The sequence below is a fragment of the Grampus griseus genome (assembly GCF_964374135.1).
Source record: "Grampus griseus genome assembly, chromosome: 1".
Taxonomy (NCBI): Eukaryota; Metazoa; Chordata; class Mammalia; order Artiodactyla; family Delphinidae; genus Grampus; species Grampus griseus.
Window position 1 is genome coordinate 47,669,142 of NC_139017.1, and position 54,716 is coordinate 47,723,857.

Consider the following 54,716-nt stretch of genomic DNA (forward strand, 5'->3'; position numbering starts at 1 on the left):
TTTTGTTTGTTTTTTATTTATTTATTTGGTTGTGCCAGGTCTTATTTGCAGCAGGCGGGCTCCTTAGTTGCGGCATGAATGTAGGATCTAGCTCCCTGACCAGGGATTGAACCTGGCTCCTTGCACTGGGAGCTCAGAGTCTTAACCACTGCGCCACCAGGGAAGTTCCTGCCACTTCTTACTGTCTTTAACATATGCAGGGGAGAAGGAAAAGGCTACTTCTCAAAATATAACTAAAATCATAGGAGAAATTAAGCATTGGGTTTCAAAGCCCATTAAATCTCATTTCCAGGGAGAAAGAATAACTGTCTTTTCTGTCTCCTGAGCCTGTTTCGTTTTCACAGTTTCTCATAGTTTTATTACATGTATTGTCTCTTCAAGGTTAACCGACATGCATCTAAGATCTACCCTGTCATATGATCAGTGTCTTTCTTCAGTTTCCTACACACTGGCTGTGCTTGAGACGTGTCCAGGGAAGATTCTCTGGGGATGCACTGGAAGGATCTGACCTTGGAGGTTGCACTCCAGGTTCTCCTGACAGGCAGGGAAACAGTGCCAGGGCTCTTGTAGGCATAACTCTGTACTTGCCCACTAAAAAGTAAACTAGAAGTTCAAGTCTTACGTTACTTCCTTCTTAAGAGACAGTGTTTGTTGAAATACTGAGCGAATAAACAAGCACATAGAGGGAAGACTTTAGCCAAAGCTGAGATGAGGAGAGATAGAGGCTATGACCCTCACCTTGGAAGAGGAAGAGCCTTCATTCAGTGGCCATCTATATATAGGCCTTGAAGTAAACTACAATGCCAAGGCCTGGAAGACCCGTTCTGAACTTTCCACCTGCCTGGACATGTAGACTATGGCCAGTTCCTTTCATTACCTAATAAGTAAGTAACAAGAATTCCTCTGCCTCATCTCACGATAACAAATATTGGTATTTGCTAAATAATGGCAACCTGACCTAATAAAAGAGCCTCCAACAAAGTCACTCGTGATCACTGCACCACTCCAGCTTCTGCACTGGCATTTTGACAATAATATGGATGACAATACACTTAGTCAAAACAGATTCCAGCACCCATTATGCCCCATCAAAAAAAGCAAAATAAATGTTGACAAGATACGGAGAAACTGGAACGCTTGTGCACTGCTGGTGGGAATGTTAAATGGTGCACGTGCTATGGAAAATAGTATGGAGATTCCTCAAAAAATTAAAAATACAATTACTATATGATCTAGCAAATCCACTTCTGAGTATATGCTCCAAAGAATTGAAATCAGGGGCTGGAAGAGAGACTTATACACCACATTCATAGCTGAAATTATTCACAATAGCCAAAATCTGGAAATGACCCAAGTATCCACTGACAGTTGAATGGATAAACCAAATGTGGTATATACATACAATGATATATTATTCAGCCTTTAAAAGGTAGAAAATTTTGATACCTACTACAACATGAATGAACCTGGAGGACATTATGCTGAGTGAAATAAGCCAATCACAAAAGGACAAATACTGTATGATTCCACTTATATGTGGTTCCTTGAGTAGTCAAATTCATGTAGACAGGAAGTAGAATGGTGGGTACCAGGGGCTGAGGAGAGAGGGGATGGGGAATTAGTGTTTAATGAGTATAGAGTTCAGCTGGGGAAGATGAAAAAGTTCTGGAGATGTGAATGTACTTAATGCCACTGAACTACACATGTAAAAATGGTGAATTCTATGTTAGGCATTCCTTTTTTGCTATCAACAATAGCATTCAGGGGTGAAAGGGTGGAGTGACATGGAAGAGGAGATATATATATAACTTTTTTAATGCTTTACTGGTGGACTGTGCTATTCTCTTCCCTTAGGGAAGCCAGATTTTACAAGGGGAGACTTTCAGGAGGCAATAGTGATGGGTTGGTTTGTTTGTTTATGGAGTGTAGCTTCAGTTGGTTATTAACAGGCTGCCTGTGATAGGGATTGAAGTCTATTTTACAATGGTCAGGTAAACCTTGGCCGTTCCCATAGGGATCCTGAGCTCTGCCTCTGAGAGTTTTATGCATCCAACAAATGTTCATGGATTTAAATGGAATGATCTGAGTTACCCTCAGTTATTTGACTTGAGTCTTGAGGCAGCCCCTCCCCCATCCCCACCCAGGGATAAGGGACTGAATTTAACAAATACTTACATTGCACTTACTGTCTGCCAGAGACTGTCCAAAAGCCTTTTCATATATCAACTCATTTAATCCTAATAATCCTATGAATTAAGTACTATTGTTCCCCAGTTTACACATGAGAAAACTGAGGCAGGCACAGAGAGGTAAAGCTATACAACTGTTAAGTGGTGGACCTAAGGTTCAAACTGAAAAACCTTCTGGCCCAGCGCTCATGCTCCTGATCATTAGGCCCCGAAGGTCCATGTCTGGGACTTTAATGACCCTGAAGTGATCTCAAGGTCCAGAATGGAGAATGGAAATTGGTGGTTAAATTATTCCTTGCCTGTGATCCTGCCTCCCTGCTCCAGCAGCGGTTGGGCTCCTGAGGTCTAATGCTTAAGCAAGGAGAAGGGGCTTGTGGGTTTAAGGTCAAAATTTTTGAACCTATGGAATTTCCCTCCAATTCAGAAGCAGCCCCTTGCTGACGAATCAGCTGCCTATCCCACGGGTTTTGCTATCAGTGGAGTTTCTAGATGATCAAGGCAGGCGAAATGATACATCATTAAGCGAACATTAAATGATATTAAACTCTTAATAAATCTTTTCTCCTAGTCATCCTAAGACGCAAGCCAAGACGAATCTGCAACTCTGGAGTGGAAACCAGGGGGCGGGCCGAGCAGCGACCATTTTTGTTTTGCGGCCGTGCGCTCTCAGAGCACCTTGACTAACAGGACCTCACGGAGGAGGCGGAGCCTATCAGTGAGTGGGGCGGAACCTGGGAGACGTGATGATTCAAACGGACGAATGAGCTCTGCGCATCTGGCAGAAGCCGCCAATGACCGGTCGTGTTGGGGCGGAGCCCACAGGCCCTAGTGGCTTTGGTTGTACGGCGGCTTTGGCGCATTTTCGGCTGGTTTGATTCATCCATTTTGAAGAGACAGGGGAGCGGGGGGCTCGTCTGATTAAGGGGCCCTGAACCAAGGAGCAGCGGAGTTTGAGAAGCCAGCAGCTCGGGGTTCGGCGGCAGCGGCCCCCTCGGCCGAAGTTGGGGGGGGTGGGGCGCCGAGCGCGCGGGGTGGGGGGGGTCCTGGTCTTTGGCTTCTCGACTCGGTCCTGTTTCGACAGCGAACATGTCTCGGCCTGTCAGGTCAGTGCGGAGTCCGAGGCCTGGAACGGGTTGGAGGGGGTTGGGGTGAGTGGTGAAGGAGTGGGGGACAGAAGCCTAGAGTCGGCCCTCTCCTGTGCCACGCGCGGCCTCCTCCTTTTCGGGGCCCGCGCGCGCCCTTGAGCGTAGGGGGCCTTGCTGGCCCGCGGGGCTGCGTGGGGGTAGCGGCCGCGCGCCCATGCGCGCGCTCCTCCCCGCCCCGCGCCGTTGCAGGGCTCTGGGCTGCTTTGCTGCCTCCCCCACTCGCCGCACTGGAGCGGGCGGGGTGTTCCCTGAACCTCCGTCGGTCGGAGGGGGAGGGGTGTGAAGTCAGCGCCCCCACCCAGGCCCCACCTCCTCCGGTCCGGCCCCTTGGAGCCGGCCGCGGGGACCAGCGGACTGGGTCTCGGACCCCACCTTAATGGGGGGGGGGCGGAGACGCCGTATTGTCCCTTCCCCCCTCGGCTTGCGTGGGGGTGGGGGGGGACTCAGCCCTTTTTCTCTAGCGGACGGGGGTGTTCCATGCAAAGCAGGAGGGGCAGCTCTGCCGCCGGGCCCCGCCTCCGTCCTCCGGGTCGCTGCAGAGCCCCGCCTCTCGGATCAGGCCGGGCGTGGGCGGGACGCGTTCTTTTTCCCTCCGCAGCCGAGAGAGTTCGGGACTAGGCCCTGGAAAATGACTGCTGTGTCCCCCCCAACTCGGAGTTTTGAGCTGGTTAACCCCCGCTACCCCGCCTCGAGTTCGCTCTTTGCCTCCGACTAGAAATGTCCTTCCTCGGAAATGTCCCTACTCAGGGAGGTGTGGGTTAACTGCACGACCTAAATCCCGTGTGGTTCTCGTTCCCGCTACCTCTCTTCCTCGGCGTACACGTCTCGGATGTTTTTGTAATCTTATCTTTACCTTGAATAACTTTAATAATAAACGGGCTAGATTCGGTTAATCGGTAGACTTTATTCTGAGAATTTCAACAAGTTTGCTGTTCCCCAGCGGACGGTGGAATCGCCCTTGGCCGTCCTCCCGGCTATCGTATGGAATGTGCCATTTATGGAGGGGTGTGGCTTAATCCAATCTGTTGAGGCCTTACGAAGGAGAGCTGTTGCAAATAAATATTACTTTTAATATAATGTCCTTGGCGCTTTCAATGTAAGGAATTGGCTGCTTTGCATAGTGCTTTATGGATAAATAGGTTTAGTTTCTAAATGTTTTAATAGTTGTTGCTTCCCCTTCTTCATACCAAGTTGTGAGGAACGGAAGTATTTTGAGCTAGAGCTCTAAAGGGAGGTTTGGAACCCCGGAAAGGGTTTTGTGCTACACCGTTCTGTCTGCAGACTAGAACAGCAGTCTCCGGCTGGTGGGGGTATGGGGCTGCATGCTCCTACGCTCGGGGTGGGCGTGAGGAGAGTGCTAACTAACTACCTGACAGCTTTTCTGCCTAATTTAAACCCACATCTCCGATAACTCACCATCGCCACCGGGAAGAGTTTTGCCTACTTTTTGGCACGGAGTCTGAATAGATACTGCAAATTATAGTTTGCATACTTTTTTTGGCATAATAAATGACCAGTGTATCCCATCAGTTTATGAATAAATGACCAGTGTATCCCATCAGTTTATGTAGAGTATTTTCTTTAGGATCAGGAGAAATAGACAATATCATAATAAAGATTTGTTTCATCTGGATTGGATCTTCTGTCTTCTGGGAGTAAATTGCTGTGTGGTGAAGTTGGACTATTACTTTTCTTTACCTTTTAACTGCAGTTCACTAGGTTTTGATGACTTTTAATTTTATTGTTGTAATTTTACTCATTTGCCTGAGTTTGTGCTCCCAAATTTAGACGCTGGAACACGAACAGAACTTTTTTTTCTTGAAAACTTGGATTTTTAATGTCACCGGGTAGGAGTAAATATATTAAGCACGTTCTAATCAGTTTTTTGAAGGCATTGGGATTTGTGCACAACTTTTTTCTTGCTCAGTCTGTTAAAAGTAATTTTAACTGTATATTTGCCCCTAATTGAAGAATGGAGTTAATATATTGTGGGCATTTTTGGGTCACTTTCAAGTTATTAATTTTAAAGCAACTTGGTTTTTGATTATATATTTTAGTGAAGAAGTCTCTTTGTAACTTTTTTGAAAGCCTTTAACATACTCTTGACCAATAATAAAGCAGAAATAATTAAACTTGACTTTGGTGGTTTGTTAAATTTTGCAATAAAAAAAGTTCTGCCTTAGGGAAGTGCTTTTGTAATTGAAGAGTCTGTGTACTTGAGGGAATGTAACAAAAAAAAATAGATGTTGACCCAATATCAGAATGATCAACCTTGTTTAAAAACAAACCAAAAACAAGAAAAGCATGTGTTGGAAAATGTGTCCCTGCAGCTTCTTTTGGGATATGTTTCTGCCCTTAGGCCTGTATATAATTTTGAGGATTTTCTGCTTTTCATTTTTTACTGTGACTATTATTTTCATTTTAATATTAACCTAAGCATTTAAGGAAGATTTAGAAATGTACTAATGGCTGCTTGACACCAGTTTCCAAATGAATGGAATGATGAACTGACCGGCTACAGCAGGGTTTTCCGTAGATGTGTGCAACACATATCTAAGTAGTTTTGTTCACACTGTATTGCTTTCACCTTTTACAGTATCTGACTCATATATAAATGAGAGCTGAAATATTTTAGGCCTTGGATTCAAATTTATAGCGTAAAATTGCAGTCTTAGAGCCAGAAAAAAAATTAGGCAAATTCATTTTACGAGTGACTTAATGTGGGGACCTGGACAAGTGAAGTGCCTTGCATCACACACTAGTAGATGCCAAGATTGGGCCTAGAACCTAGATTCTTAATTTACAGCCCTGCTTATCCTCATCCTCCCCCCTTTCCACATAATCGCTTGTTTCTTCTACCAGATAAGTGTTGATGTCATTTTAGTGTATGGCACTTTTAACTTTTCAAAATGCTTTCATGACTCTTACCCTTGTGAGGTAGGGAAGAAAATGCTGTTACTTTTGAAAGAAAGCTCAGAGATTTACTAACTTGCCCAGCCTAGAAACCAGGTTTTTTGAAATTTACCTTCGTATATTCTTCAGAGATCTTCCTCCCTTATTGAAAATGGTCCAAATCACTCAGATCAGTCTGTTTGCTCCTTTCTTTATAATGTAAGTGTACCTGATGTCTTGTCTTCTTTTGTTTAGTACTTGAGACTGCAAGGAACCTTTAACATTGAAAGTTTAGATGTGAAAGCATAGACTTTTACAGATTGATATAAAATTTTTTTGGTCATTTTTTATTTATGTTGAGAATCAGCTTCCCCAAGATTCCAGATTGCTTTCTTTTCAAAGAGAATTCGGTTGGAATGTGTGTGGATTTCTGAAAAAAAATTGATATTTTCTCTTACCAGAAAATTAGTTTCAAAAAGCCCTCGGTTAAAGGGAAAAACTTGGAAACCTGAAAATTCAAGGTAGCTTGGAATTAATGATACACAGGAAGACACTTAAGAGTTTAGTATACTAGTAAATGTGGTTTTAGATGAGCGTGGTTCCTTGTATCTGATCTTATTCTCTATGTCCAGGTCGTGTGTGTGTTTGTGTGTGAAAGAAGTGTGATTTTATTAACCTTTGATCTGTACATTTATTATTACTTTCATGTCACTTTCTTCTAAAAAGACATAAACTCTTCTGTAGACTTTACCTTCAAAGATATCTCGCATAATAACTTGGAAAGCCTGAATAATGGGGGAGTTAATTTTATAACAACACTTAAGTATTCAACATTTCCCAACATATATGTCTTTAATCTGAAAATTACAAGAAGACAATGTTGGGAATTCCCTGGCGGACCAGTGGTTAGGACTCAGCACTTTCACTGCCGGGGCCCAGGGTTCAATCCCTGGTTGGGAAACTAAGATCCAGTGTCCGGCGAGGCCAAAAAATAAATAAAATGCCCAAAAAAAAAAAGACTTTAAAGTTTGATTTTTTTTTTTTGGAGTAATTACCAAATAAACATTTACTAAGAGTAAGTGCAGAGTCAGGTACAGAGGATTTCACTTTATCTTGTTTTATCCTTATTACAACCCTGTAATAGAGGATTTTTTTAAAATTCCCATATAGTAGATGATGAAATAAGCTTAAATAATATGTTACTCAAGGTCACAGAACTGTGAAACAGCCAAGATTTGAACCTAGATTTTCTGAATACAATGCTGGCATTCTTTCTGTGGTAACACTCTTCCCTTCCTAGTGTTTGGCATGAAGATGGTCAAATGCTATTTTATTTTGTAATCTCCAAATAATGGTGAGTGCATTCTGTATGCACTGGTTTTTAAGCTCTATGTAGAAAATACTTGAGGGGAAATATATGGCCAAAATATTTTAAATAGCAGTTTTTTCAACTTACTCTTCAAAACAATTCTCAGAATAAGTTTTAATTAAAAGCTTTTTTTTTTTTAACTAGAACTGAGATTAAGTCCAGTTCCTTCAATTTACTACTGATGACTTTTAAGTCTAGGAGCTAAGGCGTAGAAATGACAGTAAAGCTGGATTTAGACTGCATGAGTCTTACCTATTTAACTCTCCATTAGATTTACATTTATTATATACATTTGATTCACGTAGAATGTTTTACAGGTTCACAATCCTTAGTTTGAAACCACTGGGGACTATATGTGTTCAGAAGTTCAGATTTTTTCAAAAATTTAAAAAATGGGGGCTTCCCTGGTGGCGCAGTGGTTGAGAGTCCGCCTGCTGATGCAGGGGACACGGTCATGCAGGGGACACGGTCATGCCCTGGTCCAGGAAGATCCCACATGCAGCGGAGCGGCTAGGCCCGTGAGCCATGGCCCCTGAGCCTGCGCGTCCGGAGGCTGTGCTCAGAAACGGGAGAGGCCACAACAGTGAGAGGCCCGTGTACCATTAAAAAAAAAAATTTAAAAGATAACAGGGCGCCTATACTGTATATATAATGTACCATCACCAGGTCTGGGGCAGTGCTCCTATAATCAAACACATTAATCTCTGTGGTAAAACCTAGGAATTTTCACACTAAAAGAAAATCCTAAAAAGCCCCTCTTGTTTGCCCCACATGTGTTTACCACCATATAAATTATGAAAAGACTTGGTTGGCAGAACTTTTTGAATTTCTAAATTGTAGATAAGAAGACTAGACCTTTAACAGCACAGTTCCTTTCTCAACCTTCAATTTTAGAAAAAATAAAATTACTCGAAACTCAATAGAGCCATCACTTAATGAGCAACACTTTTTGTGCCAATTCTGCCGGATACTCCTCATGTTTTTCAAAATCTTGAACAACTCTGAGCAAGGTATATATTATCCCTTGTTTCATATGTGAGAGGGCTGAGGCTTAAATTAAGTAACTGATCCAGTTCACCTAACCATTAAAAAGGAAGCAGGAATTCAAATAGAAGTTGTGGCCAGTGTGGTCTTTCCAATCAGACACTGCCACGGGGTGTTAACTCTTTCTTGTGGTAGTAGCACATTTGGGGGTCATGGTTCATAGCAGGACTTTGGTGGGGAAGACCAACTTTAAAGTGAGCGGGGGAGGGGCGGGGTGGGTGGAGGAAACGAAAATTTTTTCGAAGGAATAAGAATATGAGAAGGGGTTAATTAAAGGAAAAGACACCTGAACGTAGAGGAAAAAGCACTGAAGTAGTGTGAGGCTTTAAAAGTGGGAGGAAACATGAATGTTAGATAAGTGGCATTTAAGTGTATACATAATCAGGGACATTTCCCCCTGACCAAAGTAAGTGAATAGATTCCAAAGCCACCTAAAGGACACCACAGAAAATTAATGGGCTCATTTTACGTACATGTATAGATGCAAGAATGCCAAACAGTATTAGCTAACTGAATCCAATATGTATTAAAAATACATATGATCAAGTAGCATTTGTGCCGGGAATAAAACTTAAAATCTGTCACTGATTCATATTAAAAGACCAAAGGAGAAAAACCATAGCATTTGAAAAGATTCAGCACCTATTATAAAACTCGTCAGTGTATTACAATTAGAAGGAAATTAAGATTAATAAATTGGGGTTGATTTAACTTGACAAAAGTTACCAAGATAAGTGGTTGAGTTTTAGTGTTTGAAATCATTGCAATACAACTAGTTAATAAGGAGAAAGTAGTTTTGAATAAAGAAAGGGAGATTGATTTTATTTATGTTTTTGATCTGTTTTCCCCAGAAATATAAAAAGGCCACCGTTCTGTGTAACTCTGGGACACCATCTGTGTTACATCCACATTATAGTCCATGTGAATAGTGCCCCTCTGGCACTTAGAGACTGCGGTGTTGTGGTCAATAAGAGAAAACATTTGATTTAGTATATGACCACTTTGGTCAAAATGGGGCATCCCTGTGTTTTGTTTAAAAAATATTACTATCTAGGTTCTAGGAAGTGGAACTGATTGTTACAGAATTACATTGCCATATTTTAAAATAATATCTAAATAGCCATAATTATAGGTCTTTAAAATATTTTTGGTGAAGAGACCACAGGTTGCCAAAGTGTTTCAGCTGGCTATAGCATGTTTTCAGGTGCTTCTTAGTGCCTATCTACTTATTGAACTGTGCACCTGTTCAGTTACCTGCAAAGCAGGGTGATCTTCAGGGAGATTTCATGTGTCAAGATAAAATGGCCCAGAAGATGAATTACTTGAGAAACTAAAACTTAGCTCCACTGAGAAGTAAAAATCCAGCCGGCTATTCATTGGGCTGGGATAACAGACTATCTTCCACAGATATGCTACAACTGGCAAGATTCATAACAATGCTTCTTTGACTACTGCTTTCCTGCTACGAAAAGATTCTCTAAAATCAGACTGTCAGAAACTTACGCTATTTGAAATTATATCAATCAGAGTGAAACATCACACTTTTGTCAGGAAAAGCTAACTCCTTCTGACACGGAGAGCTATCTTGATTTAACATTTTTAGAGCTTCAAATGAGGGGTTGCTGGGCACAAAATTCACATCTACCTAAACTTCTTTGCCAAGAAATAGGACCCAAGGTCCACTTCACTGTCTAGACCTGATGTAGACCCCTTTTCACACAGTCTGCTGTGCTTTGAGCCTATCAAGGCACTGCTTCATTTAAGTTTCACCTAAATTGTACCCTTCCCCAAATCCTTTTTAAGTTTTCCTCTGTTTGGTGAGATGCTCCACACTTCTGATGTTCCATTACCTTTATTGTAATGAGTCAGTAAATCTTTTTCAGGCTACAGATTTGTCCCTGGTAGTTGGGTTAAGACAATTGGAAGAGTTCACTGAGAGTCCCAAGACTCTTGCTGCAGACAGGACTACTTGGTAATGTGCTCATCTGAGACCCCTTTAATCTCACCTGCTTGAGGTTTACTCTGTTCCTAATTGCATAGTTTTTGCACTAAACTTCCTGTTGGGAAAAACCTAGCCCATTTTATTTACAGAATACTTTGTTATACTCAGAAATTTGTGTGTGACTTTTAAATAAAATAGTATACTATATGGAGAGAATATGGTGGAACTGAATGTATTTTGGGAATAAGGAGTGCCGTATAAGAGTTCATATTTATTCATCTGGACTGAAATATTGGCAAGTTGATAAATTTAGGAGGGCATTGTGACAACTATCTCAAACATATACCTGGCTCGTCATTCAGAACTCCTTTATTCCCCTTTTGTGCAGAAATTTACTTTTTCCATTTGAAAAACTTTAAAGAGCTATTTCCTGTAATGTTCTTGATTTTAAATATTTACTTTAAAATTTTTGCTTTCTTGTATCTTGTGACTGTTTTTGAATTCTGTTTAATTGTAGAAAGCAGAATGATATAAGATGCAGTCAAAGCAATATATCTTAGCCAAAAGGAACGTGAAGCTCAAAATAAGCAACTGTGAGAAATTAACCTGAATTGAGTTTAGGTATCCCGGCTTCTATGAACTAATTTTCTTATATCCTGAGAAAACTTGGCATATGAAGAATCTTGAGGGATAGAAGAATGGAGAGAGGTAAATGTCCTAAGTTTTAAGGACATTTGATATGCAGAAACTTTAGTATTTAGCCTTGAAGAAAAAAGTGGAAACTGTCGCACAAATTTTAAGGGCTGCTCTATGCAAGAGGGTTAGGATTTAGACCATGGTGATCCCAGGAGCTAGACAAGACAGAATTGGTCAGTGGACTTTAGAGGCAGATTTCACCTCGCTGAGAACTGTCTCATTATCCGGTTTTCTTGGAATTATTTGCCTTGGGAGATCATGAAAGGTTCTCAGTCATGCCCTTCCAGGGACATTTGTTGATAGAATAACACGTTTTGGGTAAGATTGGATTAGATTGTCTAAGGTCCAGTAGCTGTAATACACCTGGTGGTGTATCACCCTTCCCTCTGTCCCCCACGGGCCACCAAACTTTGATAGGTGTTATGAGTGCTTAAGTTTAAAAAAAGTGGTTTTCTTTTTTAATATTTATTTATTTATTTTTGGCTGTGTTGGGTCTTCGTTTCTGTGCGAGGGCTTTGTCTAGTTGCGGCGAGCGGGGGCCACTCTTCATCGCGGTGCGCGGGCTTCTCACTATCGCGGCCTCTCTAGTTGCCGAGCACGGGCTCCAGACGCGCAGGCTCAGTAGTTGTGGCTCACGGGCCTAGTTGCTCCGCGGCATGTGGGATCTTCCCAGACCAAGGCTCGAACCCGTGTCCCCTGCATTAGCAGGCAGATTCTCAACCACTGCACCACCAGGGAAGCCCCAAAAAAGTGGTTTTCTTAAAACAGTGAATTAAAATAGGAAGAGATGTTATACTTTTGTGGCCGTGGATTAATAACAAATCGTTTTTTGTAAAGGTCAAACTAAAAACTACTTTGGAAATCATTTTATTCTATAGCAGTGGCTCAGACTTTTTTGATGAAGTTCCTATAAGATATACATTTTGCATTACAATTTGCTACACACAAGAATACAAATACCTGAAACAAGTTTCAGGAACTTGCCAGTTATTTAGGTGTAATTTTCTCTGATATTTTCTATTTGCTTCTTTTTCTTTTAAAATGCTGGTTATAGGGAATTCCCTGGCAGTCCAGTGGTTAGGGTTCAGTGCCCTCATTACCAGGGGCCTGGGTTCGATCCATGGTCAGGAAGTAAGATCCCACGCGAGCCGCAGCCAAGAAAATAAAGTGCTGGTTATACATCAGTAAATTGATTTCAGGACCCAATAGTGGGTTGTGACCAATAGACTGAGAAACATTGTTCTAGATGTTTATCACTTGGGTGATTAGTGAAAAGAGCTATGTTAGCTATTTTGGGTTTCTCAAAACTTAGATTTCAAGTGCACTTTAAGTGCCTAATGAGAAAATTGCTGAATTCTAGAAAATTAGCTAGGTGTTTCTTCTTCCCTGCATTGGTCAGAACAATAGGACTTCTTCAGGGTAAAAATGGAAGATAGCTTGATTGAGCTAAATAATGTAGTAAATTGTCAAAAAGTCTCTCTGATTTGCCTTGAGAAAATGATTTTGTGTTCTTTAATACAAAGCTTAGGGTGTCAATAATTAAATGTGGGTTTCTATTTTAAAGTTCTGCTTCCTCACCTGGAACTTAATTGTTTCTCCATATTTTGATGTGCAGGTTTGTTAAAGAGTAGCACTTAATTTTGTGGTTTTAAGTTGTTTTCTCATGTTTAAGGTTCAAAGGGTTAGATGAGATCATCTCAGAAAATGTGGTAGTTTCCATCTCTGAAATACTGTTGATCCTTGATTCTTTAGAATGTTAGTTTTACATACCTCACATTTCAGGAATATTATTGATTTGGTCTTGGATGGTTGCTGCTGTAAGAAAGAAAAGGCATTTTGGGGGGTAGACTTACCAGTATTTAGTAAAAAGAAGTTGATGATTAAGAGAATGGAAGAAAAAAAATCCTATTGCTTGAGTTATCCACATTTGGTGCCAAAAATGGATCTTTTAGTGTTCTTTGTCTAGCTTCCAACTTTACCTTTCATTTTTGCACTTTGATGCAAAAGTAAGGGCTTAATCTCAAAGCCCTCTGGTGATCATCCAGGAATTGGTTCATTTGTGACCAAGGTACCTTTAGGATCTAAATATAGCGATTATATCAGCTTTTAAAAAGAGCAGGCACATAATTGAAGTTTTTCTTTTTCTTTTTTTTAAACTTATTTATTTATTTATTTTTGGCTGCGTTGGGTCTTCATTGCTGCGTGCGGGCTTTCAGTGAGTGGGGGCTACTCTTCGTTGTTGTGCGTGTGTGGGCTTCTCATTGCGGTAGCTTCTCTTGTTGCAGAGCACGGGCTCTTAGGTGCACGGGCTTCAGTAGTTGTGGCGCACAGGCTTAGTTGCTCCGTGGCACGTGGGATCTTCCCGGACCAGGGATCGAACCTGTGTCCCCTACATTGGCAGGCAGATTCTCATCCACTGTGCCACCAGGAAAGCCCCTTAATTGAAGTTTTTGTGTTCTTATAGTTTCTATTTTAAACATTTGTTTTCCTTACTGGGTTACAGTTCTCTTTTCTAGTGCAAACTTTTAGACTTACTTAGATGGAACTCCAGTTGATCTGAGTGATAGAAATCGATCTAACTTAAATGGTGGACTTAAAATAGCTACTGTTGCTACTTTCTCTGGCCTAAATGGCAACTGAAAACTTTATCATAAAGTTGGAAATAATATAAAAATAGGGGGGTATTTTTATATTGCATTTTAATGAAATGAGCAACAAACTCTTAAAGACAATCTTTCTAAATAGCACTAGAATCAGTACTCTAAGACATAACGTTTTTATTTTATTTTATTTTTTAAGACAATGGTTTTAAAAGGAGCAGCTTAATCGTGCTGTTCTAATAAATAAGAGTGTTACTTGTGTATTTACATGGGTTCAAGATTGCAGTAGTAGTCTGGGTGGAACAAGTAAGTGCTTACAAGAAATAATGGCTGCTATTTATTGGATAATTGTGTACCTGGCCCTCGAAACAATCTTGAGAGATAGGTATTGTTATTCCTATTTTACAGGTGAGGAAACTGAAGTTCAGTGAGGGCAAGTAACTGGCAGAGCCAGGATTTCAACCCAGTTTTAAAAATCTGTGTTTTTAACTTTTATGCTATATTGAAATTTTGTGTTGTCCTCCCAGTTCCAGTTTTTGATGCTCATTTTACACTGAAGAGTTGGTTTAGCTTTGGCATTTAATTTAAGTAATAAAAATGAGAATGTTTCTTTGTTTTTAGCTAGAGGTAGGACTTCCTATGACTTTAGACTTAAATATTGACTTCTTAATTTCAACTTTGCATAGGAATAAGTTCATCAAAAATGTATATCAACCCTGAATAAGGTAAATCTCTAAGTAGTGGAAAACAATATGTTTTGAATAAGCATCTTTAGAAAGCAAAAAATGAACCAAACTATTATTATAAATCATTATAATGAGTTTTTGTGAATGACCCTTGTTATCATAGATCTTTTATTTAAATTATTTATTTTTGGCTGTGTTGGGTCTTCGTTTCTGTTTGAGGGCTTTCTCTAGTTGTGGCAAGCGGGGGCCACTCTTCATCGCGGTGCGCAGGCCTCTCACTGTTGTGGCCTCTCTTGTTGCGGAGCACAAGCTCCAGATGCGCAGGCTCAGTAGTTGTGGCTCATGGGCCTAGTTGCTCCGTGGCATGTGGGATCTTCCCAGACCAGGGCTCGAACCCGTGTCCCCTGCATTGGCAGGCAGATTCTCAACCACTGCGCCAAGGGAAGCTCCTTTCATTTAAATTATTTTTTCTTTTCCCCTCTTTAGCATTTATAGATGGATTTTTTTTTGACTAGTTACCCTTAAGGCAAGAGTGCTTCTATATTCATATTTTGCTTTACTCAGGTTTTAGTTTTTGTGATAAATAATATTTATTATGTAAGATAATTCTGGCCATTTTCACATAATTGAAAGTTAAAATATTTTGTGTTTCAAGGGAAGCAGTAGTCTTTCAATTTAGTTTTGAAATTTTTTAATTTAATTACTTATGTAATGTCAGTATAGTCTGTGTGACATTTCTGTAGTTTTCCTGTGTTGAAAACTAGGATAGAAAAAAATGTACTAAATAATTGCCTTTTAAATCTTTCTTCTTATTTTTGGCCGCACTGTGCAGCTTGCTGGATCGTAGTTCCCTAACCAGGGATTAAACCAGGCCACCGCAGTGGAAGCGCCGAGTCCTGACAACTGGACCTCCAGGGAATTCCCCTTTAAAATCTCTTAGATTTTAAATAACAAGTTTTTCAGTTTGGAGAAAACTAAATTTTCTTTTGTCGTTGGCAGTGGGATTAAATGTCTGATAAGTTGAAAACTCCAGTGGTACATGCATCCCCTCTACTGATTCCCTTTCCCACACTAATCCTCTGCAGATGCCAAGTCCAAGTCCATTCACTCATCAAGCCTTCCTTGAATTTGGTGTTCCAGATGAAGGAGAGACAACCCCTGTCCTCAAGATGTTCACATTTAATAGGGAAGACAGACATTTAGTAGTTTATGTAGTATCAATAAGGGAGTAAAGTTGTTGAGAGGTGAGGTTATATCTGATATGAGTGAGAGTGATACGAATAGCATTCTAAGCAAGGGAGCTGCATGACCAAGTGGTAAAATAACAACCTGATTGGTGGAATTAAGCCTCCTGGGGTTGCTTGCTTGTTAAGTGGCAAGAGATGAGATCTTAAAAATCTTTAAGGAGATTGGATATTATCCTCTAGAGTATTTTCTAAAATTAGGTTTCTAACAGAGCTCTTAAAATTCGGTCCTAAGAGCAAAAAGTTCAGAAAACATTTGAGTGCCTACTTTTTACCTTGTTCTGTACCAGAAATGTGGATATAAGACATGATTGTTACTTTCAAGAAGCTTAGATTAGTGAAGAAAACAAATGGTACAGTGGTACATGTTAAGATGTATGGTGTGCAAAAGGATAGTTGACCATTTACAATTGAAAAAGTCGTCTTTTTCATTAAACTTTGATAATTTTATTTAATTTTATAGAGCAGCTTTTTAGATCTGTCAAGCAACGTAGGTCATCAGTTCCAACAGATGAGGAACTGAGGCCCAGAGAAGTAAGTGATTTGCTTGAAATTCTAGAACCCAGGATTCCTACTAACAGATTCTTTATCTTGTACTATATAATTCCTTTTTGGAGTGTTTCTAGTGATAGACTAAGGAAGTAACTATATCATTAGTAAACTGTTAGGAAGTTCTTTATATTGAACCCACACTTAATCTGATCACCAAAGCTAACATGTTTTCCCTTTTGCAGGTTAAAAATCCCAGTTTATTCAGTAGTTCTTCATATGATCCTTTGCCATATGGTTACCCTCCTTTATATAGTCTCGTAGGATGTATCTGTTGATATCAGAAATTGATACCGGAAATTGTACCAGTATTTTAGCTGCAATTCCACCAGCTAACCTAAAATTATTATGCCCGCGATTTCAGAACCTGTACATAATTGTTAGAGATAAAGATTTAAAACTCCCTCTTCTGGCTCCTTTCTCCCTAGTTCCATGTCCCATTTTCCTTGATCCTAAGTAATGCAGAAAATGGTCATCTTTGCACTGTGTTCATAATACTGTTTTTCATGGCATCTGTCATTAAAAATCCCTATTTCCTGGAACATGATAAGCATTTGGTTACTAGCGGCCCCCAAATAGGGTTTTTTTTAAGAAAAAATATTTTTATTTTATTCTTTTTTTTTAAATTGTGGTAAAATAACATATTTACCATTTTAACCATTTTTAAATGTACAGTTCAGTAGCGTTAAACACATTCACATTTTTGGGCACTCAATTTCCAGAACTCTTCCTCTTGCAAAACTGAAACTGTACATACCATTGACTCCCCATCCTCTACTACCCCACCCCTGGCAACCACCATTTTACTTCCTATCTCTATGAATTTGATTAGGTAACTCATGTAAGTGGAACTAATAGCAATATTTTTGAAATTAATTTTACTAATAGAATGGTATCTTTAATATATAAACTCATTTTCTTATAACAAAATATAGTTACAACATATTTTATAGTTTTGCATCTTGACTCATTGAGGCAGTAAAGTCAGAAGATAATTCATTGTTGGTAGACTAAAGAAAAACAGAATACAAAATTCCTTAAGAGCCTTTCTTTTTTCTTTCTTTCTTTCTCTTAAATCAAGGATGTGGCTATACCTTCCTCCACATCTAAGCCCCAAACATGTGTTCAGCATTCACCCCACCCTATCATTTTTTGCATATTATATAGAAGTTCTGCCTGCACTTGAATTCTGACTCTCCTGTTCTTGCATTTAAATGGTGTCTTAATCTATAAAACCAGGAATAGTCCTCGACTTAGGTTTAAGTGTAGTTAGTGGCATGTTTCCCTTATAGTTCTTTCGGTTCACTTGTTCAGTTTCCATTTAGTTACAGTACATCTAAGGCTCTTTTAAGTTCCAGGCTGTTTGGATACTAACATGGAAGCTCTTATATCTCTCTAAGAGAGGAATTTTAAACTTTTAAGTTTAGAATATGAAGTAGGAAAATGGAAATCAAATTTGTTTGAGATATTAAAGATGCCTTACCTAGTAAGAAGTACTTAAAAATCACTGAGTCAAAAAAAAAATCACTCAGTCAAGTAAATACATAAATTTGTATCTTTAATAAATGCTCTTTAGGGAGTTCCATGTAGCCTAGTAGTTAGGATTCCAGGTTTTTCACTGCTGTGGCCCGGGTTCAATCCCTGGTCAGTGAACTAAGATCCTGCAAGCTGCGCGGCATGGCCAGAAAAAAAAAAAAAAAGGTCTTTAATAACGAGCATCTTTTGAATGAATCCATTTTTTTCCATCCCTTCCTATGTAAGGCTTAACTTACCGTCACCATAGTGACGGTAAGTTAATTAAATATAATTAACTATTATAATTAAAAGTCACTTTGCCGTGAAAAAAACTCAGTACTAACGTTATTTATCAGGTGTACACGTGTGTATATCAGTAAGAATAAAGTAACATTTACAGTTTTGGTTTGTGTGCATATGATATCATCTCTGTATAATGAATATTTATGGTAGTTTGGCTTATTTTGCTGTTTTATGTACTTGTGGGAGGTGGGAGGTTGTTTTGTAGGAAAGGATAGTATTTGGGCTATGCCTCAGATGAGCAATATGAGAATTGTCATTTGAAATACTTTGGGTTTAAGCTATACTTTCCTGTAACAAAATGTGACATTTTTTGGCTGAGTTAGGGGCTTGTTGAAAAATAAATTTCAGAGAGCTAGTTCTAATTCTGTTTGTGAAGTAGAAATGTGGGTTCTGATATCTTAGAAAAGTCCTACATTTTTGTGATCTTAATTAGAGTCTCTTCTTTCTACAGAAATAGGAAGGTCGTTGATTATTCACAATTTCAGGAATCTGATGATGCTGGTAAGTTTTGTGATTTCAATAAGTTGTAAATTCGACTGACTAGTGGAAGAATACCCAGTTTCTGTACATTCTTATTATTCTTTTGAAATAGGTTTCATTTTTTATTTTTAGACTGTTGGTGTATATAAATTATGTCAATCTGTGTCACTCAAAACAAACGTTGAACTTGCATGGATTTTAACTTTTCCTTAGTAAATCATTGAAAATAAACACTTGAATAATTTTTTTCTTATCTGGTTTTGGAGTCCAAAGTTTAAATGTGCGATAATTCAGATGCAGTGTTTATTAGTTTAATATATCTCCTGCTATAATCACGGTAAAACTCATACATTTTAATAGGGAGTATGTAAATTTTTTGCATAATAAAGAACGATGAGAGTATTTTGTGAAATACCTTTGATTTGTGAACTAACTCAGAGTGAGTAGTGCATCTTAAATTGTAGCCATAAAAGGTCTTTTTAGGGTATGTCCTTACTCTCATTTTCCAGATGTGTTTACTATTCTTTTTCCTTTATTTTTTTAAAATCTAATTTTACTTTATAAACATAATATGTACCTTGAGAAAACCTAGAAAATGCAGCAATGTATAAAGAAGAATAAAAACATAATCCACCCTCCCAGAGGTAATACTAATATTTATTAAATGCTTACTAAATGTTTGCACTTACTCATTTAATCCTTAGATCATTCCTGTTAAAATGGGATTATACTATTTTTATTTCCATTTTACAGATAAGGAAACTGAGGCAGAAACATTATTCAAAGTCCTTTAGCCAACAGATGGCCATTTTAACTTTTTTGTCCTTTTTTTCCTTTTAAAAATATAGTTGACATCTTGCTATAGAATTTTGAGTTCTGTGCCCCTCCCACCCCACCCCTACTTATCTTTCTTGTGTTACTAAAAGTTTACGTTGGTTAATGGTTGTATGGTATTCCATAATTTATAATTATCCAACCATTTAATAATTGCTGAAGCTTCCGACTATTCTAGATACTCACGATTATATATGATGGTGTAGTAAATAGTTTTGGAATAGTCACTTTTTAAGGTTTTATAGGACTTTTTAAATTGGAGGTATTTTCCTCAAGTGCCAGAGTGTGCTATATATAATACTTTAGTTTAAAAGTAATTTACTTGATAACAGTAATTGTGTTAGGATTGTAGAATTGTGGGTTCTTTACAGTCTAAAATGCTTGTAATATAACCAAATTACTATAATAGTTTCCAAATAAATATGAAGATGTGGAAACATGTAAAAGTCTTTAACAAATTAAAAGGCTAGAATATAAAGTAAGATATTTGACAGTGGGTATATTAAAATATACACATGAGGACTAGAGAGTAATATGCAAAAATGGAAATGATTGAGTTAAGGTGGAACTGGAGTAGAAAAGATTTTTTTTTTAATGAAAGAAAATTATTTAGGAAATTCTGCCCTCTCACCTTTTAAATAGCATGAGAGAATTATCAGTAAATAGAGTGGTAATTTTGACATGTAAAAATCATAATATAGTTCATTGAATTTGAAAAATACTTTGTTTAGATGAAGATTATGGAAGAGATTCGGGCCCTCCAGCTAAGAAAATTCGATCATCTCCCCGAGAAGCTAAAAATAAGAGGCGATCTGGAAAGAATTCACAGGAAGATAGGTAAGAGGCATAAGTCTGATTCTTCTTACACTGTCACCACTCAGATGAGGATAGTGTCTGGTCTCTAAATTGGTAGAATCTTCAGTTACTTTGGGAAAGTGCTTATTGTTCACTTAATGTTGTTTTGCATGTTCCATGTTATCTCAGACAGTGCTTCTGAGTCTAGAGGTTAGCCTCTTTAAGGTCATGGAATCCAAGGTGAGCTGCAAGTATGCCAGAATGACTTTGGTGCTACTTCAAACCTCTGAACACAGGCAGAAAGATTGTTTAAGTATATAATTTGTTGCCCAAGGTTAGTATTGGCATTTTCATTGTAGAAATGGCAAAGAATAAGTGGCCTTTCCTATTCAGTCACAAATCATTGGCAGAATCATAACTAAAGCTTATAGAATGTTGCATTGCCTGCCGGGTTTTACTATCTATAGTCAATTCTACTTTGTTTAAATAATTTAATCATTTTGGGCTGTTTCCTTTCCCTTAGTTTTATAAATGAATTCAGATGAGTTGTATTTTTAACTGTAATTGCCTCATGAGACGAGGGTATTGTAGCTTTCATCTCTGCTCTTACAGCTATACACATGGATTCACTCTCGTACTCAGTGTAGCATAACTTTAAGACCTCCTTGATGGTGGTGGTGGTGATGATGATAGTTACCGTTTATGATTATTATGTGCCAGTATCTATTATATGCTAATTTATATTCATTATCATTTAATTCTCACAAAACCTTTATTAGGGTAAGTAATATTAACTTAGAGGGGTCAGTGATTTATCCAAGGACCAGCAAATAGACGAGTAGGTTTTGAAACCATGTCTGTTGGACTCCAAAGTCCATTTTTTTAACCATTAGGCTATACCACTTCCAAACAATACTATTAAGTATGAGCAGTTCAAAGAAATGAAATAATAATTCTCACTAGTTCTTCTAAGTTATTTACTTTTGAGCACTAAAACCACTATAATTCCTAGGCAGAAATCTTTCCATTCTGAATTCACAGAACGCTAAGTTTGTAAAAATAATACTAATTAATAAATGTACCTAAGTATTTTCTGTTTGCTTGAATCGCTAACATCTAGTATTTTCTTTCCTGGAGAATTTCAGAAATCTGGAGAAATTTTGAGGAAAAATAAGACAAAATTATACTGTAGGGAGACACATTTTTCATAGTTTCATAATATATCTCTCTAATCCAGTTTTATATAGCAGCCCAACTTAGAACTATCTTTCATTATATTTATTTTATTTCTCCTAGGAATGAGCATCTTCATGGCCTCTTGTAATGTCTCATCAATATAATTGATATCTAGCCTAAATTTTTCCTTGTTGCAGTCATCTGGCTTTATTACTCTCTGCTAAGTGTCCAGGAATGGTTGAAATAAATATAGCTTTTGTTGCCATTTGTATTAAGTGCCTTGTACGTTTATTCCCTTAGACCAATATTATGTTGCTTTTTGTGTTGGTCTCTACTTAAACGTTTAGCTTTTACTTGACTTCACTGTAATGGTGCTCAAGGATTAATGGTCTCTATAAACTCAATAATAAAAGAACTAGAGGAAATGATACCGTTCTTCATCATTGTAATAGACTTGTGAATTAAATGCTTACTTTGCATAAGATATTTATATAGAACAGTCATAGATTTCAGAATTATAGTATATTTGGATCAGATTACTTAGTAAAGAAATGTGTTCGGTTTTTCTTTTTGCTTAGGAATCTTGGGTTCAATAGGTGGTCATTTGAGTGTGGTCTAAATTACAGGAATACCAAAAGAGATTTACAGGATCTGCTGTTTGAGAAAAGAAAGCTATCAACTTTTATGTGACTTTCTTTTTTTGTTTGTCAGGATTTCTCATGGAATCATAAAATTTTAGCGCTGAAGAGTACAAGTGATTTGCCTAAGATCATACAACTAAATAATTCATGACAAAGACAGAACTCTAGAACCCAGATTTCCAATTTAAGATTTGTGAAGATATAAAATGTGCATCTTTGTGACCTAAAAAGTTATTTTATAAAACTTTTCATTGAAGCTCGTTAACTTCTTATTTTACTCTGCAGTGACCTTTAGCTAGCTTTTATTTTCTCCATGATACAAGGCAGGCCTATGTGTTGAGGTTTCTGATGTATAGAAATATTGGATCCTAAATATTAATATTAGGAGGTAATTAATTGATTTGTTTTCATTTTGTTTTAGATAATTTTTTTAGGCATATTGTAATTTATATAACTAAACTCCAGTTTCCTTTAATAATTATAAAGGTGTTTTCTACATCTATATTTGGGGCTATCCATTTACTTGCCTACTTTACCACCATTGATACATTATATAATTTATTTTCAGTATATTCATACTTTGCCTCTGACAACAAAAAATTTTTCTTAGTAAATGTTCTCCTGAACCAGGTCTTATCCATAGGTGAAAAGTTTTTAGCCTGTGTTGAGATACCTTCTTTTTTTCCTTTGGGTCTTCAGAGGGAGCAGTGTTTTCTAAAAGTAGATAAAATTGTTCTTAATCACCAGCATTCCTATGAAGTAGGGAAATAATGCAAGCAAGCAGTTTCACTCCTCAGCATCTGTTTGAATATTTTATGTATAAAAGAGGTTTTCTTCGGCGTTCTTCTCCAGTCAGATACCAGAGATTTACGTTCACTTGGATTTTGATCTAAGATTTTTAATCTTTTCCCCCTTCCGCTTACAGTGAGGACTCAGAAGAAAAAGATGTGAAGACCAAGAAGGATGATTCTCACTCAGCAGGTAGTAAAGAATTTTTAATGTAATAGGTGTAATTCTATTTATATATTTATTTATTGGGCATTTTAATAAGTGGTTTTATTATAATGCCAGGCTCTGTGGTAAATGCTGCATTACAAACATTATGTGTTTTCATCTTCAAAGAGCTCACAGTGGTTCTCAATCCTGGTGGCTTATTGCAGTTTCCTATGAAGGAGATTTGTTTTGTTTTTTGTTTTATTTTGTTTGTAGGTTTTGTTTTTAGTTTTTTTTTTTGCGGTATGCGGGCCTCTCACTGCTGTGGCCTCTCCCGTTGCGGAGCGCAGGCTCAGCGGCCTAGCCGCTCTGCGGCATGTGGGATCTTCCCGGACCGGGGCATGAACCCGTGTCCCCTGCATCGGCAGGCGGACTCTCAACCACTGCGCCACCAGGGAAGCCCTGTTTGTAGGTTTCAAAAAAAAAAAAAATTTTTATTTATTTGGCTGCGCCAGGTCTTAGTTGTATTGCCGCGTGCAGGATCTTCATTGCAGCGTGTGGGATCTAGTTCCCTGACTAGGGATCAAACCCGGGCCCCCTGGATTGGGAGTGCAGAGTCTTAAGCGCTGGACCACCAGGGAAGTCCCTATGAAGGTTTCTTTGTTTTTTTGGTTTTTCTAATTTATTTATTTATTTATTTTTGGCTGCATTGGGCCTTCATTGCTGCACGCGGGCTTTCTCTAGTTGTGGCGAGCGGGGGCATCTCTTCGCTGCCGAGTGCGGGCTTCTCACTGCGGTGGCTTCTCCTGTTGCGGAGCACAGGCTGTAGGCGCGCAAGCCTCAGTAGTTGTGGCACACAGGCTCAGTAGTTGTGGCACACCGGCTTAGTTGCTCCGTGGTGTGTGGGATTTTCCCGGACCAGGGCTTGAACCCGTGTCCCCTGCATTGGCAGGCGGATTCTTAACCACTGCGCCACCAGGGAAATCTGATATGAAAGTTTTTATAATGTACTTAATATCCATCCCATCCCAGGACTTCTCATTCAGTAAGGTCTAGGTGGGATGTTGGGGCTTTGTTTTGTATAAGTATTTACAGATTATTCTCATGCATAGTCAAAATTGAAAACCATTTACATGAACAAATAAAAGATATCAAACTAAATAGAATAGTAAGAATAAGGGGGAGTGATGACTCCAGGTTGGAAAGCAAACAACGATTAGTTTCAATCTGACTCTTTTTAGCTGGGAAGTAGACCTTTGAAACAGTAGCCACAGAGAAAGTTTTTTTGTAAGAATTCTAAATTAAAAGAATTAATGAGGGGCTTTTCTGATGGCGCAGTGGTTGGGAGTCCACCTGCCAATGCAGGGGACACAGGTTCGTGCCCCAGTCCGGGAAGATCCCACATACCGCGGAGCGGCTGGGCCCGTGAGCCATGGCTGCTGAGCCTGTGCGTCTAGAGCCTGTGCTCCGCAACGGGAGAGGCCACAACAGTGAGAGGCCTGTGTACCGCAAAAAAAAAAAAGAATTAATGAGGAACTGACTAAATTAAATGTTAAATCCTGATTACTCATTGGTATTTATTTTTTAAAATGTAACTCTTAAAAGAATTGAGAGTTTATCCCATCTTGCTCCGAACCATTTTAGTTGTGGTCTATATTCCCCTGCTTTTGCCTTCCTGGATCCCCCTTTAAATGAGACTGCTGGGCTTCCCTGGTGGCACAGTGCTTGAGAACCTGCCTGCTGATGCAGGGGACACGGGTTCGAGCCCTCGTCTGGGAAGATCCCACATGCCGCAGAGTGGCTAGGCCCGTGAGCCACAACTACTGAGCCTGCGTGTCTGGAGCCTATGCTCCGCAACAAGAGAGGCCGCGACAGTGAGAGGCCCGCACACCGTGATGAAGAGTGGCCCCCGCTTGCCACAACTGGAGAAAGCCCTCGCACAGAAATGGGGACCCAACACAGCCAAAAATAAATAAATAAACAAACCAATGAACCGACATTTTTAAAAAAAAAATGAGACTGCTATTTAGCTAATATGTAGAGAGGGTAGACAGAGTTCCACTGGATTCACTCCACTGAGCTATTTTGCGTTCGTTTTTTTCTCAAGTCTGCTAATTGTCTGAAAATAAATTATATTAACCTTTTGCACTAGTGCTGTTGTGATAATGTAACGTACACTTTTATTCATCTGCCTTGTGAATCCTAATTTGAATCTCTTACATTTGTAAGCATTTGAGCAATTCAAGATGAATAACTCTGTACTAGTGTTAAGCTACTGTGAGGTGCGTTTAGTTTTGAGTCTACCAAAGTCAGTTCCGTTCCGTATGTCTATTTGTCTTCAGGTGAGGTTTTGGGTAGTGAAAGTGATGACTTGAACACTGACCATGGCAAAGCTTATAAGACTTGAGTGTTTCTGGAAGAGTAACAGCTAAACCTTAACAGAATAAGGGAGCCTCAGAGTCCAGGAGAAGGGCTGTAGGTAGAGACTAATAAAAATATAACTTGGTCTAGAGCCAGTAGGCTGGCATCCTGTTGTTTAACCAGATTTATGCACAACCACAACTGTGTGTTGAAAAGAACTTTTAATTAATAAACTATAGTATATGAAAGTAATTTTTTTATAAAATTGTATTGAGATCTAATTGATTTTAATATGTGTTTTAAAGATTTCCCTCAATCTCCTCTAAACTGAAATGGCCACACCTCATTCATTGAAAAGGGATAGTAGTTTGGCATTATTTTAGATTCTGTATGTTTTATATCTTAGAATAAATATCATTGGAAGACAATCTTCCCCTGTTCTACTATTTAAAAATATTTTTCTAACTAGTTTCTAAAAACTGTGTAGATAGGTTTGAATGTGATTGCGAATTTCAGGGCAAAGCAATGATACAAGTTTAAAGTATGTTATAGGAAACATGTGCTCACACCTTAATTCAGCTTTATTATTACTTAGAACTACATGCCTAAGTTATTTCATATGTGCTAGTGGGTGCACAGTCTTATGCAAGCTCATTCTTTGAATTTTAGCTCTTTTGTGTATTTTGTAGAAATTTTTAGGGATAAAATTTACCCTTTTTGAATGAAATAAAGCTGCAGGTTATATCTCATGTCGGCTTTTCTAGTCAGCTGTCAAACCCATAACTCTTTGATCATTGCATTATTACTTGGATATTGCAGAGGACAGTGAAGATGAAAAAGAAGATCATAAAAATGTGCGCCAGCAACGGCAGGCAGCCTCTAAAGCAGCCTCTAAACAGAGGGAGATGCTCATGGAAGATGTGGGCAGTGAAGAAGAACAAGAAGAAGAGGATGAGGTGCCATTCCAGGAGAGTACGTAAAGCTGCCTTGTTACTTTGGTCATGGTTGTAGTTTGTGACCTCGATTACTTCCACATTTTTGTGGATGCTCAGTGTTAAAATCAGTTGCTTAAATTAGATACTAACTATTAAAAGAGATGACTGTTTTGATATCTGTGTATATTTTAAAAGGTTCAGAGATTCTCATGATCGTTATGTCCATCATTTCTAGTCAGATACTGAGTGAACAGTTGTTAGACTAACAGTTACATGGCGGGTGTTGTGATTAAGATTTGTATTTTGGCTTGGTGGAGAAGGGTGTAGACCTCTCCTTGCAAAAAAAGGTGTTAACTAAATTTAGATGTTTCACAGGTTACTCACATTAATTAATTACATGTATATCTGCTTTGTATGTAGTTTTCTTACTTCATTTGTTTATACTTGGGCCAAACACACCAAATCAGTTGTTTCATTTCCCTGGTCTCCTCAGGACTATATAGGAGTGATGGAACTACCAAAAGTTACTTGATGGCTTCAGTTTTTATCCAGATTAAGTCTTATCTTTTCCTGTTTTCAACGTACTCTTCAAACAAGCCAGTCATGTAACCCTCATGGTGCGTGCTAAACCATTTTACAGGTGGGGCCAGTGACAGCTCCAACCAGATTGGTAGTATCTGCAAATAGAATCCAAGAGTGTTTGACTTCCAAATCCATTCTCCATTCTTAGCACTCTCTCCCTTTGTTCACTTGGAAGGCTGTATACATTAAGTTGGACGTTGAAATTCTTCTTTCCTCTCAGAAGATTCCGGCAGTGATGAGGATTTCCTAATGGAAGACGATGATGATAGTGACTATGGCAGTTCAAAAAAGAAAAACAAAAAGATGGTTAAGAAGTCCAAACCTGAGAGAAAAGAAAAGAAAATGCCCAAACCCAGGCTAAAGGCCACAGGTGAGCTCTGCAGAAGTCAGATTAAATTACTGCTTTGAAAAATGTGAAGAACCAATAAACCTCTACAGAAGTTCTTCATTAGGGCTTGGCATTGGCCACGTACTTAACAAAAATAAAAGGATCCTGTGTTCTATACCTGGAAGTATCACTTATTTATTAATTAGGACTCCAGCCCCTCTGAAATTCTGGTGGCTTAGCCCTGTTCTTCAACTACTGCCATACGAGAGGCAAGATTTGGGAATGACCTATTAGTGTCAGGTACAGTGGTAGAAACACCCCACCAGCATAGCTGTTACTGCCCTTTTCCCCCACTGATATCACAATCCCAGCAGCTAGTAAAGACTTGAAATTGTGAAAATACACACCTACAGTAATACATTTAAGTTCTGTGTTCTGATTCCTACACCATCTTCTGTGCTAGCAAAATAAAACCACACTTGACAGCAAAGATTCATTTTCTTTAGGCCCTTGTGGTTCCTACCAGGTATTCTCCTATTTGAAGCTAGTTTGTGATTAAATCAGAAAGCTGGATTTGCTTTTTCTTTATTCTAGCAAATAGAACTTTTACTCATCATGTCTTACTGTTAGTAATGATGGAACTGTTAAAAGTTATTTGATGGCTTTAGTTTCTATTCAGGTTAAGTTGCATCCCCTCTTCTTCACCCAAGTTTTAAACAAAAACAATTTTTAGTTTCACAAGCCACTAAGGATGATGTGCAGTTTCTATAGCATCCTGTTTCTCTATTGTAAACATTACTGCTAACATAACATTACAGTGTTGGTTAAAAGGGTTGGGAAACCTATACCCACCTTCATTTTTAGTAAGTTAGGGTGTTGTCTTTATAGATTTTTTTTCTTACAGATTATTTTCTTTAGTAGCTGATTTTGTTAAAGATGCTTTCTTCCCTTCCCCAAATTGGTATTTTTCTTCTTTCAGTGACGCCAAGCCCTGTGAAAGGCAAAGGGAAAGTGGGTCGCCCCACAGCTTCAAAGGCATCAAAGGAAAAGACTCCTTCTCCCAAAGAAGACGACGAGGAACCAGAAAGCCCTCCTGAAAAGAAAACATCTGCAAGCCCTCCACCTGAGAAATCTGGGGATGAAGGGTCTGAAGATGAAGCCCAGTCTGGGGAGGATTAAAAGTGATGATGGTTTGGGGAGAGATTTTATTAAAAAAAAAGAGAAAAAAAAGAGAAAAAAGAAAAAAAGAGGGAAAAAAAAAGAAAACCTACTTAAGATAGAATATGGTTTTGGCTATGGCTTGACTCATGGGCTTTCAATGCTTTTTTTTTTCCTTTTGTTGAAAATAACATTTTCTTTTTCTTTCCTTTTTTTTTTTTTTTTTAAGAAAACCATTGTATGTTTAATTTACCTTTTTTGTCTATGGGTCTCTTTGTCACGACCCCCTCTTTTCCCTCCCCCTCTTTCCCAATGAAAGCCATGTTAAATTAATCACTGGATTGACTGCTTCATCTTTTTATTTTTAATGGAGGGTATGCCACAGTTGTAAAGCAATAAGATTTGAGGTGAACACTATGGAAATTTTGCTTTTTGCTAAATGGTAGCAAGTTAAACAGTAATCAGAAAACATAGAAGGTTTTAGTTAAAAATGATTGTTTCTCTACCTGAACTTTTTAAGAAAACAGTTGTCATCTAATACAAGTTTATATTCTATATACAAAAATATGGATGTCTAGAAAAATCATGACTTTAAACTTCCACTGATGGGGTAGGTAGGAGATAAAGATGAATTCAGAATTGTTACTAAAAGTATTCATGTTTTTTTATCTTGGGGCAGCACAGGGAATTGAGGTTACCTGACCTTGTTTGAGGGTGTGGGTTATTTTTTTTTTTTAATTTCATCACTTGTTATCTCTAAGAGACTCGGAGCCAGTGATCCTTTATCCTGCTACAGTCTTTAAGGAACTTAAAAAAAAAAAAAAAAGCAAGGGCCGCCAAAACTTAAATCTTTCTTGATTTTCTATTTCATTCTCTAATGGTTCATGTTTTAAAATATATATATGTATCTATTCTGTTTCTTGGATAAAATTTTACCAAGGATCAAAAGAAGAAACCCTAGAATTTAAATGGGGAGATCTATATATCACAGTGGATTTCTTCTCAAACTGACAATGTTTAGGTTTTAAGCAAATAAAGTACCAGTTAATGTGAAACTCAATCACAAAGACTTGACATTTTTGCTTTATGAAAACAGAGAATTGAAATTCTTGTGTGCCATAAATGTGCATTCAGATCCCATGAACCATACTCTCTTTTTATCTGGGGATAGAGCGTTTTCCTTTTCATACCCCTGTCTTCCCATTTCTTCGTAGAAACATGGTATGAAGTCATCTCTTGGATTCCTGCTAGGACATAGGACACTACTGCACAGCCCCACCACTAATGTCTACCAGCCCTGCTCTAGGACATGAGTTCTCCTGGCTCTGTTCTTCACTTACATTACATCCTGTGCTTGACGGGAGTGTGTTAAATGCTGCTCCAACACTATTCAGTCAGCAGTTATCTTTTTACTGGTGCCCTTGCTCACTGCTCATGTTGCTTAAAGCAGGAGTTTAAGGGGCTCTGAGGGGCTGGAGAAACCATGTATTCAGGAGGTCTGTGTGTAGTTGATAACAGCCTTGTTACATGCCTTATGAAGGCAGTCACAAGACAGATCTGTAGGTTTGCTCCTCCACATTCTGGTACCATGAGCTAATGGGAACAAGGTTTAGGGGGTCTTAGTGTGCTAATAAGTCGAAAAATTAGTGAAATTTAACCTCTGCCTTTTTATCTAGATTTGCTTCCTCAATATTTACGACGCAGTTTTCTTTTACCTATTGAGTTACAGCATAGTTTTCTCTCATACAACCTGGTTCTTACAGATGTTCATAGAACAAAGGTTATTTAAGGAATATTTTTACTCTGATTTTTAAGACAGTGTAAGGAATATCCTTATTCTGTGATTTTTTTTTTTTTTTTTTTTTAAGAAAGCTCCCAGTGGCAGAGAGTCATTTCACTGTTGCACTATGCGTGTTAAAGAATGAATTTGGAGATTTTAGTACTCGGCCAAAAATGTAAAACTTGAACATTAAGTAGCAATTGGATTATTATCTTTCATGAAAGTTAACTTTATAGTTGTGAACTTTGTAATGAGGTGTTAAAGATTATTCTATTTGCTATATGGGTTTGTTCAGGTATTTTAACAAGAAGGTTTGTGTTCACGTACTGAAAAAACCTATCAGTGTTTCCACCATGCACTTCTATTTGTAGGGGTTTATAACTTTGAGTCTTACATTCCTAGTAACATTTGTGCTTTCCTTAGATTATATTTCGTGAAGATTGGGGGCAAGTGTCTTTTAAAACTTTAGCCTTGGTATTTTATGTAACACAGTCTCTGTAATATATTAATCTGCACTAACATCTCTGTGATATATGCACATCCTTTAGGGGTAATCACATCTTCTAGGTTATTTGTGTGCGTTTGGTTGGGCTTTTTGTTTGGGATCCCTTTTTTAAAGATTAATTCACGAGATTGAAAAATGTATTATATATTTCTAATAGACTGGACAAAGGATCTGTGTCCCCAAGAAAGACAGGCTCTGAATGACCTTTGTTTTCTCCACTTTTTGCTAATGATTTAAAACACTCTGGTCTTCCCCTCAAATCATGCATGCCAATAGGACAGTTGTGGTGTCTCAACTGGAAACAGGTGCTCAGTAGTCAGGCTTGATAGTGATGTCAGAACAGGTTACAAGCGATAAGCTGATAGCGACTGGCCATTGGCACCACCCTTGACTAAATGCCCTCTTTCTCTAGTGTGCCTATGGTGAGGTGGCAGTAGCATTCACTGTCTTGCAGTGCTCAGGAAGTGGGACATTCACTTTGAACGTGCTTGTTTGTATTATCTCAATTCTCTGTGTTAGCTCTGTTAGGTTTACCTCTGGAACATGGATTTCGGCAGCTATGCTAACTGACACTACGTTCTAGTTCTTAAGATTCTTTTTTTCAGACCTCCCCAACACGCACGCACACGCACACACACACACCACACACACACACACCACACACCCCCAGAAATGGGTAGCTTCCATCTTATTAAATCTATTTGTAGCCTGCTGCTGCTTTTAGCCTTCCCCACCTCAGATTATAATCAATGGAGTGGGCCCAAAGGATACATTTTAATTTCAGTAATGGTATATCTGTCCTGCTTTCTAACACATCTCTCCCTTTCATCTCTCCATGCCCTGTTGAGTCCATGTAGGAAAATTAATGGCTGTGTCCTCCTTTATGGAGGTAGTGAGTGAAAAATCTTTAAATCTGGAAGAATAGTAGTTGATTTCCCATGTTGGAGCTTTGATGCTTTTTTTTTTCCTCACAATAACTGGTTTGCTCCAGGTTCAACCCTCAGTTCAATACTTACTCTTGGTACTGGTTCACATAGCATTTTCTTACAGGTAACTAATCAAGAGTGGAATTTGAGGTTACAATCCAGTAGTTTTTGACATTCTTGTGGATATGATCAACTAAACTGAACTTGACACTTTTTCTTTAACGTTTTATTTTTTTTAATCCATGAACATTCAATAACAAGTGGCTTTTAGAGTAGTGGTTGAGGAAAGGGAATAGTGCTTTTTCCCTTTCCCTAGGAGATGTTTTGACAGTGTTAGAAAGGCAGGAGCAACAGGGAAAGCTTTATTAAAGGTCATGTGGCCGTTGTGGCTTTTATGAAGAAAGGGAGTTTTGATTTGAGCAGTTCTTTCTGTGCCTGCATCGCCAGGAGCTATGCTGAGGAGAAGAAACTATCACTTTAGGAGTTTGGAAAGGAAGAAACCTGGCCTGTGGTTTTTATGGCATAGAGACAGATACTTAGAAGGAGTGACGCTTTCTGTCACGGGATAGCTCTTGAGGTTGGAGAGTTGTCCTTTTCTCTGTGCATGGAGCTGGATTTATTTGAAAAGGGAGTTAGTTTATTTGAATATTGGGATATCAAACTACCCAGAGCCAAATTTCAATGTGCAACTCATTTTCCCTTTTTCTTGAGATAAGCTTGATACAAAATGAGTCTTTTTGAGTCCCAAATCCCTAAATTACACTTTTTTTCAAAGCCTAATTCACAGAATTCACAGTGGTGCTGTGTATTAACCACTATTGGGAAAAATCTTGTAAACCTGCCTGTTGCCATGCCAATGGAGTGACTGAACTGGTGACATCTGTTTGAGCATGCTTTGTGGCTGGTGGAATGCCACCATTGTGCATACACTTTGTACATCAGGGGTGAAGGGAGGGTTTTCTAGATTATGGGGGGAGGGTAAAATTGGGATTTTTTTTTGTTGTTCTTTTTTGGTGGGGTGTAGGGGTATAGTACTCAGCTTATGCCCTAAATAACTTGTATAAAAACCCCTGAAGTATTGTGTGGGTGTGTGTGTGAGTGTGTGTTTGTTACATGTCTGGCAGTTAAACCTTTGTCTTCTGGAAATTAGTGAATTCTTTTCTTCTTTTCCTCCAGAATTATTTGTTACAAGATTTGTAAATAAGAGCTCTACTTAGTTTGTTTACCAAGAACATGTTGCAGCAAACCTTCTACACCTGATTCCCTCAAGGCTGAAGGAAAGACTTAAGACTTGCCAGGTTAAGCAGCAGCCAGGTTCTCAGTAATTGTTCACCTTAATTCATCTTTCAGACTCCATTTTGCCAGCTCTAAAATTCCCAGTCTTCCTTAATTGTAGTCCTTAACCTTTTACGTTCTGAGCAGGAAGGGTAAAAGAGAAAAACCTGCTTAAATGTATTTAATTGTCCTTGGGCTGAGACCAGGGCATCCCTTAATACTGCAGTGTTGCTGGGTACATGTGATCAGACACCGAGGGTTGGGCATTCTTGCAATACCTTAACAGTGCTGAAATCTGCAGCATGGTACTAAGGAAGTTAAAGTTTGAATGTAACCACTTTATTTAAAAAAAAATTTTTTTTAATTTAAATGAAAAGGGGTTGAAGTGAACATGATTTTGTTGACCATGTTCGTGAATTATAGATGCAACATGCATTGGTAGACTTGTGTGATGGTCTTTTGTGATACTTAATTTTTACATATCCCAGTCTCTGTATGTATCTACATAGACAAAGAAAAAAACAAATTCCTGCTTTCTCTTATTGAAGGGTTTCCAGGACTGCGTGTCTGTTCCTGAGCTCTGTTTTAAGTATGTGTATCCTTTGCTTGTATTTTGTATTAAAAAATAAGAAAAAGAACCCTTTATTGTTGAGCATGTTGGCATTGTCCCTTTTATTTTTTTCTCTTTTTGGGACACATGAAGCAAGTTATTCTTTTTCTGTATCTTTTTTTCTTTTGTAAACTTTTTTTTGTTTTGTTTAAAAATGGCTTTATAAAAGGGCTTTTGTAACCCAGATGCGTGCTCTGTGTACTTCTTGTAATACTCTGAAGCAAATACACTGACTTACTATACAGCTGATCACCTTGGTCTGTCAGCTCCCAGTCCAGCCTGACTTTAGGGGAAACCCACCATCTGAATGAATTCTTTAGAAATTAGCAGTGACCGTCACTGGTGCTGGTAACAAAAGTATGCCTTGTCTTAATTAGTACTTCGGAGTAAGGAATGAAGAGAGGCAGTATATTCGTTAACTTGATTAATCAAGGGAGCACTGGGCTTGGTGCATGAGGATCCCTAGTTAGCGTTGCTTCTTGTGTTCATGTCCAGGTTATGAAGTCTTATGGAGGGAAAAATTCTTTAAATAATCACATATAATAAAGGATAGTATTTAGACTCATAAAACAGACATCTGCGTTCAATTTCAAATACCTATAAAAACTACACTATCTTGCAATTTGTAGTTAAGTATTATCTCTTAGATGGAGAATATGGTACAAGATACTGTAGCTATTAGGGATTTTATCCTTTTCAACCTTTCCCCTTGTTTACATTCTTGCCTTGTCATCTGAATATTGTAATTAACATACAAACTCACCTTGGCTTTGAAATTGAGTGCTTTTTGCATGCTGTTAACCTTTAGTGACTAGCTAACTTGGCATTTATTTCTTACATTGTTGTTTGTCCCAGGTCAAAGTTTACTTCAGAAGAACGTTAACCAGCCACTTTTCCTCATAATCTTCAGGTGTTTTATGATTAACATTATCAAATTTCTGTTTCAGTACAATGCTGAAGAAATAGAGTCTGGTTTAAAGGACTTCAAAAACCATCAGGTAGGGCTTCCCTGGTGGCGCAGTGGTTAAGAATCCGCCTGCCAATGCAGGAGACATGGGTTCAAGCCCTGGTACGGGAAGATCCCACATGCTGTGGAGCAGCTAAGCCCATGTACCACAACTACTGAGCCTGCGCTCTAGAGCTCGCGAGCCACAACTACTGAAACCTGCGTGCCTAGAGCCCGTGCTCCGCAACAAGAGAAGCCACCGCAATGAGAGGCCCGTGCACTGCAACGAAGAGTAGCCCCTGCTCGCTGCAACTAGAGAAAGCCCGCGCTCAGCAACAAAGACCGAACTCAGCCAAAAATAAAGTAAAAAGTAAATAAATTTAAAAAAAGAAAAAAACCATCAGGTAGACAAACAGACTCATAGAGGTTGGGTTTGGTAAAAAAACCATTCAGAACTCCCTCACTCGACTCCTATCCATGAGCATTACTCTACAGTAACTTAACACTGTAGCTGTACAGCACTTTGCAGTTTATGAAGCTTTTTTATTTACATAGTACCTTATTCAGTTTTCCCAGCAACTGTGACTGCTCAGGTGTTGTTCCTCCAATTCTGTAGAAAATAAACTGGCTCAGGATGTGATTTGACGTGGCTAGTATGTGGTACAAGGCTTGAATCAGGTCGTTCTTTAAATTGTCACAGCTGTTCTAAAACCAGCTCCCATTATCTTATGTAAATGCGTCCCTTGGGGCTTCCTACTGATAATAAACTTTTGAACATATTGCTGTTGTTCAGTATCACTAAGTAACAGTGATACTTGAACCAGTCCAATGAGATATCAAAGATTTAATGGGAAAAATGTCTTTTCAATGAGATACGAAAATTTCTCATTAAATACTTAAATTTACTTGAAAATCCCTGTGGTCCCTGCATACGAAGCTTCAACTTATGTAAAAGCTTTCATTTCTTTTTATTTTTGATTATGTTTTAAGGTAATGGCTATACAGAGGAAAATATGTCATCTTGACTGCACCGCCCTTATCCTTTGCCAGTAGAGGGCGGTATTTGTCCTCCATATACTTAGCTACTGGGACCATTGCTTACCCCATCTCATCTTTAGATACCGACTCCTGGGCTCAGCGACCACAGGTTATCGGGACACTCTACCACCTGCTTGGGTTAGAGATGTTCTGTGATCAGTGTGCCCACTTATCATCCTAGTGTATGCAGCAGCAATATTTTCTGATTTCAAGTGCAAAAATAGGATCTCGATTCGTGCACATCTGTCTGCTTGTGTTGTTCCCTTTTAACAGTTCTAAAAGATGAAAGTGTATGTTGAGATTTCAAAAATGCATCTGTGGACGAAGTGAGAGAGTGGCATTGACAATATATACACTACAAAACGTAAAATAGATAGCTGGTGGGAAGTAGCTGCATAGCACAGGGAGATCAGCTCTGTGTTTTGTGACCACCTAGAGGGGTGGGATAGGGAGGGTGGGAGGGAGACGCAAGAGGGAGGAGATATGGGGATATATGTATACGTATAGCTGATTTCACTTTGTTATAAAGCAGAAACTAACACAACATTGTAAAGCAATTATACTCCAATAAAGATGTTAAAAAAAAGATGCATCTGTGAACTCTTGGCCCCGTTTGGAAACAGGTGTTGCCTTTTGGAATTGCCCTCCAGCTCAAAAGCCTCATTTCTTGCACAGGCAGCACTGGTAACATGTTCGTGTACAGCAATACTGAGACTTCTTTTCAAGGTAACGTGGTACCTTGTGTTCCTTTATCTGGCTGGCATGCTTCTCTTTCCCTCCATTATTTTAGTAGAATGGACAGATACCCATTCGAGATGCTTTGGCTGGGCCACCGTGAGGAGAAATCAGCATTGCTCGTGGGTGTAACCCCTGTTTCAATATTAAAGTCCTGGACAAATATAGTGAAATAAATGCTGTGTTGATCCTGAGGTCAGAGAATGAGAGTGCAGCCAGAGTTTACATCCTAGTAAAGAAAATAATTACTTTAAAATATGATAATATAAAATGTTAAAAGTAATAGTTTGCCTTGATTTAGCTCTAAGTTGGCACCCAGAAGTGATTTGTTTAAAAATCTAACTTTGGGGGCTTCCCTGGTGGCACAGTGGTTAAGAATCCACCTGCCCATGCAGGGGACATGGGTTCGAGCCCTGGCCTGGGAAGATCCCACATGCCTTGGAGCAACTAAGCCCGTGCGCAACAACTACTGAGCCTGCGCTCGAGAGCCATCGAGACACAACTACTGAGCCTGCGTGCCACAACTACTGAAGCCTGCGTGCCACAACTACTGAAGCCTGCGTGCCTAGAGCCCGTGCTCCGCAGCAAGAGAAGCCACCGCAGTGAGAAGCCCGCGCACTACAACAGAGTAGCCCCCGCTCGCCTCAACTAGAGAAAGCCCGCGTGCAGCAATGAAGACCCAACACAGCCAAAAATAAATAAGCTAATTAATTTAAAAATAAAATTTAAAATCTATCTTTAAGGAATAAGTAGTAGATCAAGGAAGATCACATATATATTATTATTATTGGTAATGTTTTAGCTATTAAGTTGAATACATATATAGAGAGAGATAGGCATACACACACACAAAAACCCTTTTAATAGAATGTGTGAGACCACTTCCTTGGCCAATGTGGAATGTAATGTGTCTAATGGATGATACTTTTTCCACCTTGACTAGGAACAAGAATACATAAGGCTCTCCTGACTACATGAGATTAGGGCGGATGAGTTAGCTAAGGCTCTGAAGGAGGTAGAAAGTCACTGGAACAAGAAAAACGATGGATGGCCTAAAATTTGGGGGAAATAACAATTTGGTAACTCTAGATGATTGGTTATGTGATAAAAATTGATTCTCGGGCTTCCCTGGTGGCGCAGTGGTTGAGAGTCCGCCTGCCGATGCAGGGGACACGGGTTCGTGCCCTGGTCCGGGAAGATCCCACGTGCCGCGGAGCGGCTGGGCCCGTGAGCCATGGCCGCTGAGCCTGCGCGTCCGGAGCCTGTGCTCCGCAGCGGGCGAAGCCACAAGAGTGAGAGGCCCGCGTACCGCAAAAAAAAAAAAAAAAAAAAAAAAAAAAATGATTCTCATCAATGAACTCAATGTGTATAGTGATATAATTAATAAAAAGTAGATCGTAAAACAGTTGTCTTTACCCAAAAAGTGTATAGAGACAGTCACATACACTGGGTCCTCACTTTGTGACTATAAATTGGTTCTCTAATACGACTTAATGGAATAAGGTACTGATCATTTAAAAAATATGGTTTTACATCTAAAGTAGTTAAGAATGAAATAGCAAAGCTCTTTTCAAAGACACTAAATGTCTTTAGGAGTCATAGAGGACTCAGCTAACATTCTGTTTAGATCTTGGAACATAATCTGGGGCTTCAGTAACCTAACTTCATATCTAATGCATGCCACATCTCAGTTACAAACTCCAAGCTCCCCCTGTTTGGTCTTTTCCTCCTGCCTCTGACCTAATACACCACTATCTCTCTTTTCCTTTTTTTTATTTTTGTGAATGAACAGTTTCTATGGCGTTAGTGTTTCTGAGGTAAATATATTGTTTATACATGAACCAGATAGCCCTAGAAGTGGTTGGGGAACCAGCTGTCCTGTAGAGAGTCACACAGTTGGCCCAAGTACAAGATAAATAGCACTTCCTGTTAAACCTGGACCAATGCAGAACTTAGACTCCAAAGCTCCACTGTAGGGCGCTGCTGCTGTGACCTCAGGTATGCAGGATATACACGGTGCCTAGTCAAAGAGAGTGCTTGCTGCCCTAGACCTTGCACAATGGGCCACTCTTGGGTTATCACAAAGCAGGTCACTCCTTTCCTCATCTTGCTTTCCCTCATTCTCTTCTCATGCCCTCAAGTGAAGTAATAAGACCTAATATTTGGCTCACGGGCCACTCACTCCAAAGTCAACAGCACTGAGCAGTCGCTGAGAAGCAGATGCCCTGCTCTGGGAGATCCAAGTCCGAGCACGGACACACTCCTAATGCCAGACAGTAGAAAAGGGAGTTCCTACTACATCTGTTGCTTCTAGAGTTCACCTCTGAATTAGCCAGCCATTTTCAATAATGAAAATTATGGTGACTATATTCCGAACCCAGAATTGGGACCTGTGGTATGATGGAGAGTTTTGTCCTACTCCTCATTAGGAAAAAAGTCTAAGATACAGTCTGGATCTCAGAGTATTAGCATTTCTGTGATATTTTTATAGTTTAAGGAACTAAAGCGTGAAATATTTAAAATGGGATTACTCCAGGAAATGCATGTGACCTGTATAAAAAGTGTAACAGGGCTTCCCTGGTGGCGCAGTGGTTGAGAGTCCGTCTGACGATGCAGGGGACGCGGGTCCGTGCCCCGGTCCGGGAAGATCCCACATGCTGCGGAGCGGCTGGGCCCGTGAGCCATGGCCGCTGAGACTGCGCGTCCGGAGCCTGTGCTCCGCAACAGGAGAGGCCACGACAGTGAGAGGCCCGCGTACCGCTAAGAAAAAAAAAAAAAAAAAGTGTAACAGGTGTTAACAGCAGAGTTGAGAATAGCACGTAACACCTACTAAAGCATGAGTTTGTTTTACTGAAGCCCCCCATCGCCTTTCCTCATCTTGAGACCTGCTTTAAGAGAAGCTTTGTGGCTGGTTGTGGATGAAGCAGATCTGTTTAGAGAGTGATCTTGGGCTAGTCACTTACCCACCCAGCCCCCCATCTCTCCACACCCCATGCCTGTTTCTCCTTTTTATAAAATGGGGATAATAAGAGACTGACTTTCCTCTTCTTCAAAGGGACGCTGTGAGCATGAATGAGGCTGTGTGCACGTAACACCTGGAACCTAAGTTGCTGCTGGCTTTGTAGACTAACCGGCCTCAAAAGCAGCAAAGTACCTCTAGGCAAGGTACAGGGCCGGTGAAACCCTTATTCCTGCAGAACTGAAATCCCTTTAGCTTTGTCTTTGAAGTACAAATGAGTTATTTATTAGTGAGAACACTCTTGCAAAAGGGTAAACTTTAACCAGTCCATAATGTAGGGTGGCTTTAGAGGGGAAGGAAGAGTGACAGTAATTCCCAAGTCACCTACTCTAGTGAAAGGGTTTTTTAATAGTGGAGGTACACAGAACTGATTGGCGTTCAAGTGTTTCTTCAGCTTCTCATAGGAAAAAAAATTCCACCCAGTGGTTACAAACTATATTCCTAGTTATGGGACATACATTTCAAATGAGGGAACACTCGTTTTCACTGGAAAACTGATGTTCTCATGATCCTGGAGGCTCACTAGGACGCTTTCTGTGGAGGGCCGGTATCAGGAGACCCTGATGTTTGTTTCTTTTTCTGTTTCATCTTTACAGATGAAGAGCATCTTGCAACCAAACCCCAGGGATGAACTGCAAGATGGATGCCTCCCTCTTCCCCCACAAATTCTCTTCAGTCTGTGGGGGAAAAGGACCCAATTTCAACAGATAGGGAAGAGGCCTTTATTTTTATATTTTATTTGTTTTAATGTATTTATTTATTTATTTGGCTGCATTGGGTCTTTGTTGCTGTGCGTGGGCTTTCTCTAGTTGAGGTGAGCCAGGGGCTACTCTTCGTGGCAGTGCGCGGGCTCTAGGTGCGAGGACTTCAATAGTTGTTGCATGTGGGCTCAGTAGTTGTGGCTCGAGGGCTCTAGAATGCAGGCTCAGTAGTTGTGGTGCACGGGCTTAGTTGCTCCGCGGCATGTGGGTCTTCCCGGACCAGGGATCGAACCCATGTCTCCTGCATTGGCAGGGGGATTCTTAACCACTGCGCCACCAGGGAAGTCCAGAGACCTTTTTTAAAAAGTTCAATTTGTATAAGTTGAGTAACAGTTGGACTGTACAAATACTGAAATTCTGGTCAGCCTGTTATCCTGTAATACTCTCTTCCATCAGATTTTTAAGAACACCATTTGTGCTTCTTGTGTAGATAAGATAACTCCCAGAAGTTGAAAGTCCCCCTTGTCATGCTATCTTGCCTAAGGAGATAAAACTGGTTATCGGGGCTTTAGTAAAATTTTCACTTTTCTCAACCCAGTTAGCATCTCTGAGCTCTGTTAATGTGCATGACACATGCTTCCTCCTCATTAGGCGTTTTGGATAAGTGTCAGCATTTAAGGTCATGAGAACTGGAATTTTGTTCCCTCTTAAGAGTTTGGTATTAAGAAAACTTAGTTGTACACTGGGATAGCTCTCTCTCTCTCTCCCTCTCTCTCTCTCTCTCTCTCTCTCTCACACACACACACACACACACACACACACACACACACACACACACATGCACCAGGCTTAGCTTTCACAACATTCTTGTAGAGTCAGAATGCGGGCTGGGGGCAGACAGACAAACAAGGCAGTTTCTCAATAGGAAAGCATCCAGTGGTGAAGCGCCAGCATGAAGAATAAGGAGCCCGCCTTCTTGAGCCCCATTTCTCTAATCACTTGACAGACCAAGTCAGTTCTTGCGTGTGTCAATCAGACTTTCAAAAGAGATTATTTGTTATGGGATGTTTGTTTCTTTTCCTGTTTTCCATATGAAATTCTTAATTGAGACTACACATATTCATTTTCTTATCAGTGTAATAGAGTTAAATGACTAGTAACTAGGACTTCCCTGGTGGTGCAGCGGTTAAGAATCTGCCTGCCAATTCAGGGGACACGGGTTCGAGCCCTGGTCCGGGAAGATCCCACGTGCCGCGTTTGAGCCTGAGCTCTAGAGCCCACAAGCCACAACTACTGAGCCCACGTTCCACTACTGAAGCCCGCGCGCTTAGAGCTTGTGCTCTGCAACAAGAGAAGCCACCGCAATGAGAAGGCCGCGCACTGCCACGAAGAGTGACCCCTCTTGTTTTTAAGTGCTTATGTGTAAAGAATCCTCTTGAGTGTTTATCATCCCTTCTATCATTGAATCCTCACAACAGTCCCATGAGGTCCAGGTAGTATCACTATCCCCAATTTACAGAGGAAGAAACTGAGGTCTAGAGATGGTTAAACAATGTGCTCCAGATCACATCTCCTGACAAACACAACATTCTGCTACTTTTATTTTTCTGCTACTTTTTTATTGACTAAGGCCAACGTTGATCAATTGCATTAGGCTATTCCCCAGAATACCCAGCCTGTAGCCCAAGTATCAGGGAGCAGTGAAATGACCAAAAATAGATGAACAAGAGTGATATCATGAAGAAAAATAACAACTTTAGACAGAAAGTCAGGGATCCGGGTTTGAGTTCTCGTTCTCCACCAACCAGACACTTACTTTCCCAGAGTCCCAGTTTTCTCAGACTGTTAACTATGTCAGTAACATCTACTTCTCAGGGTTGTTATGGGGACCATAAGTGAAACTGCCCAGCAAGAGGCCTCATGGTGGTGTTTCCCCCCAGGGGGGCAGGGCTGTGGAGGGGTGTGGGATGAGAAGCCAGTAATGCTTCACTAGCACGAACAAGAAGCAGCCTCAGCTGCTGAGAACGGGAGAGCCCTTCATGCGTGCTGCAGAGGGGCGCTACATTTCTCTGTGTTTTCTCTTGCAGGTGGGATGATGGTGCAGTCCAGGTGAATGAGGGGATGGGAGGAAGGGCTGGGAACCACCCAGCCAGCTGGTCTCAAGGCTCCTGGCTGCCTGTCCTCTGTGCCTCCCAAGTGCCTTGCTTCAGGCACTGTCTGTTTATTTATACTCGTCTTGTGAGATAGCTGGCAAACAACAGGCTTCTTATGTACATTTTGGTACTTGTGGATGGAGCCAGACAGGGGTCTCTGCTGGAAATGCCCTAACATCCAGGAAGGACACAGGCCAGGCCTGCCTCAGAACAACATTCTCTCGGCTGGTCAGATCTCCTTGGTTAGGCAGTGGGGGTGGTGCATGGTGGAAACATAGAGGAACATCTAATATCCCTGCTCTGACTAGGAAAGAGGACAATAACAGTGTGGGCTGGAGAGGAGGGGGGATGGTTGGGAGGGGTGTGAGTTCCCACTCAGCCCTCCCCCTCCGATGCTGCAGCTCCTATAGAGGAGGAGGGCTGGGGTGGGGAGGCCTGGAGTTTCAGCCGTACCTCGGTGGACAGGCTACAACTGCCAGCCTAACGCAGGCCTGTGGGGTCTCAGTCTTGGGGGAAGCGCTGGTGGTGAGTGGAAAGCGACACGAAACAGGAAGTGGGGAGGTAAAGACCCCAAGGTAGCAGCATCCTCTAGGAAGTTGTTTATGGCTGGCAGGCCCTGCGTCTGCCTGCCTCCTGAATCCATCATGGCGTGCTCCTAATTCAACTAGATTTCAAAGGTATTCCATATATTCTAGGACACCTAGTATTTCTTTTTCTGAGTGTGTGTATGTATAAGAGAGAAACAGGCAGAGCCTCAAGTGTTTGTGTGTTCTGGAGGCTGGGAGGCTGGAAGGCGGGGGCTTCTCATCCCTCTGGAGCCCCTCCTCTCTTGTCAATGTAGCCAAAGGACCCGTTGACTGCGGGGTCCTCCCATTTCCCCGGGCTAATTACATGCCTCTTTATGAAAGGAAATAGTTTCTCCACTGAGCTGGGAAACCCAGGTCTCTGGTGCCCCCTCTTCATGGGTATCATGGGAAGGACAAGAAAGGAAGCAGCTGCTTGCAGTCTTCCCTGCCTTCCCTGGCCTCTCCAGGAGCGCCCAGCCCAGCCCGGAGACACGGACTAGCTCCTCCCCGCAGAAGCTCCTGCAACTGCCACTGGGCCTGGCTGTGATGTGACATGGATGCTTTGAGGAAACCCAAGCAAAGGATGTGATTAGGTGGTGGATACAGGCTGTATGTAGAAAGGACCCTAAGGAAGTTGAGTTGTTTATTCACAGCCCCTCAGCTGCTGCCTGGGAGTGAGAGGGAGTGTGGCTGTCCCCACCCCGGCTGTGTACAGCTGCTGGGGAGGCTGCTTCAAGCTTGGCTGGGGGAGGGGGTGCGGGGGAGGGTGGGGAGGGAGGACAACCCAGTGTGGGGGCGGGGGAGGTTGGCTGAGGTCCCAGGACAGGGCTGCAAGATCTTCCTCTCCCCCAGGCCCTCCTGTCAGCACAGTCCCTGGGAGGTGGTTTTAGAAAATAGCCCCTGGTGGGACTCTCTGTGAGAGGGATGCAGAGGCGCAGTTATGGGAGCAGGAAACAGCTGGGCTGCTGCTTCCCTGCAAAGGTTACTCATGAGGCAGATTCCAGGATGTGAGGGTTACAGGCACCTTTCCTCTTTCCACCACTGAAGAGACAGAAAGACAGACGGATGGGCGCAGAGAGACACAGAGAGGAAAGATCCCGAGAGCCACAGTCTCTGCAAGACCTGCAGTGAGATGGAGGAAGCTGCTCAGCTGGGAGAGAGCCGGGCCGTACCGAGCCTCAGGAGAGACCATCTCTCCACCTCTTCTCTGTCGCCTTTCTCTGACCGTTTAATCTCAGGGCTACCCCCAAGGTTCCAAGAGCCTCTCCCTCCAATTCTCCTTTTATTTTTATTATTTTATTGTTTCATTTATTTATTTTTGGCTGCATTGGGTCTTCATTGTGGTACACGGGCTTCTCATTGCGGTGGCTTCTCTTGTTGCAGAGCATGGGCTCTAGGCACGTGGGCTTCAGTAGTTGTGGTCACGGGCTCAGTAGTTGTGGCTCACGGGCTCTAGAGCGCAGGCTCAGTAGCACGAGCTTAGTTGCTCTGCAGGATCTTCCCGGACCAGGGCTCGAACCCGTGTCCCCTGCCTTGGCAGGCAGATTCTTAACCACTGCGCCACCAGGGAAGTCCCAATTCTCCTTTTAAAAAATGTCAAAGTTGGAGTTCCCTGGTGGTCCAGTGGTTAAGACTCCACACTTCCATTGCAGGGGACACGGGTTCGATTCCTGGTCGGCGATGTTGTGTGAGGAAATCGGGAATGGGGAAATCAGGAAGAGGAGTGAAGGTTAACCTGAATTTGTGGCCTTTCAAAGACCATTCAGCAATCTCCTCCGTGAAGAAGATCAGCCCACTCATTTATTATGCCTCAACTACATTCAACGCAGAGTGCGATAAAGAGGCAGAGAAAAGACACAGAGGACACGGTAGAGACTGTAAGCCCCTTGAAGGCAGGAGATCTCTCTCTCTCTCTCCCATATTTGAAATTTTTATTGAGATCATTGCAAATTCACATGCAGTTACAACAATAAGATTCCTTGTACACTTTGCCCAGTTTTCTCCAAAGGTAACATTTTGCAAACCTATAGTGTAATATCACAACCAGGATATTGACCCTGATACAATCCACCAAACTTATCTAGATTTTCCATGTTACTTGTGCCTGTGCTTGCATGTGTGTGTGTGTGTTTAGTTTTATACAATCTTATCGCCTGTGTATGTTGAGTCACAATCCAGAGTCTGAAGTGACAACATGACAGGGAACAAGGATCCTTTGTGTCCCCCTTTTATAACCCTCCTTCCCCCCCATTCCTGGCAGCCACTATTCTGTGCTCCATTTCTAAAGTTTTATTTCAAAAAATGTTATATAAAAGGAATCACATAGCATGTGTCTTTTTGGTATTTGCTTTTCTCTCAGCATAATTCCCTGAAGATCCATCCAAGTTGTCGTGTGCATCAATAATTCATCCCTTTTTATCCTTTTTATTGGTGAGTAGTAATCCATGGTATGTTGTTACTAGAGTTTATTTAACCATTCACCTCTGGAAGGACACTTGGGTTGTTTCCAGTTTGGGGCTATTACAAATGAGGCTGCTATGGACTTTTGTGACCAGGTTTTATGTGAACATCACGTGGTTTTTCTATCCAGTGACAGCATTGAGTGGGCACACAGTGGATCCTCAGTCGATGCTCCTTGGAGACTGAGGACATTCTGCGATAGCACTTCGTCCAGGAGAGAGTGAGGGAGGACGGGAGGATTATGGTGCATGCGAGGAGTTACCCTCAACAACGAACCAAAAATCAAGGCACCCTTTGAAGAAAGAATTGACCAAAAGACACATGGTCATCATTGGCATTAAGCAGTTGGGACAAGGAGGGCAAGATTCTATATAGAAACAAAAGGCTTCATAAGACTGTGGTGAGGATGAGAACAATTGACAAGCAGCCTATGACAGTGTGAAACGATACACAAGGAAGTCATGGGGATGCTGAGGCAGCTCTAAGAGTGAAGAGAAGAGGGGCTTGGGAAGCAGACCTGATTCATATCCTGCCATCACCATTTTTTAGCTGTGGTGTTCTGGGCAAGGTACTTAAATGTCTCTGAGACTCCACTTCCCAATCAGTAAAATGAAGATAAATATCCTTCTCATAAGAGTAATAGGAGTAGGGCTTTCCTGGTGGCGCAGTGGTTGAGAGCCCTCCTGCCAATGCAGGGGACGCGGGTTCGTGCCCCGGTCCGGGAAGATCCCACATGCCGCAGAGCGGCTGGGCCCGTGAGCCATGGCCACTGAGCCTGCGCGTCCGGAGCCTGTGCTCCACAACCGGAGAGGCCACCACAGTGAGAGGCCCGCGTACCGCCAAAAAAAAAAAAAAGAGTAATAGGAGTAAAGAAAAACAGGGTATATAAAGTTCTTGACTCACAGCAGCCCCTGAATAAATGTTCATTTCCTTCCTCCCTCCACTCCCTAAAGAGAGGTAAGGGGAAATAGATATTGGAGCGGGGTTAATCGGAGAGACCTCAGGAGTCTGGCTTAAGGGAAGCCTGTTGGGGGGCATAAGAGTAACAGGGAGGATCTGAGCAAAGGTAGGGACGTTGGACCCAGCAGTGGACTGGGTTAGATGAGGCACCTCTCTTCAGCATCAGCGTTGACTCCAAGTAGAACAGGACCCGGCAAATGGTACTTGGCCCAAGGGATCGCCAGTTTCACTACCACTTGGCTGGATACAGCATGCTGGTTGTTTCCACTTTCAAGGTGAGCTTATCCTTGCTTTATTAAAGGCCTGAGATGAACAGTGGGCATCCCTCTTTGGAATGGCTACTGGATAGAATGACTTCCCCGCCAAACCCTTGCAAACTGTCCACTAACCTACCCCTCCCTTCAAATTCCAAACCCCAAGCAGCCAAAGTCCTTGGTGCCTCCAACGCCTTCCAGAAACTGCCTGGCCCCTGCACAGCCCTCCTCCCAGTCCGGCCTTTGATCTGACAAAGATGCTTAACCTTTTGATCCCATCATGGGACTTTCCCCAGGCCTAGGCCACCAGAAAGGGAGAAAGAGAACCGTCCTTTCCTTGTTCCTACTCTTGTTTCTTTTGAACAAGGAAGAGAAGGAGATTACAGGCTCTTGACACCCCGTTCCCTGTTCCCATCCTGCCTCTGGCGCCGCCCAGGACCAGGCTGGGTCCAGAGGTGTGCCGGGAAGAGCCCCCGGCCTTTGAAACCGGTAGTTGGGGGGCAGGGGGTAACAGACCATGGCCCTTCCAATTGCCTTGGTCTTCTCACTCTGCCACTTCTCTCTCCCCTGACCCTTTGGGTCTCCTCAAATGTGGGGGTGGTGGCGGAGACAGGAGAGGGGAGATGGAGGCAGAGCTCCCCTTGGGTGTGGCCGGTCCCAAGGAGCCCTTCCCACCCCGTTCAGGGCCCTCCAGGCCACTCCCGTGGTCACAGCAAAAGTCCGGTCCTGTTCCAAACGTCTTCGCACCATCATTACTGTTTTCACTGGAGTTATTGATACTTCTCCCTGCCAAACTCAGACCTCCCAAAGTGTCCTTTAAAAACATAAATGAGATCACCTCACTCCTCTGCCTGGCTCCTTCTAGAGTCCTCCTGTTGCCCAAGAATGAAATCCACACAGTCTGGTTTCTGCTCACTTACCCAACCCCATCTCTGCCTCCTTCTCTTCCCCTGGCTCTCTCTCCATTCCTGCACTCATCTGCCTCATAGGCTGGTCCTGCCTCAGGGCCTTTGCATTTGCTCTTCCATTTTCCTAGTCCTTTCCTCTCAGATCTTCCTGGGGTGGGCTCCACCTTAATTTTCCAGATCTAGCTCATATGTCACCTCCTCAGAGGGTCCTCTCTTCCTTGACCTCCCTCCCCATCTCCTCCCCACAGACCCTCTAACTCATCATCTTGTTTTACTTCCTTCATAGCCATCTGAAGTTATTTAGCTACGAGTCTGTGTGGTTTCCCTCTGGAATGTATACTGCACGATGTAAGGACCTATAGTGTGTCCCCAGCATCTAGAAGGGGCTTAGCCAATATTTTGTTGGATGACAGATGGATCCTCTGAGGTTGTAGCTGGGCTGAGAGAGGCCCATAGTGTGGGCAGAATGCTGGCTGCAGAGACTAGAAAACCAAGTATAAGTTTGCAGCTCAGCTTTGCCATGTATTACCTGTGCGGCCCCAGACACGTTGCTTTACCTCTTTGCATTTAATTTTCCTCATCTGTAAAATAGAAATGCTACCACTTGGCTTCATGAGATTGTGGTGAGGATGAGAGAATTATGTGAAAGCACAAAATAGATATGGAATAAGTCCTGGTTTAAAAATAAATCTAAAAAAATAAAAATAAATCTACATGGTTATCCAAAGAGAGTAGAATAGAGCCTAGGTACTCTTTCACACGAACCTCTTCACTTCTTTAATCAGCTTGATCATTTTTATTCAAGGAGGCTGGCACACAGGACAACTCTAATGGGAGGCTAAACAGAAAACTACCACCCGCAGGCCGAGTCCAGGGCACTGCCAGTTTTTGTACGGCCCATGAATGATGAACGGTTTTTGCATTCTTAAGTGGTTAAAAAAAAATCAAAAGAAGACTATTTCCTGACACATGAAAATTGTATGAAAGATTCAAATTTCAGGGTCCATAAATAAAGCTTATCAGAACACAGCCATGCCCACTTGTTTATGTGTTGTCTGTGGTTGTTTTTGTGCTACGAGGGCGGAGTGGAGCTGTGACAGAGGCCACCTGATGGTCCCTAAAATATTTACTATTTGACCCTTTAAAGAAAATGTATGAGGACCCCTAGCTGATTTTAAAAAGTGAAAGGGCAGGTCTGAGAGGCTGCCTGGAGACAAGGAGAGGGACAGCATGGCCCCTGGGGACCGCTCCTCTTTCAGGGCTCTCTGTTGCTCGCTGTGGAAAGCCCTGTCTCAGCCCTGGTCATGGAGGCAGCACCAACTTCCCCGAGTCCAGAGAGGCACTGAGGGCAGCCGTGCATCTGCAAGCCTCTGAAGAAGGCCCCCCACGGGGGTGCCCCACGGAGCCCCTTGCCCGGCTGCAGCTCCTCGGACCTCCCTTTGCTTTACTTCTAGAACCTGGCGGGGTGGAGGTTAAGTGGCTTAACTTCTGGGACATCAGCTCTCAAAGACAAAGGTAACCTATCCAAGGGAGGACCCCTAGGCACCCTCTTTCCTCCCAGAAGCTGTTCCACGTCCGCACTGCCGGTCCCCGTAGAGCAGCCTGCAAGAGCTCTGATAGATTCTTCTTAGAAAAAAACAGGAGAGCTAGCTGCTTCGAGGATGTGGAAAGTCTGCTCTTAATGACAGGCCTCTCTCTCCAGGGAGCTTATAATCACCTTGGGAGGCTCCCCCTTCCTGGCAGAGACTCAGGGTTGATGGGGCCTCAAGATCAAGGAGGCTGCTGTGTGGCCTTGGGGGCGGGCTGTGGAGGGAAGTGACGAGTCAAAATGCAAATGCAAAGGCTCAGGCCTCGAAAAAGCTGGGGTGCTGCGGTGAACAGGAAGCCAAGAGCAGGAGGGGTCGGGCCGCCGTCCTAAGGTCAAGGCGGGGGCTCCGTGCAGAGGGTGACACCCCGTCTCTCTCCTGGTCCTTCCTCCACCATCTCTGGGGGGTCGGGAGGGCGGGGCCAGACCCCCCACTGCTCTGCTCCTTCCAAGGAAGAAAAGGTCCATTTTACCAAAGACTTCTCGGGGAGCAGAGACAGAGCGTGTCTGTCTCCCTGCGCTCCGGTCCCAGCACCCAGCAGCCTGTGCGCCTGTGACTCACCTTCCTTAGAAGCAGTCATGGCCAGAGGGCCAGGGGTCAGGCCAGGCTCCAGCTCATATGGCTGTGTGGCCCTAGCAAGTCACTTTCTATTTCTCCAAGTTTACGTTTCAGTCCTTTACCTGTCTCCCAAGGTCATCGTGAGAACCAAATGACACGCTGCACATGAAACCACTTTGAAAACCATGAAGCCCAGGAAGGAATGTTCAGGGGAACAAGCTGTGGTCTTTGTGCCCACACCACCCAACAGATAGGGCGATCCTACCGTTACACTAACAGTGAGACAGGGCCCAAGTGGCTGAGTGACTTGGAAATAACCTAAACATAACATGCCCTGAGCAGAGTTAGGGGGGCTGGAGGCCTTGATTAGTGAGGGAGGAGGGCCTGTCCCAGAGCTGGGAGGCCCTGAAGATGCTATCACAGCCTCACATGACAGTCAGGCCCCTGCCCGTGGTCTGATCTCAGTATCTCTCTGGTTGGGCCCAGCCTTCCTGGGGCAGCCGCAGCAGTTAGGCAGAGATGGCGGTCTGCTTCCTGCCAAGGCTGGTGCAATGGCTTCTCCCGGTCCTTCGCTCTCTGCTGCTCATCTGCTCAGGGCTGGGAGGGTGGAGAACAGGTTGTTGGTGTGTGGATTTCATGAGACACCCGCCTTCCCCTCCTTTATTCTGGGAAGGTGTTGGTAAAATTCTAGAGCCCTCACCCGCTACCCTGTGTGACCACTGGGGAGCTCAGCACCAAGGGTGTGGGCCTTGGGTTCTAGTCCGGTTCTGCCACCCTGTAGCCACATCACCCTTGGTAAGGACACACCCTCTCCAGGGCTGTGTCCTCGTCCTATAAAGTGCAGAATTGACGCCTTCCTGTCTGCTGCTCAGAGTGGTGAGGAGCACATGGAAGGTGTCTGTGCAGGTGCTTTGAAAACAGGACTCCTATTGTCATGGAATGAGGGATGGGGAAGATAGGGAAGACTGGCAGGGCGTTGGGGACAGGCCATGGCCCTGAGCCTGGGGTTGGAGGCAAGGGACACTGGTGGGAGGATGGACCAGGGTAGTGATTATTTACTGCTCTGTGACAAGCATGAAACTCAGCACTCTGATTCTCACACAACTCTGTGGGATGGGTACCAACATCCCCATTTACAGGGGGCGACCTAGGCTCAGCAAAGTCATTTGCCCCAAGTTTACCCCTAGTGAGGCCAGCAAGCCCAAGCCTAACTCCAGAGTCCATGATCTGTGTACCCCACCAAGTACCTGGTCCTGGTCCATCATAGGTGCCAGGGCTACTGCCAGCCCCTAAAGTGCTTTCATGCAAATTAGGGAAAGGTAGATGCAGCCATGAGCCTTGGCTAGCTGTGCTTGTGAAGTGAATAGCGTGTATCTATACAACTGCACCTTGTAGCCCTGGGAGGGACTTTGAAATTAATTAAAGAAAAGAAAAACCAAACAAAATCCAGGATATAGATTTTGTGGCTTGTTACCCCTCCATTTCCTGGCCTGGGAGCCCAGCAGATGGGCCCCTCCCACCAATTCCTTCTTTCCTCTGGAGCTCCAGAGTCTGGGGGCTGGTAGCCCTGCCCAGACACCTGAACCAGGCTGTGCCTCTCTTCCCCACAGGCCTGGGGATAGATTGTGCAAAACTGGCACCATAACCTAAGGCAAGAGGTTAGTTCACAATCTAGTTATTAATTACGCACTGGCTTAGTATCTTGAGCATTGCATCAGGACCGTGAGAATGGCTTTATAGACACTTACATTAGTATCAGCTTCCCTATCCCCCCAGACACACACACAGGTCCGGGTACAGCAGTAAATCCTGCCAAAAGTCACTCCAGCCTCAGCCTATTGCCCACAGCTCCTGGCACATTCAGGCCATCCCTGCCAGAGTGGGAAACGCTGCCTAGCCAGCAGGATCCCCAAGGGCAGCCCCCGGAGATGGGGCCAGCTGCAGGTCACCTCACCCTGACGCGAGGGCTGTGCACTGCACTGGACTTGGAGAGCTTGGCGGGGGGTCACTTAAGGAAAGGAGGTTAGAGATTTCACACCTTACCTCAGATGCCCGGGGAAGTCCCTCCTCCAGTCTGACTCCCATCCCTCTTGCTGCAGTTCTAGTGTTTTTCCCTCTTGTTTGGCCCCCCTTGTCTCTGGTTGAGTAAAGACTGTGAGAGCACCTATCAGTGGGGATAGCAGTCTCCTCCTTTTATTCCTGCCTTGCAGTGGAAAAGTCAGCCCTACAGGGAGAATGGGAACAAGACTTTGAGGCCTTTTCCCTTGTGCCCTCCTGCCCCTCACATGACCCCTCTATCTTCCCCACTCTGGAGACTGTGGAGTCACAGCTGGCAACTAAATCCCCTTTGAGCTCCTCGGCCTCCTGATCTGGACTTTGTCCACCTGCTGCTGCTGGAACACAGCTGAGTGAGTAAGCGCTGAGCTCTGCCCTCTGCTGCTGGGCAGGCAACCAGGACTTGGATTCACCCAGATGAGGGGCCTCGGGCCCTCCCTTGCTTCAGCTCTGCCACCTTGGGCAAGTGACTTGACCTCAGTTTCCCCATCCATAAAAGGAGGTGGCACCTGCCTACCTTAGAGGTACTTGTAAGAATCAAACCTACTGATGTCAGTGAAAGTGTTTGTAAATCCTTAAGTGTAGCACAGAAGCAAGTAATTATCCCTCACCTTCACCAGCCTGCTGGCCTTAAAAGCCCAGCTTGGAACTTCCCTGCTTCCCTGGATTTATCCCAGGGATACATGGGATAAATGAACTCCGATCATGTTTGACCTCTGGAACTCGTTTATGGCCTTGACATTTTTGCACTTGCTGATGTGTCCCACCACTTTCTAGTTCCCAGAGAAGACTAACCTCCATGAGGTACCTCATATGTCCTTCCCATCTCCTAAATCGCATTTAGGATTCTGTACATAAGACAGCATGTACGGGACTTCCCTGGTGGCACAATGGATAAGATTTCGTGCTCCCAATGCCAGGGGCCTGGGTTCAATCCCTGGTCAGGGAACTAGATCCCACATGCCTGCCACAACTAAGAGTTCGCATGCCACAACTAAGAGTTCGCATGTTGCAACTAAGGAGCCTGACTACCTCAACAAAGACCCTGTGCAACCAAATAAATAAATAAATAAAATAATTTAAAAAGAAAAATAAAAGACAGCATGTACAAACATGGGTTGAGATTCTCCTCTAAATACATTATTTATGCAGTAGCCTTGCATTCTTCCCAACAAGCTTCCTGCATAAGAATTAAGACTCTGAGATTAAATGACTTGCTCACAGGCATAAAGTTACTATACCTTAGCACTGAGCCTGATTCGTAATTGTTATTTAACAAATGTTTGTTGAATGAGAAATGAATGCCTGGATGCGTAGTAAATAGCACTGGATCTGTCTGATTCCAGAGCCCACATTTTTTCCACTGGAGCGTAGAGCTTCTCAGGGGCTAGCTGGTGCAAGATCTCCGTGGGGGGGTGGAGCTGGCAGAGCTCTGTCACATCTGGCTGTCCCTCCCCATTCTCCAACCAAACCCAGCCCAGTAGCCCCTCAGGCAGTCTGAGCTCCACAGTAGAATCCTGGGTATTCACAGTGACATAATCACCTCCTTGCTCCAGGCATTTTAGAACACAGCCCAGTTAACTAATTGTCTCTCCCGCTAAAGACTTATAGGGGAGTCGTCTGCTTCACTCCTGAACCCTTAAGGGGAAGGAGACAGCATCACCTTTTTGCCTCTGCCTCACTGCCCTGAGCAAGTCCCGTGAAGCGTTCCACCCCCAGTTCCAATCCTTCCTGTTACTTAGGTTTCTAAAACTAAGCCGTCGCGGCTCCAGTTCTGTGCTCCTTGACTGGGAGCTTTCTGCTGATGCCCCAGGAAAATCTAAGAGGCTAAAGGACTCAGTTGAGAGGAAAGTGGGACGGGTTTCATTGGTTCTTAGAGCTGGAAAGGGCTATTGTGTTCATCCAGGCTCACGCCTTACCTGGTGCCTGAGAGCCCTGCAAATGTCCCCGCCACGCTTAATCTGTTGAAAGCGGCTTGGGTCCTGCCCCTTTGTGAACTCACCTATGATCTGACTCCCCCGTGACTCTCTCCGCTGGTCTAGGCTGGCTGGCCCTCTGAAGCCATTCCCTTTTTTTTTTTTTTTTTGCAGTACGCGGGTCTCTCTCGCGTTGCGGAGCACAGGCTCCGGACGGGCAGGCTCAGCGGCCATGGCTCATGGGCCCAGCCGCTCCGCGGCACGAGGGATCTTCCCGGACCGGGGCACGAACCCGTGTCCCCTGCATCGGCAGGCAGACTCTCAACCACTGCGCCACCAGGGAAGCCCTGAAGCCGTTCCCTTTTGACAGTGACTTTGCTGTTGCCTGGAAAAGCCAACACCTTTCCATGGAAGAACAGGCTCAGCATTTCCCTCCCTCTGCTCCCCACTCAGCTGGATTTCTCTGCTTTGGAGGTAATTTTGGTCTCTCCCCCAGTTCCCCATGGACCTGGGTGGGGCACGGGGAGGACTCAGAAGGAGGTTTAAATCCAGAGGAAAGTTCTCTTCGTAAAAGAATTTCTGTTTTTTCACGGTCAGAGGGAAGTTTCCTGAAGAAAGTACCCTTGAAGGTGTTTGTTGTTGTTTTAAAAACTTCCCTGCGTGGGGTACCACTCAGATTGGACTGTCCCCAGCTGCGAGGTGGGGGACCTCATTCGCCAGCAATTTTAAGGCTCTGCCTTGTAGCAGTGATAGTCAGGGGGGAGTACGGAGGACCTCAGGACCTAGAGGCCATGGTCATTCCCAAGCTTGAGGTTTGAGAGGGAAGATGCAGCTGTCCAGTTCTTTCAGTGGTTTCAGTATCCTCCTCACTGCGCCCACGGAGTGCTGGTGATGGTGGCAATACCGTCCAAGTACGAGGGTAGACCCCCTCCACCCTTCTCAAGCTGCTTCCTCTTATTTCTTCACCCAATCCGTTCTAAACGTCTCAGTTAAGGAGGCCCTGGGGCTGGTTTTCCTTCTCTGGTCCCTGATCTCCCCAACCCCTAACCCTCTGAACAGAAATGAGGTGCAAGAGTCCACACTGGGGAGCAGCCCAGGGGTGACTTCTCATTCCTCTTTCTTCCTCCTTCGTTTTATTTTTTCCTTTAAAAACTAATATTTGTTCTTTTTTTTCTGTTTACGAAAGCAATTTATGATCCACATAGATTTGGAGATACAGAAAAATTTCCCTAGTGCCTCCTCCCCTCAAAATCATCCGTTCTGTTCATTGAAAACCAGTATTCAGCTTTTGGTTATGTGTCTTTTTTAAATCATTTCTTTTCTATAGATATACACCTAATTTTAAAACTCTTTAGTTTGTAATAATTT

The 54,716-nt window shown here is 42.3% G+C and overlaps 1 protein-coding gene across 2 annotated transcripts; it reads left to right on the forward strand.

The window, feature by feature from the left end:
• Positions 1-3,069: 3,069 nt before the first annotated feature.
• NUCKS1 (nuclear casein kinase and cyclin dependent kinase substrate 1) lies at positions 3,070-29,452 on the forward strand. 2 transcript variants are annotated; one of them, XM_082648643.1, is made up of 7 exons: positions 3,070-3,292; positions 18,626-18,675; positions 20,220-20,325; positions 23,026-23,081; positions 26,214-26,366; positions 27,135-27,281; positions 28,219-29,452. In XM_082648643.1, exons 1-7 carry the CDS (start codon positions 3,276-3,278, stop codon positions 28,416-28,418), a joined length of 729 nt encoding a protein of 242 aa, XP_082504769.1. In that variant the 5' UTR covers positions 3,070-3,275; the 3' UTR covers positions 28,419-29,452. The 2 variants fall into 2 exon arrangements, with proteins under 2 accessions (XP_082504769.1, XP_082504768.1); XM_082648642.1 differs by having other exon boundaries at positions 3,071-3,292; positions 27,132-27,281.
• Positions 29,453-54,716: the final 25,264 nt, after the last annotated feature.

Bases quoted from the DNA above. Each gene is read 5' to 3' on its own strand.
- NUCKS1 (XM_082648642.1), top strand. The intron at 23,082-26,213 runs GTAGTAAAGAAT...TGGATATTGCAG, and splicing joins GGATGATTCTCACTCAGCAG to AGGACAGTGAAGATGAAAAA. The intron at 26,367-27,131 runs GTACGTAAAGCT...CTTTCCTCTCAG, and splicing joins TGAGGTGCCATTCCAGGAGA to AAGATTCCGGCAGTGATGAG.